The sequence below is a fragment of the Haemaphysalis longicornis genome, unplaced genomic scaffold, assembly GCF_048455015.1.
Source record: "Haemaphysalis longicornis isolate Haplotype H1 unplaced genomic scaffold, Haemaphysalis longicornis Haplotype H1 scaffold_10, whole genome shotgun sequence".
Lineage (NCBI taxonomy): Eukaryota > Metazoa > Arthropoda > Arachnida > Ixodida > Ixodidae > Haemaphysalis > Haemaphysalis longicornis.
Genome location: NW_027526204.1, coordinates 80,630,754 through 80,702,842, shown reverse-complemented (window position 1 = coordinate 80,702,842; position 72,089 = coordinate 80,630,754). Strand labels below are relative to the sequence as shown.

The 72,089-nt window shown below is 48.2% G+C and overlaps 1 protein-coding gene and 1 non-coding gene across 2 annotated transcripts; both read right to left on the bottom strand.

Annotated features, from left to right (window-relative positions):
• Positions 1-5,036: 5,036 nt before the first annotated feature.
• Trnap-ugg (transfer RNA proline (anticodon UGG)) lies at positions 5,037-5,108 on the bottom strand. The gene has a single exon. It is a non-coding gene; the product is annotated as a tRNA-Pro (tRNA).
• Positions 5,109-18,333: 13,225 nt separating this feature from the next.
• LOC144159917 (sodium- and chloride-dependent glycine transporter 2-like) lies at positions 18,334-57,848 on the bottom strand. The gene is made up of 11 exons (XM_077691571.1): positions 57,705-57,848; positions 47,892-48,170; positions 38,709-38,878; positions 38,241-38,373; positions 36,601-36,750; positions 34,355-34,702; positions 30,273-30,401; positions 26,572-26,671; positions 23,548-23,648; positions 19,973-20,128; positions 18,334-18,591 (listed from the first exon to the last, which is right to left on the bottom strand). The coding sequence occupies exons 1-11, from the start codon at positions 57,846-57,848 to the stop codon at positions 18,334-18,336; spliced, it is 1,968 nt and encodes a 655-aa protein (XP_077547697.1).
• Positions 57,849-72,089: the final 14,241 nt, after the last annotated feature.

Below are 72,089 nucleotides of genomic sequence, written 5' to 3'. Positions count from 1 at the left end.
CAGGCAGATGGTTGCACGGGGCACTCCGCTCTCTGGGAGCCGTGTACGAATTTTCCAGAGACTTTATGTTCTGCTCTCTTCCTGAAGCTTTATAAATCTATTTGCCTCCCTCACCCGGAATATTCATCTGTTGTTTGGAACGGCTCCAACGAGCAATAGCTTGAAAGAGTACAGAGAAAGCTTTTTTTAAATATATAAAAACCCGCTCAGACGCAGTTCTGCCTCAACCCCCACTCAATCCTACCAACCCTTCTTCCTTTATTGCCGACGTGATCGCGCTGATCTTGTTCGTACACTCTGCTTCACGGAATCATTGTTTTTGTTTTAATGCTGTACCAGGGCGTGCTCCGAGTTCCCCTGAAGTGTACGCGGTCACACTATCCCTTTTACAGTGGTGCATCCGATAGCCGCCATTCGCCTGCCCGCCGACTGCAAAACTGTATAACTTGTTTTGTGCCAAACTGGACGTTTTTAATGGTTCGCTCTCGCAGTTTCGGGCTGTGCTGGACAGGGTTATCCTTTAGCTATCCTTGTATGTTCTCCCACTGCACATGCTCTTTCGTTACATACACCGATAACTGCAACGCTCTCCATTGTTCCTCGTTCGCTCCCTCACTCCTCTTAGCTTTTTGTTCCTAAACACTTGTGTCCTCACTTGGTCGTTCATGTATCTTCTCTTACAGAGTGCATGATTTGCCTCTTGCTATTTTGTGTATTGTGTCACTCTCTATATTGTCATCTTATCATCAATTTCGTATAGCAAACCCTGTGTAATCGTTTTAGCACTCTTTATGCGTCATGTAACTGCAATTATTGTCGCCCATTCGTTTATAAATGTACCAGCACTTGAACATCACTGTTGCCTTGGACAATGTATATACATTGATTGATTGATTGATTGATTGATTGATTGATTGATTGATTGATTGATTGATTGATTGATTGATTGATTGATTGATTGATTGATTGATTGATTGATTGATTGATTGATTGATTGATTGATTGATTTCAGTACTAAGAGCAGTAGTAACACTACTGTTACAACTCAACTGTTACTACAATAAGCAAAGAGCCCCAGCAGAAATCAAAGCTGCCTTCATCGACAGCCGTTAGAGCTCCTCAGCGAGCTTGTCACGCAGCGCCCAGGTAGGCCTGTTACCGCGGCTGCTCGGCGTCCTTGAAGCAGGAAGTTCACCGATGCAGAAGGAAAGAGCGCCTGTTGTTGGTAAACACACCGCCGAGGTCTTAATGCGTTCACATGGCAACACAGGGGAAAAACTCGAGCTCGACCAAAACAAAGGAATCGACGCTCCGTTGCGTAACTCTCAGGACGAGTGCGGCGCGATATTTTCTTCTCTGCTCTCTTTTTTCTTGTGGCAAATCGATGCTTTGTTTAGCGCAGTATTTTTAGTCTGTATAGCGGCAGATTGGGGTTTACTGCCTTGAATAATGTGCGTTTGGACCACTGACCACTATGTTTTTGTTGTCGTCATCGTCGTTGTCCTTGTCGCTGTTGCTGCTGTTGTTGTTTTGTTATTCGTTTATACTAACAGGAGCGATCCCGAATTTTTTCTTTAAATCAACGGATTTGCTCTTTAACTATATTTCTATTCGAAAGCTCTACTGCATTATTCTAAACTCCTTATTTTTTTTAAATACTCAGTGAAAACATTGAAACATTGGCCCTTAAAAGATTCAGAAAGCGGGAATGAGACACACAGACCTTTCCTTTTCTGAGTTATCCTGAAGTTTTTGCCATTGTGCCCTGATGGTACTTTCAGGCAAAAAAAAAAGGGTGCACTATTTCTTTAGATAATGCACGAATTCTAGCCAAATGTTTCAAACCTCGGTATTCTACCATTTGATGCAAAAGAGAATTCTAAACCCATCAATTAATCCCAGCTAACTTCAACGATTGGGAGATTCTCAGTTTCGGTTCACAGTTAAGCCTTCTACATTCTGTTATTGGTGCACCTAAACAAGCACCGTGCCTCAAAAGCCTTTTATAAAAAGCGGCACGTTAATTCCTAAGGGAGTCATAGACCTCCTAGGTGTTGTTCTGTTTCCTTTTGTTTCAAGTTTGCCTGATTGCGGACTATAGTTACACAGCGGAGGATTTTGGTGCTCGCAATGGGCTGCAACCCAGGGGAGCACCGGTATCCGTACGCGGTGGGCATTTACTTTACCGCGCACCAAGTGAGGACTACGATGAATAGCACATGACGCCCGGGACGTGAGATGGCCGGGACGGGGATTCACTGACAGAAATGTGGTTGCAGCCGTCCACGCATACGTTTCCGAGAGCAGGCGCCTTAGCTATTAATTGGCTGCTCTTCTTGAGGACTGTACAAAAAATGTCACATTTTTTTTTCTTCCAACTTTTCGCGTCGATCGACCTTTTCTTTCACGAATTGTCATATTTCAATATACACTTTTTTCTTCGTCCAAATTTTTTTGTTTCCCCATTATAGTTTTGTGAGGCGGACATAATAGCCAGCCCCTCAAAGCTCCCGATCCTGGCGAATACCCCGGGTGGGTATGTTCCAAAATAAAAGCATCATGAATAACAACACCAACAATAACAATAACAACAACCACAATAACAACAACATAGAGGATTACTACAGTGGGAAGGGACAGGCGGTAAGCTAGGCCGGACTTGAGTCACGCAAGTAAACTCTCTTCCTCAGGCGGCTCTTGGTTTCTGCCCTGGTAGCCGCGGTTGGATGTTGGAACCCCGTAGCCATAACTCGTACCTGATGAGAAAAACAAAGTATAAGGAGGAGGATAAAGATAACGGAAAGAAAATGCGGTGTCTAGCTGGACTCTAGAAAACGGCTGCGTTGGCAAAAAAAAAAAAAAAACATGAAGCTTCAAGCGCCAAAACGAGCTAAATGAAACTTAAAGCAGTAAAATATTTTGTAATGTACAGTGATTCAGTAGATAGCTCAGTCGATTGATAACTCATTGGAGGAATAAGCTTGCGTTTTCTGGCAAAACATGTACTCAGAGCGCGCAGCTGACAGCCTGTGGGGATGATGATGATGATGACGACGACGACGACGACGACGATGATGATGATGATGATGATGATGATGATTCGGTGGAGATGGAATGGCAATTTTGACGAGGCAACACTGACACTGGTAGACGTATATGCTACTCAACTAGTATCCTGTACAAGCTGGCCTCGAGATAGTTTCCCCACGTCATCCACAAGTCGTGGTGTATGTCCTGAATGTATTCTTCCCCTCGAGGAGTGTGTCGTACTTCTAGGAAGGCTAAGCATCGGGCAGGGCCAAAACGTGTCGTCCACTCAAAACAAAATGGTTGCACGGTTCTTGTAGAATGCGGAAACCACCACCACTGCGGCACACCTGTTCTCAGGTCGGTGTCGCGTGTTCGCGGCTCTCGACTCAGCGCATTTGTGGGGAAAACCGGGTGGTGTGAACAGGCATGCGCAATGGACGCTGGGATCCGTACTCGCCGCGGTGGCTCAGTGGCTAAGGCGTTGCTGATCCCAAAAACGCGGATTGGTGACTGCTTTTCAGGGGAAGGCGAAACGCTCAAACGCTCGTGTATCGAAATTACGGCGCACGTTAAACATCTCCAGCTGGTCCAAATTACTCATATTCATAGTAACGTCGCCAATACGAGACAAAAAGAAGCGGGCACAAGCACAGCGCTGACTAACAACTGATTTTTATTGCTCATGCCAGTGAAACGTTTTTATACGTGCATAAGCAAAAACAACAAAAAGGAAAAAAGAAGGAAACACTAATTCAGCACGTGAACACTTGAGGTTGGCGTGAGCGTAGTGTGATAATGAGTTGACACTGGATGATCTACTTACGGAGCAAGATGTACAAACAATACAACAGGCAATCTATTTTTTATAAACCCCAAGAGCTGTTTCGAAACCAAACATTAAATAACAGATTAGGATTTTCTGCCACAAGTATCGACACTCCTTGTGTAAGGGGACAATAGAAGGGGTGCTTGCGCATTGGTCGCCTAACTTTTTTATTTCCGTGGCGTCTAAGATTTCTCACACGATTTGGTTGGCGTGCTCCCCTATCACAACGCTCTGGTCCAGGAGCAGCTGGCATTTGCTACCGCAATCGCGACAATGCTGGGAGAGATGACCACTGAACGTTTTTGGAACGTTGCAGTGATTCTCCGTCAGTCTGTGATTCCAACATCAGTCAAAAGTAATCCAGAGCTCTCCACTACGGCGCGCGCGTTAGCCACTGAGCTTAGCCACTGAACCATGGCCCAGCTTTAGCTCCGGCGCTTCAAACACCATTGCATGTATAAGGCTATCCCAGTGACCACCGCTATCGTGCTTGGTTTTTCTCTTACTGCACGATAACGGAGGTTCATGTCGTATACCTAAAAACAAATATTTTCTAGACATAAAAATTGTCCGATAAAGGCTTAGTAAGCGGCTGTGCTTTACACCAGCCCCTTCGGGGTCTCCTTCACTGCTATTTATACGTGGGTTCCCGGGAAGAGATTTTTTCAGAGGCAATATTTTTCAGAGGCAATAGATGGCAAAGTATGATGGTGCGAGGGCTTTTTATTAAGTACATCCCTAAGGAGCCGTGCACCTTCGAGTAGCGCTACACGCAGAGCGCAGATAAAGTCGTCTTCACTGCTAGGCAGAGATGAATTGTCGAAACTCAGTTTCGCAAAAAAAAAAAATGTGACATTTTTTTTTTTCAAGAGCAATACTAAGTGTCTGCTATGAACGCATGAAGAGGCTTGCGCTTTGTGTTTAATACTTTCATAAAACTCCACGTACCCCTATGGTGCGCGGTATACGAAAACCTTTAAAGTATGTTTCACTACTGCACACAAATGCATTGCTAGGAACACATTTTTCCAGGGACGATAACACCGGTCTTGTATAAAAATATCAACGCCCTAGGGCCTTTATTAAGAGCGTTTCGTAAGCGGTGAAAGCGTGGCAGGCGGGTTTTTTTCATTGCGTGCACGTAATATTTCGGACGGTATAACAAAAAAAAAAAACTTGAGGGCCCGTCCGGGATTTGAACCCGGGACCTCTCGCACCCAAAGCGAGAATCATACCCCTAGACCAACGGGCCCGCTCCTCCGCCGATTCCAAGGAGGCAGTATCTACTACGCGGCAGCGGCGGCTGCACGCTGAGTTGTTCCGTCTGTTTCTCCGTGGTTACTTCGCCCGCAATCTACCGCGAGATGGCGACAGCCGTTCCGTGCGTCGGATACTCTGAGAGCTCATTGCGCTGACGGCCTTCAGAACGGCTACTCACCGCATCGCGGCGGCGACGGAAAGGCGGTGGATTGCCACGTTCACTCGTCTCTCGGCGCCTGTTTTCCGATTGAATAACGGCTTTCGCAAAGCAGTATATCTGCGGGCGTGGAGCCGTTTCGGTTTGAGCGGAGTAGCGGCCCTCCGCGCTGTGGCCTCTTCACTGTCGTTTTGGGTTCTTCCTTTGAAATTGCCGGTTTCGCTGCGTCGAGAATTATGATTTGAGCAATCTGTTCGCGGTCACTGCGTGGGTGCTGGATGTGCGCTCACTTTGCGCGTTCACGTACGGATGACTTTTTTTTTTTCCTGTTTGTCTCCACAGCAATCCCTGCGGAAATTCTTGACCGACGATACCGCTAGAGACGTGTTCACTGTGCGTCTTCTAATCGCTACACAAAGAGTGCCCGGGCATGGCACGTGGCATGACGAGGCTTCATCCATCCAAGTACCTAGATGGGACAAAGATAACAATAAAGAAAACAAAACTAAAGGCTCATGATCGGATACTGGCGCTGGGTGATTACCCAAGTGCGGGACCACAAGTAATACGAGTGGAGGAAGGGAAATAACGTAACTCAATACGGCGGCTTCCCAGAAATAAATTTTCGGAAGGGAAAATAAAACTGCGCAGCGAAGGAGACAGGGGCACAGCGTATATCTTCGCAGGAACTTCATCGTTTTGTTGTTTTTTGTTGTGTGATGCAATCGGGTAATATCATTAGCCAAAGTGGGATGCAGTTAATGAATGGAATAGGAACTGCAAGGACAGACTATAGAGTATAACTGTTACGGTTGCTTTACTGGGAGATAATCAAAAAAGCCGTTGAGCAAGGCCGGTTGCCGGCCGAAACGCCGGAATAACGCTTGGTAATATAAGTGTTTTCTACGAAAAAGTGCTTTTAACTTACACGTTACTGGCTCTTAACTACCTTTGGTTCCTTCTGAAACGGTTGTAACGATTAGTTACGAACGCTGACGATTTTTTTTATCTGCTTCCAACCCCCCTCCTTCCCAACTAAGGAAACCACCGAAGTGTGACCTACGCATGCCGTCATTACAGTTATTGATGGAGGGGAGTAATTAACTCGTCCAGGATATGCAAATGCCTTGCACGCGCCGTGCCAGATTTTGGAGCTTATTGATAAGTCGCCGCTAGGGGGGAGCTGACATGGGCTACAGCAATTTTCCGTGGACTGAATACAAATTAGCCGCACAGCCTCGTTTAGTAAGCCGCGCCTTGACATTTTCACAGCGGGTGAAAGCGAAGTCACTTTCATCATGGGCTGTTTTTGCCAGAAGTTAGAACTACGTATAATACCAAATCGACAAATGCGTGGAACGCGCATCAATGTTCTCTAATGAATGTCTCGTGTTAATTAACCTGCATCTCTCAAGATAAATACTTTGCGTTAGTCACTGAGTGCTACCGCATAGACTCAAGCGTGTTAGGGACGGGGCGCGTTAGATATGGCGTTCGCATCGGCACGGCCACTCCTTCATCCCGTAGCCGTGCCACAGGCATCATGACTCTGTTATTGTTGCTGTCGTCGCCGTCGTCGTCGTTATTGTTGCTGTTGTTCACGTTCACGTGCGCCAGAGATCGGCTGCTAATCAACGACGCCCCGTCGGACGATCACAGTTTGCAAACGACTGTTTATACGTAATTCAGAAACTTCAAGGCAAGCAGTAAAGTAGATTATGCCGACCGCGCACATTCATGTAATGCTTTTTAAAAACACGCCGCGCTATTTGCTCCTGCCTTCATGCTAAAAAATGATTCAAAGAGCCCCTATGTTATGTTATGTTAGGTTAGACACATTTATTGTATTGTATTGTGTTGTACTACATACGACAATCGAAATAACAAACAGGTGGACATATTGCGAATATACTAAGAGCCCAGTACGTAAAAATACGCAATAATCAAGCAAAGTAAACGAATGCACGTTTCAAAAGGTAGCAAACGATCTGCAGAAGAAATGACAATTACGTAATAATAATAATCAAAAATAGTACGAAACGAATAGGTGAGAGACAATGTTTCTAATTGCACTTGCCATGCTAACCGCCATCTTGCCTACCCTTCTTACAATTTGGATTCTTCTTAACGCTTTTTTGTCGATCGGCTGACAGCGAAGTGTAAAGGCTCGAGTTCGGTCCTCGTTTTCAGCCACTGCCCGCGCAGAGTTCGTACGACGACGATGTGGCGCCACACGCCGGCCCTTATCCACTCACTCGGCGTGTATACCCGCTCTTCAGAACGCATCAAGTATTCCGCTTCGAGGACCTTTTGTTCGTTTGGCCGGCGCACTCGATGTCCGATATCTAGAAACACTCGTAGCATTTTAATGTGTATTTCTATTTCTATTTTCTCAGCTACGCAACCTCGTCATTATATTTTCTCTTTTCTTTTTTCTCTCTCCGGATATCTTTGCGCGGGCAAAGTTCGCAGTCGCGTAAAGACGAATGAAAGCTGCAGGGGTTGAGGCGCCTGCGTGGTCTCCATCGGATAGTGTAGCCGCCCAAGTCGGGTTCGTGAAAGCCAAGGAGAGGCCTTGGAAGGACGTCGGTAAGGTCTTCTGTTCGCGGCCCGTGCCAGCAAACACAATGGAAAAAAGGCTGCTCCCATCTCGTTACCTGAGTGCGCGTCGCCTTCGACGCGCGCCGGGTTTTGTAATGAAGTCTTTGGCACGTCCTTAACAGCGCCCCTTTGTTCCGCACCGCTTAATGTCTTGTCTAATGTGCCGCTAAAAGGGCTAGCGAGTCGGCGAATGATGCGATAACACGGGCCCGCTCGGGAGCCGGCTTGGCTTGGCTTGGCTCGGCTTCCGCTGCGTAGGAGCGGCCATTTCGGTTTGACTACACATGGTTGTACACTTTGATCCGTTCGTAGCACTAAGTCATAATGCGAAAAACACAAAGGCACATGGGAGCGCGATAACGGCGTACGGGGGATTAATTTGGCAGATCGAATGAGTTAGTTTGAAAAGAAAATATATTGGAGTCTACATATTGGACTTCGTAAGGTAATCGAACACGGATCTCCGGAGTAAGTCTTTGTGCGTTGCCCCAACGCCACATCAGCACGATTCCAGTGGAGGAACAAAAGGTATCCTCGGCGCTGACGTCACGTCGTGTGTAAGGTGAAAGTAACGGCACATGAGCGGAACAGGTGCACCGCAGCCACCGCTAGCTCTGCTCCTGGGCAAGTCGTGGCGAGAACTGGCGCCAGCCTGCCTGTCAGGCAAAAGACGAAGAAACTCAAGCGAGGAAAGATGCAAAGCAGCCTAGAAGTCTTCAATCTGTATCGCTGGGGGGCGCCGTAATGCTTTCGCGAGCACGTAAGCAGCTTAACTTCCCCGAGGGTGCCACAGAGTTAGATGTGCCGCTTGTGAGGTGCTCGCGCTAAAACAGATTTCGGCGCACGTTAAAGATCTCCAGGCGGTCAAAATTAATCCGGAGCCCTCCACTACGGTGCGCCTTATCGCCTGCGTTGCGTCGGCGCGTTAAACCTTACAATCAATCAATCGTGTTAAAACACGCGGAATACCCGCCACACAACAGTCACTGCCCTGGGTAGCTAGTAAGCAATCGTAAGTCTATCTTTTTTTTTCCGCTCTTGCGTCGGCAGACATGTCCAGTGCGATCAGACGACGACGACGAAAACTTTTTTCCACTCATCAGTCATACAACACGTTCGCATCAGTATATCCTGTAAAGGATGTCAGAGAGATCAGACCAGCAAGTCTAACAACCACTAGCAATAAACATCAACACAGCGGCAGGCGCCCGACTTCGTAGGACTCGTATGGTTACTCGCCCTATACTGAAGGTGCCGGCACGGTTCCGCCGAACGACGCCGACGCTCGCCGGACACGTGCGTACGCCTCTGTGTGGCTGGGCCTCGAGTCCTGGCGTCGACGCGTCAGGCAGAGGGGCATGTTCGAGTTCATACACCTATAACGAATTCACCATACTACCTCGTTATTTCACAGCGGAGCCGTTTCTGGCTACGGTTTCCGTGCATTTTTGTTTTGCGTCCTCAAAAAACGCCTTGCGGTGAAGCCAACTTTACCCATATCTTTCTGAAGCGCAACATGTTCCGTAGAGCGAACGTTCGTGTGCGCGCGCGTGCGCGTGCGTGTGTGTGTGCGTGTGCGTGTGCGTGCGCGCACGCGCGCGCGTGTGTGAGCACTTGTTTGCGTGCTTGCTTCTCGCTTGCTTCTCCAGACCATGTACCGAGATTGAACGAGTGACATCGAAGAACGGCCAGTCGCAGCACGACTCCCGTGAAGAGTTCATACTTTCACAGGGTGGAGTGGCTCTTCTTTCGTTTCCTCTGTCACTAAACGTGGCGCGGGCTTTTATTTTATACCCGTTCTGTTACATTTTGTTAATGCTACAGAAGGCGTGTTTGCTTCATTCCGGTCTCTTCCGTTGACAGGGAAATCGCGTTTATTTATTTATTTATTTATTTATTTATTTATTTATTTATTTACTCTCAGACACAACCATTACAGAGAGGAGCGGGTGTACAAAGCTTGGGGAAACCAAACATTTCCATATCGTGTTGTAACTTGTAATGAAGCCCCACAAAGTCCCGCTCGGAATTTCCCATAGCCACATCAGAGTAACTTCGCCAGCTCCACTGAGAAGCGCGCCTTTCAACAGGCCGACCGCCACAACTGCTCGCTACCCGCGGGGTCGATCTTCCCCGGACGAGGTCGCCGACGTTGAAGGCCAACAGCACGCCACTCGCAGTCTCGCCCCCGCCCATGCGCAGTAATTGCGCCGGGGGATTCATTCTTACGACGAAAAACGCGCTCTTTGCCTCCGACGACGTCGACGACGACGTCGCGCCTACATAGAAGATGGAAGGAGGAGGTCCTCTCGATCGTCGGGCAACGGACTCAACCGCATATACACAAACACGCAAAACACCCTCTACGAATGAATGCCTTCTCAGCCGAGGAAAGCATCCCGTTCACTTCTACACCGAGCAGTGTTTTGGCTAGGGGTACTTGTACAACGTTCACTTACTCTTCATCGGAGTTCTTCTTCGTGGCACAAGTTGGATATCGACGCAGCGGTGACGGAAGCCTATTTAACTGGGCGGTGTTTTGCGGTCACGAGGGAGATTCCTCCGCGCCGACGCATGCGAAGCGGCACGCGGGAATCACGGATCGTCGCCCCGATTGCACTGCGTCCCGTGGGAGTGGCAGGCGAGCGCTGTTTACACGGACCATAACGGGCGCCTTACTTGCAAGGCGCAAGATGGCGCTGCGGTGGCAGTAGATAGTTGGTGTTTATGGCACCTGCGACCAAAGAGCGCCGCAAAACTGTGGAATGGTAATTCGGTGTGTCGTGTTGCATAAATGTGCGTGGAACCGGTGAGGTAGTTACTCATGGTGTTGTATATACCCTTGTGAGGGCCCTTAGTTTAAATATCTAAAGATGGGTCATAATGGTCGGGGAAGGTGACCATGGTTGAAGCGCGATAGCAGTGAAGATATCTGCTTTATTTACATATTTATTTACCAGCTTTATTTACGCATTTCCCAGCAACGAACGCCTCGTTGCTCGTCGAACAAAAGCCGAGAGAGCTACGGAACGTATGACCTTTCATTTAAAACGATGTTATTCAGCCTTGCACCCATGAAGGAAGGCCCAAGGTCCCGCTGTTAGATACCATCGTAAGACCCCGTGCATCCCCATGCAGAACTACATATAAGGCCTCTATATTCGTTTTACATTTTACACAAATGATTCTGGAAACAACATTTTTCTAGCGGCAGCGTAACGAATCTGATATTAACGTATGATGGTCCAAGGGTCTTTTAATACATAGCATTATAATACTCCACGTATCGCTCCAGAAATATGTACACTTAGCCCGTTAAAAGTAGGCTTCACTACTATGCACAAATGCATTGCCGAGACAACGTTTTTTAGGGGAATATAAGGTGTCTGATTTCGAAGTGTGGATGTCCCTATGGCCTTATATTTAATGCATCTCTAAAACCCTTATGTTCCCTAGGGAATGCTTTACACTGAGTCCCTTTGAAGTCACATTCACAACATTGTACGAGTGCAGCGCTTGAAAGTCGGTTTCTCGGGGACCGCAGAAGCGGTCTTAAGATTGGAAACGTGAAAGCCGTGGGGCCTCTAATTAACAGCGTTTTCCAATGCTGCAGAAGTGTGATTGACAGACGGGTGGTCTCCTCGTTGAGCCCGCATAGAAATACGTAAGCATTTGAAATAATAAAAAAAAATATCACCCCTTCTAAAAAAAGTTGGCAGAAGCGGGAAAGCTAAGAATGCATCCAGCCTTCGCTGAAAGTGCGTCCAAACGATCGTCAAACCTTCGAAAACCCAAATCGTGAACGAAGAACGAACTCATTGGAGCATTTTTCGTGCACTAAGTAACCGCATCTACGAACGATTTAAATGTATACCGATACGTGGTTTATGAGATAAAGATAAACTATTGTAATCCTTCAAGATGGAGGCGTGTATTGTCTTATCTAGAACCGTTCGCTTTTTCGCAATTTTCAAGTAACCATGTCGACATAATGGAACCCCGCTTTTACGCACGCGCCGTGTGTCCAAAGATATCAGAGCTTTTCGGTCGACCAACCGGTCTACGCGGAAAAGCATTCGTTTTTTGACAGGACGCCATCGGTCCCACATAGAAAGCTTTCGCTTCAAAAGGTAAATATGCCGCGCCGCGTATGCACAACCCACATCTCCCCCAAGCCGCATCGCTGTTGAAAAAAGACTAATCGACGGTAGCGAGCGTCCCACGAGTTGCGAACGCTGGGCTCGGCTCAATAATAATAAGGCTCCACGCTGGGAGTGTCTCGGAAATGGTTCTCGCTCCTTCGAAGCGGCCTCGTGAGAGTTCGCGCCGGCTCACGTTGGCGGCGGTGACCGCCCGCGGTGGTGGCGGCGGCGGCGATGGTTCCTCGAAGACGCCGCCGACGAAAACACGTGGATCCCTTCCACTACTGCTGCTCCCCTTGGAGTTCTCCCTCTCTCTAGGGGGCGACGACGTCCGAGGCTGCTGTTTTTTCCCGCCGGCCAGCAGCGGTCTACTCGGTGTATTCACCCCGTCGCATCCTTTTCGCTCGGGACGCGCGGCGACGGCGGCCCCGCTGCGGCATGTCCGGAGTGCGGTCGGTGCATGCTTGCGTCGGCGGCACTGATCTATACGCGTTGGGTATGCATGCGCAAGAGCGCCATACGGGTTGGGTATGCATGCGCACGTCTCCTAGGTTGCATTTCTTCCCAGCCCACTCCACCAGAGTAAGAAGCCGTCTCTCTCTCTCTCTCTCTCTCTCTCTCTCTCTCTCTCTCTCTCTCTCTCTCTCTCTCTCTCTCTCTCTCTCTCTCTCTCTCTCTCTCTCTCTCTCTCTCTCTCTCTCTCTCTCTCTCTCTCTCTCTCTCTCTCTCTCTCTCTCTCTGTCTGTCTGTCTGTCTGGCTGGCTGACTATCTATCTATCTATCTATCTATCTATCTATCTATCTATCTATCTATCTATCTATCTATCTATCTATCTATCTATCTATCTATCTATCTATCTATCTATCTATCTGACTGTGTCTGTCTGTCTGTGTCTGTGTCTGTGTCTGTCTGTCTGTCTGTGTCTGTCTGTCTGTCTGTCATACATACATAGTGCCACTATATCGATTTATTCCCCTCTCTCAGCTTTTCTTCATTTGTGTGGTCCTGTCTGGTCATATTGAGGCCAACCACTAGGTACTAGAAAGGCATCGAAACTTTTCAAAGAAAGTCGAAAACACAATTGACGTCGGATATCTAGCCCTTAGTGGATATCTAGCCCGGAGAACGCCACGGATATCTAGCCCTTAGTGAGTAGCCGACGGCATTTAGTGTCTGCTCGGAATTCATACGGATGTGCACAATCATGTATGTAATATCGCCATCATTGTGGCCTACTTGCTACACCCCGACCGGGCACTCTTGCGATACTAGGGTTGTGTAAGTAGGGAGCAGAATAGAATGGCGTGTTTTCATTTCCCTCCTGGGGATACGTCATCTAACGGAGTTATAGAGGACAAATGTTTAATTAATATCTTCCTATCTGTGTTAACATAGCAGTTACAGTTCTTTTCCACAATCATACGTTCCACATCCTTATAAGCGGCCTTCGGCGCCAGAAAATTCTTCGGAAGATGCTAGCTAGTATCCCTAAGTACTTCAGGTGAAACCTCACGCCGTGCACGCTCGCCACCGGTTTTAAAGTCTTCCTCCATTATGGTCTTACATGTCACCAGTATCAGTGTTATGATCTGATTCTTAACAAAATTTTGCAAGCAATGCACGGAAGCGCGACCATAGCTCATTTGCTTAAACTGCATGTTTCGCGATCTACGGGTCACCTATTCGAAGCCAGCCACCGACAGCGTTATTCGACCTGCGTGTGATCGTGGTCACGCACGATTAATGTCACCAATATCGGTTCCACAAAGGCGACACCACCCCTGCACAGCTTGCGCTGTGAAACAGTTCTTCCGCATAAACTTCTTCATCGGTAGGATCGTTTATCAGAAATTTTACATTGACAGCGAGGTGATGTAGTGTTTCGCAACCCTGCGGATACTTTGAAACCGATCAACGAAATCAGGTTTGATTTCAAAAGATCGGTACCGAGAAACCCGCAAGTTCCTGTCCAAGATTTGCTCTTGAGAGCTTCCTAACCTCTCAATTTTTCCTGAAAGTATCGTAACACAAAGAAAGTGCGCACGACATGCCTGAGTTGTTTCGATATCTGAAGGTGTCGTAACAGCGCAAAAGAAAAAGCGTGCACGCATTCCGTTTACAAACACCACTTCGTCTAGACATCTTTTCCAACTGGTAGAAGCGAGTACACGACGTTCGAAAAGCACCTGCGCCACCCGGCTTTACGACCTCTGAAGAATGGCGGGGGCTGGTTCAGAAGTCAAGAGCGTTCAGGGAGCGTGGTTCTTCGAATGAGGGGGGAACGTACGGCGCGCCGGCCACGGCATGAGCAATCTTTCAACCACCCTCGCCTCTCTGGAAGAAAGTTTACACGTGGCCATCGCATGCCCGTTACCCGATCGTTGGCTCGCATGACGTGCCCGGGCCAGACGGGCGTCGCGCCTTGGCCTCGGGCGCTGGCCCGGCGATCATCGGTCACGTGGGACCGAGTCGATGATTGTTTACTACCGCCCAGTGTATAGTACACACAGGCCGCGGCCAATTGGTGGCGCAATGACGGCGAAGAAAGTTGCAGCTGGCACGCGAAAGCGCGATACAGCGGCCTCTGCTTCGGCCGACGGTCAAGGTCGAAGAAACCCTGTAGCGAAGTAGCCTCGGCAAGACGATGTGCGGGGCATGTGGTTTCCCCGCGCGCTGAGGCAGTACAGCACTGACGCTCGCTTATGGTCTAAATGCCTTAAAGGGACCCTGAAACACTTTTTTTCAACTCTTTGATATCCTAAATGCTTACAGAACGTAGTCACCCAGCACACCGAGTACTTAGATTAGGGGGTCGCAAAAGTACGTCTGAGCCAAAAATTACTGCTTATTAGATAAAATTACTGCCCATTAGATAACTTGTAAACTCGCTCAAAAGATTTTTCCCTCTTTCGCGCTCTTGACGTTCTTCGATGGCTCGAATTACGTCACTAAGGCCATGTAGCGGCTGTTGGCCGGTTTTTCTTCAGTTACAGCAATGAACGCTTTTCGATAGCAACTTAAAAAAGTCACAAAAAACAAAGCAGAATTGGAAGGCGTATCTGGTGCGACGAGCAAATCACGCCGTGCCGTTCCGTGCTCGCGATAACTGTAGCTTTCGCAATGCTTCCAGACGCGAAGGAAAGAGTGAAAGCACTTATGTAAAGCGTTGCAGGGTCCCTTTAAAGGGACCCCGCAACGCTCCTTTTCAACTTTTTAACATTCTGAAATGCTTCCTTAATGAAGTGAACAGGCGCATCCAATACTACTTGGATCAGGGTCACAAAGTACCGGAGCCAAATATTACTGCTCTACACCCATCAGATCACAGGTACCTCTGTGATCACAGCCCACGGCTGTCCGTGACTTGAGCCCATAGGTAACCATCTAATGATTCGGACACTCATTCGTCCAAGGTACGCCGTTCAGCGAGGTACAGTCTTTGTCAAATTTTTCTAGGCCAAGCCGGAAGAGCGCAGGCCACAAAACATTCAATGTACAAGCTACCGCCGGAGAGCGAGGCTGGAAACGTTTTACGCCGGAAAGCTAGAGAACACTCATTCTTTTTTACTGTCATCAAATTATTTTGTCACAGTTGAAGGGTTATACGCTTATTCTTTGAATTATTTGTGGTCCAGAGGGCTAAGGTATGGCCTAGAAAATTTTGACAACGGGTGTACATGCATGGACCCATCGTTAAAAGTAATGTTCGGAATAGTTTTGAAATCAGCTGTTTTATAAATCACTTACTAGTTGCACGTGGCTTTCTATTGCCGGCAATGAATCATTTGAAAGCTGCGCATTCGATCCGCCAGTGGTATCTGTATAGCCCCCAACAACCAACTCACAAATTGGTATGTCTTATCGGGGTAGTTTTCCTTTAAAACCTTATTGGCAGATAAAATAAACCACCCTGGGTAAAGGAAGGCTACGGGACCTTTAAGCGGAAACGAACGCACGTCAAATTAAGCTATGGCCATTGTTTCTATCAACAGATAGTTCACACTAGTCCCGAGGCCGTTTAGGCGGAAGAAAATGGGTTAACAGCACACAAAAAAATTGGCTCCAATCCACGCTGCGAAGGTGGTTTGAAAGCAAAGCTTTAAACGGCACCCACAACAATTGCCCAAGCGGCGTCACTTGGATTCACACGCGTGGCTCTACAAAGAGTGAAACCAGAGATTCTGCCTGCCGTCTTACACCGTGGCCTGCCGTTACCTGGGATTCGCGGTGGCGTCCCGAACTCAGCAGCAGCGTCGGCCAAGGCCGGGCTGCCTATTCGCAAACCATATCCCGTTGGGGACCAGGCCCGACCCCCCTCCCCCCCCCCCCCCACCCCCCCCCCCCCCCCCCCCCCCCCCAAGCAGCGACGCGGCACCGTGACGTCACTTCTTCAATGTGCGCGACTTCATGCGACGTGGATTTTTAGGGGAAAAGCACCTTTGGACCTCGCTTTGTCCGTGGCTTGTCCCTTGTCGTCCGTGTAGACAGCGTTGCGCATGCACGAGGAGCATTGGATTGGATTGGGTTGGAATAAATACCGCCGACCCGCCTTCAGGTGCGAGCAGTCACCTGCGTGCGGGGAACGATGGGTAATAGCGCCTTATCGCCGCGCCATCTACACTGTGCTCCGTGAGTGAAAAGCGGCCTCCTCATCCCCAGCCGCGTTGGGAGTTTCTTCTCCCCGCACGCCACGAAAGAACCGTTGGCAGGTAGAGGCAGAAAGCTTTGCTTTAAAATCTTCAGAAGTGGTTGGGTCTGTCACAGAGTCCAAAAACGACCCGTGCCCACCCTTCTTTAAGCCTGCTGATTCGGTGTGCATGGATGATCCGACTACCAGTTAATAAGTGGAACAAAGCCTATCAACCGCGTCATCACTCGCTATGCTACTTTGCTGATGGAATTGGCAAGGTTAAAAAAAAACAGCACCATGCCGAGGGCGAAAAACTCCTCCGCAGAACTTAGTATGCCTACGTGCTTTGAATGCAAAAATATTATGGCTGTGTGCACCTCAGCACTCATAGGTTGTGAAGGCGAAAGCCTGGATGCCGTAGAGCGCCGGAGACGCCGTGCTGCCTCCTCGCGGTGTCAAATGGCTGTGTAATCTTGCCTCTTGAGACTGTTTTGCGATTCGCCTTAATACTTTTCGATGGTCCGTTCTGTCTTTTGCGCATGAAACAGAGAATCAAACACTTCGGAATAGCTCAAGCATTAACCATATCCTCGGTATTCAATGGCGTGGAATGCATGCAGGCAACCAAGTGTGCGCCGCCATATCTGTGGCCAAGCGTCTGATGCTAGGCGACGTTGTGCGCACGGCCCGCAGATCAGGCACCCCTCTTCTCCTCCATGCAACTGTGTGAGTGCGCCCATAGAGTTAATACTACTGAGTGCGCCGTCACTCGTTACGTCGGGCTTCGCGGGATGGCGGCACTTGTCGGTGCTAAGCACGACTGTGAAACACATGACTGTTTCACGCTACGAACTCTTCGCCGAACACAAAGTATTGCGTCGAGTTCACTGTGAGTGGGATTAATAACATCTCTGTTGGCGCCACAGTTTAGAATCGGATTGTAACGGAGCAGGTGACGCACGCCGGTGCCTTTTTTTTTCTTCGGCGTGCGGCCGCAGTGGCCCAGGCTGCGCCGTGCCCGTGGCGCATCGGCCATGTCTGTGGCCGTTTCCAGTGTTGCCAAGCGAAGAAATTGACCGCTAAACTTTTCAACGAATACAGTCTATATGCGTAGCATTTTGAGCCCTAACAGAGTGGTGAAGGAGTTCTGCACGATAGGACAACGCACAGTAAAGCCCCACGTTCTACTTTAGTGTATAGGCCATCAGTTTCAGGCAGGTACCCGGGCTTGAATATCGTGCTATTCGATGCGCACGAAAAGGGAAGATATTAAAGGAGTGCTGTGACGTTCCGAAGAAAAGGGGGATGTGCACGGACATAAGAATGACTCCTGTGTTGAAAGTAACCGTGGAATGATGCTTAGTTAAACGTATACTCGAACGCCGATTCGAAAGTTTATGCGAAAGCGTCTGTGGTGATTTCAAAAAGCGTGGATAAGGCGACGAACTACTCGCGCAAGAAAGCACAAACTACACGCATATCTACACAAGTTCCTAATCGATTGAATGAGTTATCAATAAATTATAATGCTACATACAAAAAGAACCTAAATGTACACGACCAATAGAGGTCCTGGCGACGCACTGATCATCATCGTCCTCCGCCGTTCCCACAAGGACTGTAGCGGTGCAGGTTCTTATTTTGCGCGCCCTGGAGGGCGGACGTTGGGCGCCAATATGGCGGCGGCTACGATCCGCTAGGGGCCCTGTCGACCGCTGCCGATGCCGTCAGCGCCTTTTCCAGCTCCGCAGCCTCTTCTCGACGGAGTCTTTCCGAGTCAGGCTGTCCCACGATCCGCAGCGGGGCCTCCGGAGGGAATCCCAGGCGCCCCTCCACGTTTACTGACGGGTGCCGAGACCTGCCGAGGGCTGCCTGGTAGGCGTTGAAGTTCTCCGGCTCGGCGGGACCCCAGTGCGGGTTCGGGGAGAGCGCCCCGGCGAAGCCCTGGTACGACACGACAAAATCTTAGTTTCTCGATTTCTGGATTGTTTAGCGCTTCCAGTAACCACGCAATTGTTCATATGTGCGCGTCTCGAAATAAATTTGTAGTTGATGGCAACGCTTTGTGTCGTGTTTCCCGTTCTCTTGTCTCCGTTGTGATTTTGCGTTTTCTTGTCGAAATACCCTGGGACGAAGGCATCCCTCAAGCCCGGAAGGCCGCCATTACCATCACACGTCACCCTCGATCGTTCTCATCATCATACCCAGAATAACATTAGCAGAACTTTTTTTCTCGTTGCCGTCAGTCTCATCGCAAGCTGTTGTGTACTGTATGCCAGGAATCTCGTACACGATGCCAATGACTTCACGTTTCTCCAAAGCAACAGAGCAGGCTTTTTTTTAATATGTTTCAAGCGCTGACATCTCACTCGCCTATCCCGTTCTTTGACGCCGAAATGTCTTGCCGTGTCCCTGTTTGCATATTGAACAAGAGTGCGAAGCTGGGCGAGTCGGTAAGGATCCATGATTAAAATAGCGCAAGGGACAGGACATGTCTCCGCAGTTCTCTTCCTTGCTGTGAACGTCATGACGCCGCCGCATTCTTTCTTTCAGTGCTGCACCACCCTACATCATAGCCTTTCCGGACAGTCTAACGATAAAATATCCCCCCTAGTTCGATTTTAGCCTCCCCATACAGCATTCACAATCAACCTAGTTGTATTTTTTCCCGCCGGTTGATCGACATCCGCAGTATGCATCCTCTAACGCCAGTAATTCTTTGTCATGCTTAGTCGGACGTCCGCGCCAAACCAGCGAGGTGGACTCCTGAAGACGTCTCTACAAGCGCTCTTGACTACTCCGAGCAATCTTCTACGCTGGAGGAGTAATGTGCACTCGCGACAATTGAATTTCATGCTGATACGCACTGGAGGGAAATATGACGCCAGTGTCTAGGCGAGCCACGCTTCGGCGAGCGGACCGTTGTGTATCGCGGAGAAGCGATACGCAACGTTACTTGGCATAGCTTGCCAACAGGCTCAAAAGTTGCCTGCGACTGCAAAAAGGAAACTATTGTGAAATATTATTTAAATATACTCATCAATAAAATAGTCGAAATTTATTTGTCAGGGATATTTTAGAAGCTCCATGCAAAAGGAGCAAAAATGTTACCCTTTTTGTTGATTTCGGCTTCAGGGGCAAAAAAGAAGCCATGAGGCAAGCCAAGCCAAGTAGGAGAGCAACGCTATGGCGGCGCCCTTTCGGCACGCGGTTGCAGAGACAGAGTTCCCTCTAGAATATATTAATATGAAACTACGATACCGACGTCCAAAATGTAGGTGGCGATGCTGTGGAGTCGTGAGCGGCGCGAGAGGGCGCCACTTACCAATGTATGGATGAGCTCCAGGGCCCAGACGAGCACTGGCAGGAAAACCAGCACCAGCAAGAGGTGGGTGCAGGCGATGGCGGGCCACGGATATGTGTAGCGGAAAAGTCTCAGCCCCTCCAGTGGAACCACTACCAGCCGTTGCACGCACAGAACCTGCGCCGACAGGCGAAGTTGAGGAGACAAGCAAGGGGAAAGGACAGGCAAAGGAATTGGCCAGTTGGCATAAGCTGTTTAAGCAGAAAATATTTTGGGTGTTGTGAGGTACGGATGAGAAAATATTCTGGGAAAAGATGTGAGGGGACGTGGACAAGAAACGAAGACGGAGATGATGCAGCGCAAGACGTGGATTCTAAATCATGTTGAAGCATAAAAATATGCAGCAGATAAATTAGCACTTGAGAGATAGCCATCTATTTCGGTGTACGACACCTAGCACTTACGTGGTGTCAATGCAGCATGCTAAATTTCCTAGAGTCAAGAAATATAAATATTTGGGAGTGTGCAATGGGGAAAACAACTTAAGAGCTCGCGAGAAACAATTTAGTTACAAGGAAAGCGAAACTCAGCTTTAATGAAGTATAAGGCTCTGTAGGGGTACAACAAATACAAAATATTAGCAGGAATTTGGAAGAATAATGGTTCCGGGCCTCACCTTTGAGAATGCAGGGCTTCGCTTAAAATTATACGGTCTATCATGCATGCCCAGAAGTAAATTAGAGAACCGTAGTGCATTTGGTCCTAGTGGCGCATGGTAAAACAACTGTTGAAGCGGTGGGAGCTGAAGTCTGGGCGTCGTTGGAAGTTCGAGAAGCTCAGCGAGAGAGAGAGAGAGAGAGAGAGAGAGAGAGAGAGAGAGAGAGAGAGAGAGAGAGAGAGAGAGAGAGAGAGAGAGAGAGAGAGAGAGAGAGAGAGAGAGAGAGAGAGAGAGAGAGAGAGAGAGAGAGAGAGAGAGAGAGAGAGAGACAGAGACTTTATTTTGAACCCTGTGTCCAAAGGACTGCTCGGCTTCTTGGTTGGGTTACAGGGACTATAGTCCTGGCTATAGTCCTGGCCCTGGCGTGCTTTTAAAGGGACTCTGCAACACTTGCCATCGACTACTATTACTGTATTGTGGGATCAAGTCTATTGTCCCAGAAATCTCCTCCCACAAGAATTATTAAAATCCGTTCACAATTAACGAAACTACGCGCGATGAGAAATCGCGCATAATCGTTCCCTCTCAACTCGAGCGCGGACAAGGCGACGAAAGCTGCGCGCTCTCTCCAGGAGAGGGGGGCGGCTCGCGGCGTTCTCTTCGGCGGCCTTCGGTATATCACATGCCGGGTAGTTTGCTCCTTTTCTCCGCAACGCGGAGGGGCCTATTTCCGGTCTGGTTCCACAAAAAAGTAGGCATGGGTGCCTGCTCGCAAGTGCGCGCTCGGGCTGGTAGGGCGTTTTTGAAGCAATAAACGTTTGTAGTCGAGTGGTCCCGTTGAAAGGGAAGTATTGAGCTCATCACTCAAACTCCGCGCGCACTCAAAACACAAAATAAACGGCAAAACTGTGCCTACAGGTTCAGGCATAGAAGAGGTTCGTACACAGCGATGACGACGACGGAAATGCGAGAATCTAGCCGCGAAGTTGACCAGTGACAGCCGATCGGGCAGCCATGGCCTATGTGACGTCCCTTAGGCCATGCATAATGAGGACAACTGAAGAGAGAGCGGTTTGTTTTTCCGAGTCTTTCACATCGATTTGCGCGCTCACCGCTTCACGTGCACGTGTAATATTTTTCTCAGGTATTCCTGGCAGTGTAATCTAAACGTCGCGCAGGTTTACTTGTACTGCTCAAAGAGTGTTGCAGGGTTTCTTTAATGTGGTTAACAAGCGTGGTCCAATAGAGCTCTTCAAGCTCCTTAGGGTGTGTGACCCATGCCTCCAAGCAAGTAGGGCGCTTTGTGGCAGGAATTGGTTGCAGGGAAGATCTCACGGTGGGTGCTTTGTATGTTTGGGCATGTCCAGAGGGTGTATTCATTGTTGGGGTATTGGACGCAGTATGAGCATTTTGGTGTGCTTATGTAGTGTTGTATGTGTTGTGTTGGTAGCGCGCCGGCAGCTCAGAGGTTTTCGAGTAGCAACGAACAATTCATCCACGTAAGTCGACAGCTAAAGTTTTTTGGGTTCCTAGACGTGAAAAGCAGGCGCACGCAATGGCTGATTAAAACGAGAATGCTAACGCTGAAATATGCAAAGAACTGTGAGTAAGGAAGGCAGAGAAGGTATAATCGAGACGCAAAACAGACTGAAACAAATAAACGGCGGAAAAAGACGGAATCGAAACGTCGTTAGAGATGTAAAGAAAAGAAAAATTTGTCATGAGAAAGGAAAATGTATACAAGAATTCTAAGGGAAGTTCTCCGATTTTTGAGGTTAGAGCGGGTTTTTTGAGAACGAAGAGCTTTGAAGGTGTGCGTAGCTTGAAGAAAGGAAACCAACGATTTACCAGTAGCGCAGCTCCGCTACCTGTAAATCGTTTGTTTCGCTTCATTAGACTAGATAATGTAAACTTCAAAGCAAAACTGCAAGGTGTTTTGGGCTGGTTGGTAAAGCATATCTTGCAGTTGGTAAAGTAAGAGGTAAACTTCAAGGCTGTAAAGTCACTGAAGATTAGAATGCTGGTAGAGACAGAACCAAGGGGGGGAAAAGCCTGGGACAACCTGTAACGGAAATTTGAGCCTGCCCTAAAAAGGACCCTGCAACAATTAGGATTAACGCTTTAACTCTTTCCTCCGCGTCTGACAGCATTGCAAAAGCCATAGTTTTCAACAATCCGGGACAGCTCTTCGTAATTTGCTCGTCGCAGCAGAGCCGCATTCCGCTTCTGCTTTGCTTTTGTGGCTTCTTTTAAGTGGCTATCGAATGCGTGTATTGCTGCAAGTGAACCAGCAGCTGCTACACCACTCTAATGACGTCATTCGAGCGCTCGAAGCACGTCACTACCGAGTTAGAGAGAAAAATATTTTGAGCAACTATCAAAGTTATATGACGGGCATAGGGTAATAATTTATCGCTGACGTACCTTGTGACTTCCTATTCTGAGTACTGGATGTGTTTGTTGACTACGTTCTGAAAGCATTTAGGGTTTAGAAAAAAAAATTAAGAAAAAGTGTTGCAGGGTCCCCTTAATAGCAGCGTTGGAATCAAACCTGTAGTACAAGACAGCTATATAAGATTCTTTGGTGTGATACACGGCATCGCACCGTTACAAAGGAGATATCATTAACAATCAATCGATCATTAAGATATGCTATTAGGTGATTGGCATTTTGGCCAGTTCCTCATGTAGGCAAATGTGTGCTAACATCTGCGCACACGTCAGCATGCGCAGTCTGACATTTTAAGTTGCGGATGAACCGCGCTGTATTCGAAGTGCCTCCTTCGATTTTCCTCCCAAAAATCATTGAGTTGCCTTTAGCACTCACTTATTCGTTTAAAGAGCGACGTTGGCTGTCGCGCGCATGCATTCAATGCGGCTGTTTTAATGGCGACGTCGCACCTGCGCGGTGCCGTCGTCGGCTCCGTGTAGTACTCACCAAAAGCACGGGCCAGACGATGTACTTCCAGCAGATGACCCAGAATTTACTCAGAGGCCGCTTCAGCATAAAGGTCAGGTCGAACGTCAACTGCTTGACACCTGCGACTCGTTCGGGCGTAGTCAAAACTGAGTCTAGTTGCGCGGTGCTTGACAGACGCTTTAGCTGCTCTGCTAAGGTACAGAGAGTTGGCGTAAGGTGAATGGGCTTTGAACCCAACGTGGCGGAAACCCGTAAAGGAGCTTAAGGAGAAATCATCTTCTAAGGGCGCAACAATTTGTATTTAATTTCTAGCCATTTCAAGAAACAAGTTCGTTTGGAAAAGTAAGATTTTCGTGACCACGTCTTGAACGTGAACTTTTAAGTGTGAACCAGTGTTAATACGCTACACAAGGGGATAATACAGACGTGGACGACACTGGTTTTTTTCTTTTTCTTTTTAACACGTAGAAAGGAACCCAAAGTACAAGAATAATAGTTCACTGAGGTATAAACCTGAGCCTTTTGGTTCATGGTCTTCTCTCTTTGTGTAGCATCTTAAAGTAGCCATGAAGACAAAATACGAGTTGGGTTTATTAGAAATACTGCTTAGTCCCGGTAACAATGATACCAATATCATCGATATCTTCGAACAAATAACGGAGATATGAAATAAAACCTGTGAAGCAGTCGCGACCCCCTAGCCAATTTCCCGCAACTTTTCTATGACGTCACGGAACCTTTTTTGTGCGAATGGCGGCCGCCTAACTGACCTGTTGCGACGACACATGACAGGACGTCTGTAATGGGGCCTCCAGTTCCATTTGACCGCATCACTTGAATGCTAACGTGTAGTTAACGCACTGAAAATTATGTGTTATTGTTGGCCCGTATGACGTCACTCTTGCTCATAACACGCCACTGTGGCGCAAAATTTGAAAGTTTTTAAATACTTCTTGGTCCTTTTTTTGTTAAAAAAACATCCTTTGTGGCTGTAATGTAGCTGAGTGAGATACTGAATCCTAGTTGTTTCAAATTAAACGAAGTTGTATTTTCTCTTCATGGCTCCTTTAACACTGGTTCCCACTTCAAAGACTATGAACCAACTGGCCCAGCTTCATTCTTCAGTTGAACGTGAAGTCATCAGCTGAATTGTTAACGTGAATCGCTATGAGGCTATTCGTCTTTCAATTTTGGTGGAGCCGGTGCTCGGTTTGAACGAAGACAGCTAAAGAAGTGGACGGCAGTCCGAAGAGCAAAAAAAAACTGTGGTTGATTTCTCTGTTATAGGAATCGGTAAAACACGAAAGCGAAATGTGCAGCGAAATCTGCAGCTGAGCATAATTTGCCGGTCGGTGGCTGTCTTGTGGGTGTGCTTGGCGAGCGACGTCCTGCTGGCAGCTCGCTTCGGCAAAGGTGTACTGGCGTCATTTCCGTGAAGGATATGACGTCAGTTAAATCTTGGTGTAACCCGGCATAAAACACTTTCGTGTTAAAACATAAAACCCGAAAACCAACAACCCTAAGTATAACGTACTCTTTAGTGCTAAAGGTTGCTTCCACGCAAGGAGACCCTGTGTGCAGGGGTGCACCCTTTACAGGCCGCTTGCTTCGTTATACTGGCGTAATTTCCGTGACGGATATGACGTCAGCGAAATCTTCGTGTATCCCGGAATAAAACATGTTAAAAAATGTCGGGTACTCCCAAATGAGAATTATGGAATATTGCGTAAGCCTACACCGCTTTGCTGCACACGGAGTCCGTTTAAAGTTGGTTTCACTACTGCGCCCACATGTATTGCTGGGAAGACATTTTCTCAGACGCCGTAAAAGTAGCCGTATTTCAAATCATGACAGCCCTGTGGAATTTAATAAATATTTCCTAAAGACACCATATATCCCTATGAAGCACTGTAGACACCAGGCCCCATTACACTCGGCTTCATTACTATGCACAAATGGACTGCGGAGAGGACATTTCTAATGAGCAGTATAAACAGCCTGATAAAAAAGTATAAAAGCCGTTATTGCTTTTATGAACACCATTTGTTTACGGAGCGAAAGTGTGACACGTCGAGACGAACGGACGGGTTCGCTCGTGGAGTCTACGTAGAAATACGCACTTTGAAAATGCCGCGCTTCCCACCATGGACCAATGTGGAGTAACCGATGCGCGGTTTCCAACCGACAAGCGAGCAGGGTATCCATTGTGGCACGGAAGCGGGCTGTTTACGGTGTGCAAATAGATGGATGGAGATGGCGACTGCGCATCGCGTGTTGCTGTGGACGCTTCGGTTGCTACACCACATTCGCACGCTGGGGATGAGCGCGTAATTTGAAATAACTGAAGTCTTACATCTGCATAGTTGGGTACATGTTATTGCTTCAAAAAAGAGCGCAGAAAACTTGGATGAACTAGAGTAGAACCACAAGCGGCGCTTGTGGTTGGTTGTCCTGTACTTCGTTCAAGTTTTCTGCGCTGTTTTTCATGATGATGATGATGGTTTAAGTTTAATGCCGCAAGGCCGACATGGGCAAAGAGCGCCAAACACAAGTGCGCTGTTTTTTCGAGCAAAATCTGAAATCATTCGGGCTAAATACGCTTGGCTGCTGTAGATACCGTCGCTGCTAGGTGATGCCTGCGCGTCACTAGTTGCTGTGGGCGCCGCGGTCGCTAAAACGCACTATATGATGGAGCATGATAGCTTAATTTATTTTTATGAGATTTAATTTGCTTGGATTGGATTGGATTGGATTGGATTGAAGTGTAATTGGAGTGTCAGGTGGTACGACGTCACGGAGAAACTGGGATTTACGAACGGCTTAAGACACATGTGTTGATTGGACTGTGTTGGATACGCTTTACGGATAAGCAACATGATGACCTAGTTGCCATTCGCCCTCAATTTTTCTGACGCATGATCAGTTGGAAGCCAACTCGGCGCCCTTTCCGCTACAGCGCAAATCAGATTTACACTCGCCTATTCAAGCACGCATAGCGTGACCGTTCATGTATGTGTATAGCGGACACGGCTGTACCCTTACCGTATCCGCAGTTGATGACGACGAGCTCCAGAGTGCAAATGAGGATCGTATTGGTGGGGCTGATGAACCACTCCAACAGGTAGAAGAGGTACGGCCCCGCCTGCACGTTTCGATTGCAAGCGGCTGAAGCCAGGAAGTCACATGGGAGAGGCTTTGATTTTAAAGCGAATGCTTTCGTAGTGGTACCGATGGCGTCCCGTCCGAAAACTAATTTATTTCCCCATAAACCGGTCGGTCGACCGAAAAGCTCTGATAAGACCTCTGAACACACGGCGCATGCGTGAAACCGGGCCTCCATTGCGTCAAAGCGGTTACTTGAAAATCGCCAAAAAGAAACGCTTCCAGTGTGAAAATGCACGCATCGATCGCGAAGGAGGAGTAACATAGTATACCTTTACCTTATGAGTCATAAATGGAGTTGTTCGTTTTTGGGTAAAACCCGATTTAACCCGATTTTTACACCCCGAAGGTTTCAGGGGAATCGGGTTTTAAATAAACCCGATTTCTTCCCGAATGTACCTTTTCAAAGTAGCGACTTGCGCAATCGTGCGCAGACGGTTGTTGTTCTCCACCAGTACTTGCTTGAAGCAAGCCCAAAAACCACAGCTTTCAAACTCATTGAGTAACACTCATTGAGTAGCTCCACCGCTCTCTACTCCAGCCAGGCTGGAAAACGCTGCACTGGCATTGTTGTGACTAGCTAATGGAAGTTGTGATATCGGGAGAACTTCCTCCCGGCTGAGATACGTCTAGCGATTGGACAGGTCTCGAATGGAGACTGACATGTTGCGCATGCAGATGATAATTTATGTGAACAAGGATGTGTAAGAAATAGATGACCAGCTTTTCGTGAATAAAACTTTCATATCTGATACGTTATCAACGCTCTTTCCTGTCATCATTACTTATTCATTTCAACACTAGATATCCGAGAGTATTTGCTAGAAAACCCCCATGTTCCCCCGATCACTACCTTGAAACAAACAGCAATTTTTCCGCGTTAGGTTACTAAGCTGGTGATACCTTCTGACCAAATAAACTTAATTCATTACTTAGTACATATGTAGATTTAACCCGAAGAAACGAATTTCGAAATGGTTAAAAAAAAGATTATCTTAGCCTGACTTGGTAAGTGACCACGCGTCTTCTTCCTCGTTTTTAAAAAAAAACCCCGATTTCTCCCAGATTATCCGTTTGAAAAATAGCATCCGATTCTTATCCCCCGATTTTAGAAAAAATATAAAACCCGAAAACGAACAACCGTAGTCATAAAACACGTGTCGGTATACATTTAGATCGTTCGTATATGAGTTAACTTAGTGCGCGAAAAATCTTACGTTCGTTCTTCGTTTGCGATTGGGGTCTTGGGAGGTTTGACGATCGCCTGCATTTTACTAGCGAAAAAGAGACGCGGGCGAAGAAGAAATTAAGGACACAGGACACTCGCTAGACAACAACTGTTGTAGTCTAGACTACAGTTGTAGTCTAGCGAGAACAGTTGTTGTCTAGCGAGTGTCCTGTGTACTTAATTTCTTCTTCGTCCGCGTCTCTTTTTCGCTAGTAAAATGCAGTCAGGGTCCAACTAGCCCAACTTTCTGCCTTAACTTTGACGATCGATTGGCCGCACTTCCCGTGAAGGTTGGACGCACATTTATCGAAGGTTTTGACGAACTTTTGATGCAGTTTTGATGTGAGGAAGCTTTTGCACTTCTCTCACCTTCCCTTAGAAAGGGGTGGTGAAGTGTTCTTTTTTTTTTTTTTTGCATACAGGTCAGCACACCATCCTTGTTTACAGGAAGTGGCTGTATTGAAAACTTGCGGAGTAAATAACGTGTGTAAAAACAGCAATACGTTCTAGGGAGAGATGAAAGAGTATTTTCGGAATATTTTTAGTCTCCATGAGTACAGAATTATCCACGGACTTCTAAAGTGCGTTTGCAGGCGTTGCGAGTGGGTTACAACCAGCAGTGGCCGTTGTCGTCGTAGCGCCATTCACCATTTTACCTGCATTGCAGGCTTTTCGCATTGAAAAACCACGTAAACACGCAGCGAAGTGCAGAATAAAACATTCTGCAGAAATCCAGAGAATTGTCTACTAATGCGTAGCATTCTTATGCCGCGTGTCTTAGGTGTGAGTTTTTCACAGCCAAATTGTTTGGTTTCTCTAAATCCTGTCCGACCAATTGTCTCCATTTATGCTATTATACCAACTACAGGTGGAACTTTAGCGAAATCTGCATTATTGTGGAAATGCAGGGCGTTACACGTTTCGCCCTTTTCGGTAATTTTTTTATATTTTTGTTATTTTTTTAGTTTTTGAAAAATTCGTTGTACCAGATATCTCCATTTACGCTTTTATAACGATTACAGGTAGAACTTCCACGATATGTGCATTTTTGTGGAAATACCGGGTGTTACACGGTCCTGACAATGGGGGTACTCGGCAAAGAATGCTACACATTAAAATCAGTAAGGTTTAACATTTGTAAAGCTAGTTATCACGAGCGAAATGTCTGTTTGGCTGGGTTAGGGCACGCCTGCCACAATTGCGTTCAGGCAGCGGCGCGCCATCCATACACGAGACTGAGCGACCAAGCGCGGGCGAAGGAACCGTGAAACCCTCTACTGGTCACATGGTAACGCAGCGGGGGGGAGGGGGGAATCCGAGAAAGCGCAGGTACGACGCCTCTCCGCAGCGGATCACGTGGCGTGAGTTCACACCTGCCACACTTGCGCTGCGGTGACTCAAGGTCATTGCGACGCGATGACTCACCTTGAGAGACATGGCGCAGTAAAGTTTTCGCTCTAAAATAGCAGTATACCTGATACGGGGGGTTCGACGTAGCGATTCTGAAGAATCCAGCGCAATGGTTCCGGATCATTTACTTTTCACGCAGTTAGGCGTATTTTCAAGTGAGTTCACCACCCACTCTTGAGCACATGCTTATAGTGCGTAGTAAACGCTGAAGAGTCCCTACGTGAGTCAGTATGTAGTGCAGAAATACTCATAGCCAGTATGTATGTTCGGCACCCATCAGTAACCCCCCCTTACGGGTCAGAGTTTTCTCATCACCGCCCTCTTATTCTTAGTACGGACCCGTTCATCGTCAATCATGCTGCTCACGTTTTTACTTCGGTTTAGAGCTTGCTCAGCATCACACTCACGTGTGAGTCGGAAGAGAAAACGAAAGTGATCGAGTGCACGTCGACGTTTCTTCTGTGATGCGCGTGCCTATATATAGGCTGCTTAGAATCGCGGGGCCGTTTGTCTGAGGCAATATTAGCTACCCGAATAAGCAGCGTTACGTCGACCTATCGATAACGAAGCCCACGAAGTGATTTGTAACAGCTGCTTGTTGCAAGGAGCGCGCATTTTGCAGGAATGGCTATGGCTGACACGTTAGGGGCCGACATTTGTCCAGCAGTTGGCATATAGCATACAACGAGTTATCTTCACGATGATAATGACGATGATAAAAGTCGCAACGGTAATGTTAATTATAATAACGACAGCGAGTGTTTTAATAGTGATGGTTATGAGACTTAACACTCGCTAACTTTCACGTTGACACCTTCGCCACAGCGCGACCTCGCAAGACAGGTGCGCTGTCATTGGCACCGAGTGTTGTGCTGCCCGCGCGCACTTCATGGGGATATTGGGAATTCAGGTTGCAAGCGACAAACGGTTAGGGTAGGCGTACGTGTGTGCAGATGGGCAGAGCGATGACGAAGCAGGTGACACAGAAGACCATGCTGCACAAGGCTCGCCTTTCGCTGAGGCTGTTGAACTGGTCACTCAGGCTGGACAGCACCACTTCTGTGAGGACCACCTGCGACGGCAGCGGGCAGTGTGCCCGCGATCACCTCCATGCACGCAGTGCTGCTTCCTCACCAAACACAAATACGCCCTTCAATAGAGCAGTAACGCAATGATCAAAACGTGAACGCTTGCCTCAATGCGCGGAGAAACTGAACCTGGGGAGGGGGTGAGGCTAGGGGGGGGGGGGGGGTACTACTGGGAGTTAGTAATGCCAAATAAAACTCAACGTCAACCTGTCACATGTGTGATGCGAAGTAGCCATAAAATGTGAAATTTGACTTGTTTAGAAGGGAGGAACCGAGAACAATCCTTATCGCGTACGCAATACTGGCCTTATCGCAATACTGGACGATAAGGCGTACGCAATACTGGCAAGGGGGGGCCGAAGGGGCCCGGGCTTCCTGGGAAATTCGGGGTTCACAGGGGGGGAGGGGGGGTATGTGACAGAATGGGCACTGACTCAGCTTATTGTCCAATTAAGACAGCTCGAAATTATTGTTCGTTCGCAAGTGACAACCCGGAAAGCTTACGCATTGGACGTCTGCTCTAAACACGGTCAGCCATTTCGCGATGCCATTAAGAAAAAAAAATTATTACGCAATCGTCTATAGTGTACCCCCAATAAATACCAAAGTTCCTTTATTGATTTTGAGTTTCTTTTTTTCGTTGTGTTTCTTTTTACTTTTACCTTCCTTCTTTTGGGTTACGGCGTACGCCATTGGTACCACTAATGCATTGCCGCCTCTTTTGACGGCACTGTCATTAATGTGTCTAGAGAAGCTCTCCGGCCCATCAGAGTTTCTTGAAAGTTATTTTAAGTTCACTTTAAAGTTCTGGAGAATTATGCAAAGTGGTTGCTCGCAGCTATTACTGAAGACTGCGTTCCCCGAATGGCCGGGTTAAACAATGATTAAACAATGATTCTGTCAGGTTCCAAAGGAAGATGGAGGTCATCGAGCGACACCCTGTGGGCCACAACTTAGGATAGTAAATTATGCAAGAATATTAGCACGTACCCCCAACTATCTTTATGGCTCGCATTTGAGGTGCAACATTCCGCCATGCACAGTATCGCGTTCATCAAATCGCTTTGCTAACTTCCCTGTAAGGCCCTCTAGATATATAAGAATGACGACTCTCTGAAAATTCAGGTAGACCGTGGTGAGTGTGGAAGGTCAGGAGTGTATATCCAAGGCCCCCGCCTCGAGAAGGCTTCACACCCTCACCACTTCAAACTTTCCGTGATAAAATATTATTGGAACCAAAACCACCTATGTGTCTTGGATCCGCAGCTATCACCCCGCTGTGAAACTTCCCTGCCAGTTCCGGTTGCCCGCACTAAGCAACAGATGCTGACATCACAAAAACGCACGGATCGAGGAGCCTGCCTCGTTCGGACAACATTTTCTAGTTTCTGCTTTTATCTTTTTCTCTCAGTTGTGCGCATCTCCACTCACATCCTGCACATTGGGGGCCTGCCTAAGCGAAAACGACCTTTCCACGCCACGTCACGAACGCTTACCATGCGTATTCATGCACTGAGTTCATCCCTATGACGTGCAAAGCGCACGTCAGAGAGCGTGCCCATTAAGCACTAGTTGAGCTTTACGGTGATTTATCTGCACGGCCTGCAATGACCCGGATGCGTATAGGCGTTTCCAAATCAGCACAGCGAGACGACTCATGGCTCCATCTTGAGGCTATATCCACGTTGATGTGGCCCCCGATTTATTTGCTCATAATCGCTTGGTCTTGCAGTGTAGTGGTTTTGCTCGTGCACCGCAATCACCCAAACCAGAATTCCAAACCCGTTGACGCATTTTTTTTTTACAATGGCTTGACATAGTTAAAGATAATTTTATCACGTATTTAAGACACCTTTATGCATTATAAATGGGATTTCGGTTAGTTTTATTACATTTAGATCAGTTTCAGCTATACATCTTTTGTTATGTATTTGTGGTTTTGCCTCTTTTTGGTTGGTTATGGTTATTTTGTTTAATATTGTTAAACACCGTGATTGTTTGTGTGTTGGGTAGGTTTCGGTTCACTTTTTTCTTCTTCAAATTGGGTGTCTTTGTCAGCTTTCGGTTGGTTTCGCCTCTCCACATATGTCAGCAAAGGGCTGGCTGAACAAGCCGCGGTAAGCGTTTATGTACGTCAGTTACTAAAATTGCGTTGTTTTATCAATTTTAGGTACGATATTGCTGTCATGTATTTCGTTTCGGGTGGTCTTGTGTGCTTTAGGTAGGTTTCCGCTGTTATATAACACCCATATGACAAGCTCAGACCACGTCCGGCTGTGCTGACTAGGAAACGCATATACGTGGCCGGCATACTTTTACAATGTAATGCTGTGTCCCGAGCTATTTACGTTTAATATGAGAAGGAAAGCTTAAAGGGACAGAAAACCGATTTTTGTGGAGTATATGCTTTTTATCCCCCCCCCCAAAAAAACTCCCACCTCTCCCTCGCGGGAACCCGTGTGTAGATGCGACGCATAGGGGGTTCACGTTGCAGCGTTGGACAGCGGAGGAACGGCGCTGGAACGATGGAACGGAGCAGCGCAGGCACCGCGTTTTATAGCGCGCATAACGTTGAGGGGACGCGCCGGCGCCAGTGCGTCTGCCGCGGCTATGACGCAACACAATCCAACACAATCCACTTTAATCAAATCCAATCCAATCCAAGCCAAGCCAAGCCAAGCCAAGCCAAGCCAATCCAACCCAATGCCCCTCGCGAGAGAGTGTTCGCTATCGGAGAGGGGGTGAGCGGCGGAGAGCGCAGCTGGCGCGGCGAGGAGAATGGGGGAGGGGCGGACGCCGATGACGACAACGTCGGATGAAGGAACAAGGCGGGTGAATGAGATGCGTTGCATCTAATAAAAGGGCATAACATAAAAGACCTTGAACTGACAAGGTTTCTCTGATAGGGCCCTAGATTCTTCAGAAGTGGAATTTTTAGATTTACCTGGCTACAAGCGGAATTTTTGGATTTACCAGGCTATAAGCGGAATTTTTAGATTTACCAGACTGATGTTTGCTCGCAAGTGAAATGCTGGCAACTACAACAGTGATCCACGCAGCAACATACTTTTAACTATACGCGGGAGGAAAAGAGGCGTTTAGAAACTCGTCTCCAGCTAAAACAATAATAAAATGCAGCCTTTCCTATTGCTTTGCGCGGTTTCTGAATCACGCATCGAAACCGACGGAGTTGCTTTCACACGAACGATATTGTCACGTTTAAACACTACATGGCGCCACTTCTAAGACTTCAGAAAGTTTAGTGCCAAATAAAATTATTTCCCCAAATTTATTCACGAATTTCTTGCGGTTACCGCACTGTACAAAACGCTGTCTTTCACACAAGCTAGAGGACATGTACTCCACAAAAATCGGTTGTGCTGCTAAGTCCAAGGACGCGGGTTCGATTCCCGGCCGCCGCGGCCGCTTTTCTGATGGAGACGAAAAGCAAAAACGCCCGCGTGAGCGAGATTTCGGCGCACGTTAAAGATCCCCAGGTGGTAATAATTCATCCGGAGCCTTCCACTACGGCGCGCCTCACAGACCAGGTGCAGCTTGGGCGCGTTAAACCCCACAATCAATCTCCTGAGAGAAATCGCACTTAGCGTCACTAAAAAAGCTACGCTTAACAGTACTGCCACTTCTTGATCCCAGAAGCATCTGGGGGCCATTTTGTTTCTGGCTTGCAGTGTTGCCATCTCTCCCAACGTGACCACCGCCGGTTTTGACGGGCAGTGTGTGACCGGCCGCTCTGGCGTCCGCGAAGCAATGAGAAAGGGAGAGCAGACTCGCCCAGAAACAAAATGGCTGCGCCCATATGTAAACAAATATCACGTGATGCCGACCGACCAATGAAAATCGTGGCGGCATATAACAATGAGAGAAAAGAGTGCTTGTACTCTAAAAGCCTTTATTTAGTGACGCTAGTCGCACTCACGGACGCAGTGATTCCGAGTAGGTAGACGGCCAAGAAGAAGGCGAACGACCAGACCGCGGGCACGGGGAGATGCACCAGGGCTTCAGGCACGGCCACAAAGGCGACCCCGATGAGGGCCGATCGCGGAAGGGCCATGTCAATCGGAACGGCGAGCAGCGAGGCCAGGTGGCCGATGAGCGCGTGAACGGTGGCGCAGGCCACCAGGCAGGTGGCCACGTCGATGAACGCCACCAGGGACACGTCCCGAGGGGTGCGGTTCGAGAAGTCACTGAAGCTCGACAGCACCAGGAAGGCCCCGTGGCCCAGGGTGAGGGACATGAGCGCCTGGGACGCGGCCTTCGCCCACAGCTGCGCGGCATCAGCGCAAAAACTACGGTTGATTCCTCTGTCATGGGAATCGGTAAAACACGAAAGTGAAATGTGCGGTGAAATCTGCAGCTGAGCATGATTTGCGGGTCGGCGGCTGTCTTGTGGGTGTGCTTGGCGAGCGACGTCCTGCTGGCGGCTCGCTTCGGCAAAGGTGTACTGACGTCATTTCCGTGACGGATATGACGTCACTGAAATCTTGGTGTGCGTATCCTCGGCAGAAAACACTTTCGTGTTAAAATATGAAACCCGAAAACGAACAACCCTAAGTATGACGTACTCCTTAGTACTAAAGGTTGCTTGCCTGCAAGAATACCCTGTGTGCAGTGGTGCACCCTTTACAGGCCGCTTTCTTCGTTGTACTGGCGTCATTTCCGTGACGGATATGACGTCAGTGAAATGTTGGTGTTTCCGGGAATAAAACACCTCCGCGTGAAAAAAACCAGGAATATATAACGCCCTCAGGATGCATGAGGACCTTAAAGATTCCACTAGCTTGGACCAATGCCAGCGTAATTCTACTTCACAAGAAGGCGTACGTCAAGAAGAGGTAGAGACCGGAGGCCCATCAGCCTACTCCCTGTTGCATGCACGGAGGAAAGGGAGGCATTCGAGTGTTCGATCACCCATTGCGTGTAGCCGGAAACGCTATATTGAGTCTCCCTGTCTTCAGAGTAATTTTCGCGTAAGCGCCACTTCCTTTGCATTTACTCGCTTCTCCTGTCGTCTGCTCGTTTCAACTTGGATACCGTTTGGGCGGCAACGTGACATAGGGCCGCGGTGGTGTGGCCTTTCGCCGCCGTTGCTACGACGCTGTTGCTGGTACCCTCCCATGTCTGAGAAAAGTCCCGCGTTTTCCGCCACACTTCTCGCGTAGGATGGGTGGGCGTTACGGCTAAGCTTTTCTTTGCTCTAGCAGAGATACCACCCGGTGAGATGCGAGATGTGAAGTGGAAATCGCGGAGCTCTTTTCGTACATGGGAGGGCATCATCAGCTGTAGCGTCGCAGCAACCGCGGGGAAAGGCCATCCAACCGCGGCCATTTAAACGACACTTCCTTCGCATTTACTCGCTTTTCTTGTCGTCTGCTCCTCTAAACTTTGACACCGCATTGGACAGCACGGGATGGGAGCGTGTGAAATGCTATGGGCAACGCTCTCGCCCGCAGTGGGCGTAAAAATTCTGATGAAGTGTGATGGGTGACGACGGCGACCTCGATGACAATGACGATGGTGGCGATGATGATGATATTTACATTCTCTGTGCGTATAAATCAACCCAATCACCTTTATTGACAAGCTTGTTCATGGGGACAGCGTCACAAAGTCTTCTTCAACACTACCTTTATAGGGGGCCATGAAGACAAAATATAAGTGAGTTCATTAGAAAGACTACTTTCTCCCGATAATAATGGCACCAATTTTATCGCAAACTTCAAAAAAATGGCGGAGATACCGAAGAAAACATGCGAAGCAGTGGCGACTCCCTAGCCACTTTCCGGCAACTTTTCTATGACGTCACAGAATATTGCTTATGTGATTGGCGGCCGCCGAGCTGGACAATCGCTAAGACATGACTGGACGATTGTAGTGGGGCCTCAAGTTCTGTTTAATCGCAACACTAAAGTGCTACCGTGCAGTTAACACACGGTGTTTTTACTGCTGACCCATATGACGTCACTCGTGCCGATAGCACGTCTCTGTAGCGCGAAATTTGAAAGTTTTTCGATACTTTTTGCGTTTTTCTTTTTGTCGGTTAAAAAACCTCCTTTCGTGGATGGAATGGAGCTGAATGAGATACTAAAGCCTTGTTCTCTCAAGTTAAACAAATTTGTATTTTGTCGCCATGGTCCGTTCAAAGAATGATCCGACAACAAGTACGAAATTCATGGCCACCTCGTAGTCACTAAGTCGCGCCCAGTCCGGCACGAACATGTAGCGAAGACCTTCCATGGCGCCGTGCAGGCTCAGGCTCTGTGCCAGGATCACCAGCAGGATGGCGTACGGCGTCAGCACCGTCACATACACCAGCTGCGCATGCGCGGAAAAGGCGCAGACAAGAGAGCCAATCAGCCACATAAAATTCGACATCATGCACAGATGGCAAGTAGTTGTGACTGTCGTGTTCCCGTGTTGCGTGTTGCGAACGTGTTGCGAACTCCCCGGTTTCTTTCAATGCACTAATACGGCCTCAATCATCAAAATAAGTAGCACATGCTAGCCTAAGACACCACCCTCAACACGATAAAGAAACCTATCTGTAACTTTTAGCACTTCAAAAACCAGCAATAAATGAAGCACCATGGCGTGAAAAAATGTAAAACATTTCGTTACGCATAAAATACTTAAAATACTGACTTTCTTTACGGGTAATTCAACACCCCTCCGTATCTGTACCGAACAAACATCCCTATTTAGTTACTCTAAAACCAAAAACTTTGCATTCGAGCATATAGAGGTTTACACCACACTGTTCGCGATATATCGTTGCCGACTGTATACGTGATGCAGTGCAAGTAAGCTTTCCAAGGAGCAGGTGATGGAAAAAAGGAATTTTGCTCACAGGCGAGGGCTTAATTTGGGAACACCGGCTTAGGATATTTACGTGTGTCCGTCTTGACTTCGTGCGAGTGTGTGCTTGTGCGGGTCGGAGTGGGGAAATAAGTCTTGAAATTCAAACGAATACCTCCGCGCACCCGCATTGCCGACCGCAGAAATGTTTAAATATTTCAGCTCCTTTTTATATGCTCTTGATAGCTACACATCGTCTCATCATGTTGAAATGCGCGAAAAACGAAGTTGTGGTAGTTAAAGGGACCGTGCAACACGTCTTTCAACTTTTTTTATAGATCGTAAATGGTTTCAGAACATAGTCAACAAACAAGTGCATTATATATCCTTAGAATAGGGGGCCGCAAAGTACCTCAGCCAAAATTTTCTGCTGCTACCCATCAGATTGGAAACCTGCTCAAAATATTTTCCTCTTCCCAAGTCTGGCGTTCTTTGAGCGCTCGAATGATGACGTCATTACAGCAATGTAGGCGCTATTGGCCGCTTCATTTCTGTTGCAGTAATAAACGCATTCGATAGCCACTTAAAAAAGAAGCCAGAACAGCAAAGCGGAAAAGGCAGGTGGAAAGTTCTGCTGGGATGAACAAATCACTGTGCTGGCGATAACTAGCTTTTGCAATGAGTCCAGACGTGAAGGATAGAGTGAAACCGTACATCGCAAGTATTAACTGCAACTTGCGTGCAACAAAATTAAGATTTGGGCAGCGGGAACGGAGAGGGTGCGGAGAGACGGGGCTGAAGTACAGGAAGAGCATTTACTCGGTGGAGGAAGTTTCAGAAAGTTTTAAAATCAGAAAGTTTGGAGGCAGGAACATGGCACCGCACACACACAAGACCCACAAGACTGGTATGCTTGGAGGAACGTGGAAAAGGCGTTCGTCCTGCAGTGTAGACAAACGCGGTGATGATGGTTATCAATGATGATGATGATGATGATGATGCACCCGCACCTTTCTGTACGCGCTGATGCTGTGGCGCGTGAAGGCGAAAACGTGCGTCCAGACGATGAAGAGGCTAACCAGTACGTCGGTCTTGATGCCTTGCACCTCGGTCAGGCCGCCGCTCAGGCCCAGAATCTTCAGGCTGCGCCGGAACAGAGAGAAAGTCGCGCATGCGCAGTCGTCCTCGAGCTGATATACTCCATATCCCTTCTACGGTTCACTGCCGAGCTAGGGCTACAGTTGACCAGAAGTGAGCACGGTCGTAATAAGATCTTTGAACAACCGGGATAGTTCTGCAACCAAGGCGGTGCGCAAATTTAACACAAAATGAAAAATCATCACCCATCCCACCCTATGAATCTGAGGTGACGCAGAATTTCGAATAAAGTTAAGAGTTCATTTTACTGTCTTGATCGATGGCCATCGTGGTGAAACGTATGCACACACACTCATGGCCTTGTCTTTGTGGCGCTTCACAGCTTGGGGCTGACGACCACCGCCGCCCCGCGGAGCCGGATGAAACTAGACACGGGTGGCATTTCGACGTGCGCACCACCACGGGAGAGCGCAAGGAAAGGAAGTTCGGCCCGCACGCGCTTGCAGGGTCGACAAAGAGAGGGCGGTGCGAGCGTAGACATGGCCGATACCTGTCGCACAGCGGCAAATCGTTGAGAAACTTCGAGCTGAAGCAAGTTAAAAACCCAAGTGGAAGCAAACAACATCCCCAACAAACGAGCAAACAGCCCGGTACACATCAACGCCTTGCGCTATGAAACGCTTCACGTTTCAAAGACATGTGTTGCCTTTGCTTTTTTTTTATTACGAACAAAAAATCCACGGAACCCCGGCCATAAACAGCTACGCTGTAAAAAAAAAAAATGGTGCGCTTCGTCGTGAAACCCGGGAAGCGCGCATCTGTGGTAACGGGGCACGCACTAACGATTGCGGAAACTCCCGAAGGTGTCATGGTCAGTTGGCTTCACAAGGAAGCGTTTCAAGCCCCGGCATCAAAAGTCTCCGCCAGACGACGTGGCCGTCGTCGTAGTCGAGGTCTTAGCCAAACGCTTTTGGAGAAGTTGAATTACGACTGTCTTACCGGAATTAGAGGTGTCGTACTTTTGTGCAAAGTGAGGCGAAAGAAAAGCACACAGTAATTTTGTGCTCAGGGACGAACGTGCTGCAGTTTATTTTGGCTAATTCGCACTCCTCGCGGTTTCTCGTTTTTCAAACGTTTGCTCAAAGCCGCGTGTACCTGCCGGAACGGCTGCGGAATTCTCGTCACGTCATTAGTTTTAAAACTTTAACAGATGACTGTCCATGCTAGATAGCAGAGATATCACGTCACAACGAAAGCTTTCAGCTGAGCCGGTCACGACCACGCACTCCTCCCATACAAGGAGCCGACGTTTTCGGATAGTCGGAAGCGAGCGATAATTGCGGAACGTTTTCTGGCCAACTTCCCCGTAACCTGAAAGCTAGAACTTGGCACACTCAAGGAGTGTTCCGAGCGCATAAACGGGCTATTAATTTATCTCAGAACGCCTTATTACTGGAATCGCACGATCCTTACGCCTGCTTTCAGCGTCGGAAATCTCCTCCAGTCAAGCGTAACAATGTTCATGTGGCTTTGCTTGCGCTAAATGCAGCCACAAATTGGAACGCTTCGGCGCTCCCTCAAATCCGTCACATCGGGCGACTGAAGGCCTAAGGATACTTTCTTTTATTTATTTTTTTTTTAATTTTTATTCCTGATCGAGAAACGCTGGAAGCCGAACGCGGCCAACAAGCTTTCGCATGCGAACGATCGTGGCCATGGGCCGCGTTTAGCTCTAGGAATTATTGCGCTGCGGGTAATTGGACGGTGAAGTCGAGCCCAAAGAGGGTACACGATTGGAACTGTCGGGGACTATGACGGCTGCGCCTGTAGCGAGAGGCTCCGCACGCTACTCTGATTGTATTGCGTTTCGGCCTTTTGTGCGGTTTCTGTCGACCGAATTCATGACTGCGGAGGGATAACAAGTGTTCGGCATACGTTTAAGCTAACCCTTATATTTTAGCCGTGAGGGGTGCCGTCTAGAAAGTTACCAGCAAAGAAACATTACAGTCGGGCGAAAAAGCAACAACCATGGTGTCTGCTTTTTTTTATTACACCTTCAGCGCCACACAACCATCGACGCGAGATCCAATAAGTGCTGTCAATTCGCCATCCACTGACCCCCTTCGTGCAGTTCTATAGCAGCCGAAACGCCTATCCACCGCGCGCCTAACGCTGACATAACGGCGCCGGTGCTACCTGAGTGCTTAAACGCATCTTCGAAGAAACGCGCTTTGAGCTATCCGGCAGCTCCACAACACAACGCGATCAACCCCTCGCCAACAACATGCCCGAAGCACCGCAAGCAGCGGCGGCGGATCAAAGCAGCCTCGCAAACTAAACCGCGTTAAATTTAAGACGCCGCTGCATCGGCGCCCAGGCACTCACTCCTCTTTGGCTCGAAGTTTTTAATTCGAGATGGTTTCGACGCGGCAGCCCAGTTGAAGCTGCAGCCCCCGTTTCGGCGAGTGGAAACGCTGTAACAGTATACCTGCACCCTTAACAGGCAAGCGCGTATAACTGCGCAAGGACGCCCCCGTTATACAACCGGCCGGCATTCTATTACTCGTAACGACGCCTCACTGGGGGTAGAAACCGTTCAACATTACCCCTGCGGCGGGAAGACGGGTGTGTCTCAGGTGTTGCGGTTCGTTAGTGAAACCAAACCTATAGACCGAGCAAGGCGGAGGATGCACCGCTTGATGCGCTCAGCCGCCCCGGCTCGCGCGGAAAGATCGAACTATACCCGTTGCATGCACCGCGGTTGGATTGAACTGAAGGGAACGAGATACCTAGACTCGCCTTTCGACGCCGCCTTGGCACTGGCGAGCATAACAGAGTGCGGTGAAGCGCGTTGATCGGAGATGGCAAGCCCGCGGCGGAGCGTAAAAGCGGCCGGTAATTTCGGAAACTCGAGCAGTAGCTCGCGCTGTTCCGTGCCAGTTCGGATTCCGTTCGTGTATTTACACACCCGCCGAGACACGCACACGTAAACGAAAACACGTAACCAGCGAAGCGAAGCTTTTTTTGCGACTGCTATTTATGAGCAGAACATTACAACGTTCAGCATCGTATGTGCCCTCCGGGTATTTCCTTTCCTCTTTTTCTTTTTAGATGCGAAGCATCTCATGCTCGGGGCTGTGTCCCTCCCTCCCTCCCTCCCTTGTCGTCCGCCGCCTTCACTCTACTGCGCATGCGCGTCTCTTCAGCCCCGTCAGCGTTTGGGCTGGCGTCAGCGCAGTCCACTATATAAAGAAATAGTTGGGCGGCGCCCGGTTTTGATCCCACGACTCTCTGGCCGCAACGGGAGGTGCGTAGCGCTCTTACCACTGCGCTACATACCGAGACGGGAGCATGTGCTACGAACGCGCCTCATGTCCTTCACTCATTCGAACTACGTCAAGAAGCTACTGATACAACGAAGGCACGCGACGCTGAACGTCAACGGAAACGACGAGCTGAAAACTAATGGGAACTTCAGTCGACCCCATGGCTGCTTCGCATACTACTCAGGGTTCCCCTACGGGAAGATGGTGCAATTTTTTTGTCGCTGCTGGATGTGATTTGCGCCTAAGCCCGGCTTGTACGCCGTATTCAGAAACGTTCTTCGGACTGGTGGAAAGAAATGGAACAGCAGCTTTATACGGAACAAATGGAACCCAAGTGGTACCATGTTAACAGTGTACTCGTGTTCTTTGTGGTGCCATCCCTCGTGTTTGTGTGTTTGTGTCTGCGGTAAGCAATCCTTTCCGACTGAGCTAGCTGTCTGTGGTCTTGGGAAGTGGAGAATTTTAACGGAGTTTATGTATTTCATCGTTTGGGGATGATAAGCTCGGTGGTTGTCAGAGATGATGTCTCCGCCTCCCGCCATATTTTTTGTTTCTTTAACTACACTGCGGACACTTGCGATATGATCTTGGAAATGTTTCTGCGGCGCGAGACATTCCATAAAAGTTCTTCTTAAATAGGACGGCTTTGAGGCCTCCGCGCGGAAAGTGGCATCGATATAACAAACTGACAAGCAATAAAGTTCAACAAGTAATTTAAACAGCACGTGCACGCACACCTGTGTTTACAAACAATGATCCTGAACTCCAAAAGAAAACTTTTTAACGTGCCTTTCGAATAATGACATAGACGATAATACCGTTGTAGTACCTCGTAGTCTATTCCACTTTGCAATAGCCGAATAATGGGAAATGTTTTTTTTTAATCGGTCGAGAGTGAGGGGCGTAGATCATTATTATTAGCCGCAAACATTTTCAGGTTACGATTTGTAAGACAACTCACACCAAAAGTAATATACAAAAAATTGAAAAAATGCAGCGCCTGGCAGTTCGTTTTATTTGCAGTAGGTATGGACGTCGCGATTCCCCATCGACGATGTTGCAGTTGGCAAATCTTGAACCTCTTGAGGACAGACGAAGAGCTGCTCGACTTAACTTACTCCGTCTAATATATTTTTATAAACTGGAAATGAAGCCGGATAATTACATGCCTTCCTGTCACAAACACAGCTGCAGCATCACGCCAATCTTCGCAAGAACTAATATTTACAAACACTCTTTTTTTTCCCCAAATCAATAACTGAGTTGAATTTGTTGCCACGAAACTTAACTCTACTTTCTGTTCCAACGTAAAATGCGCTTTGTTTCCTGACTTTCACACTTTTCTTCTTTCATTTAACAACATGCTGTGTGCCTAAGAGTGTGGTGCTTTGATTTTGGGTTGTGTTGCAGTGCGTGTACTCTGCCTTGTGAAAACTCGCAAAACTTGACGGCGATTGACATGTTCTTCTTACCTTTGATATATTTTAGTAACAATTTTGTTGTAACTTCGTCGTACCTTTGTTTTACCTTTGAACGAGCTATACCTGAACGTACGTGGACCTCAAATGGTTCACAGTACATTATAAATAAATAAATAAATAAATAAATAAATAAATAAATAAATAAACAAATAAATAAATAAATAAATAAATAAATAAATAAGAAAAATTTATTAGTTATCCTTTTGGACAAAAGTACAGTTGCGCTTGGGTGAGAGAGTTTGGTAGCTGAGAATAAACGATTCTGCCTAATGACTGCGCCACCTCCTTGGAATGGGTAGTTTTTTTCTGGGCATGCCAACATATTTTGATCCTATGTCCGTCCCTCACCACTTCTCTTGACACCAACAATCATGTCCCATCCCTCTGATGGGGTCAGACACCAGCAGGTTCGCACTGAGAAGAACGGAAAACGCATTAACGACACTAGTGCTCGCATCACTTACAAGAAAAATTGGTAGGAAGCCAGTTCAGTGCCGTTGGTGCAGGGGGAACCGTACGAGGCCGTACTACCATCGGTTGACGCTTGGCCGTCCTCGTAACAACGCCGCTGCGATGGTTGGATGAATGAGAAATATTTTCGAAAGTTAAATACAGTTTGTTCCATTCATCAGTGCACAATTAAACGTTGAAGGGCCCTGCAACACTTTCTCCCACTTTTTTCGAAAACAAATGCTTTTAGAACGTAGCCAGACGACGCGTCCAGTACTTCGTTTAGGGGGTCGCAATGTACCTCAGCCAAAAATTACTGCTCTATGCGCATCTTTCAAACTTGCTCAACGAATTTTTCTCTCTCTCCCGGCCTTGGCGTTCTTCGACCGCTGGAATTGCGTCATTACAGCGGAGTAGCGGCTATTGGCAGGCTTCCTTTCGCTTGCAGCAATGAACGCATTCGACAGCCACTATACAAAGAAAGCCACATAAGCAAAGCAGAAACGTAAGGCGCGTCTGCTGACACGAGCAAATCGCGCAGCGCCGCTCCGTGCTGGCGATAACTGAAGGAAAGAATGAAAGCGTTTATCGAAAGTGTTGCAGTGTCCCTTTACAGCGATCCTTCCTATAGAGCAGGTACAGCAAACTCCGGTTGTAACGAAATCTTTATCAGAAATTTCGATTTACGCAAAGTTCACACCACGGTGAATCAGGAGCAAATATTCTGCGTTTTTAGAGAAGTATTGCATAAGACGAAGTCAGTTTTCTGACCCGAGTATTTTGTTGAAATGAGGAAATGCTGGCTGTATGTCATTTGGGACACAAATACAGATTCCTTAAAGGAGCCATGAAGAGAAAACAAAAGTTTGTTTTATTCGAAAGATTAGGTGTTTCATAGCACCCCGAGCGCTTTCCTGGAAGCAAATGATGCTTTATTCACTGAGAAATAAGGAAATTTAATCCAAAATTTTAAATCTCCCGCTAAAATTGCACATTCCGTGACGTGAACAATGGCGTCATACGAGCCGGTCCATGAAACAGGTACTTAGTATGTCGACTCCATATACCACCCACACGCGGGAGTCGACCGAGACGGCGGCCATTTTAAAAATACTAGTAAAACCTAGTGCACCCGCAGCCCTAGTCATGGAATCGCCTGATCCGGAGAACAAAACTCTCGCCGAGGAGCTCGGGCTTGCATTTAACAACCTCACACCACTTGAACGCTCAATGCTTCTAAGTGCACGAGCGGCAAGAGTTGTGGGATACGCGGTGGACGGGAAAGCGACCATTCCGCGATGGGCACAACAGACGAACGCCCAGCCGTCGGCACCGCTGCCTCGTCAGCCCCGTCGCGACGGACGAATATAGACTGGTACGTATGTGCCGTATTTTGATTACGGTTAATAATAGTTCAATTTCAGTAGCAGTATCATTTATGCCAGTTGGCCGGTGTCGTGTATGGAAAGCCGTTCGCGCGGCTCTCTGCTTCGACCAGAAAGATACGACCGTCAATGCGCGGTGTTTACGGCATTTTTTTCCCCCAAGGTCAGAGCGCTTTGACGAAGTCGGCGACGAGCGCCAGCATGTCCCAGGAGTGAGCTAACGTAAGGGTCCCTGCCGTAATCACTTCCTCGGAAATGAAGCGAGCACACTCGTACTTCCTTTAGCTCTCTTTCTCCTCGGTTTGCAAAGTTCAGAAAACGTAGCCAGTTGCTTCGCCGAGGTTCGTCGTTGGGCAGCACATGAAAGATCTCCTCACCGGGGATGTCGCACTCCCTCGACGATTTGCCCGTACTACATGGGAATTTCAAAACGTAGCAACGAAATTTCATTGTAAAGTACTCGAACAAACTGAAGTTTTGAGTGGTTGTAAACTGGAAACGAGCTCCTAACAATAGCAGCAAGCCAACACCATTCCGAAACTGCGACGACTGTCACTATCTCGTCGCTGCTTGCTGTTCCTTACTCACCTCGTTTCTATTTTTACCTTTGCTGGTTGGCGATATGACGGCCAACCTCCTGTGAAGGGATTACGATACCAAGCAAGGTCGCGGCTGTGCGTGCTGGGACGGTTCGTTGGCCTCTAAGAGCCTCGAACCCGAAAATTCGTCTGCGCGACGGCGAGATGTCGAGCTCGGCCGGCGGTATAGTTTCGTACGCATTAGCGCACACGCTTGCGTGTTCGTTCGGAACTTCAACCATTTACTCCACCGTTCTTTGTCACAAAAAGAATGTGCAGTATGTTTCACGGGCATTTAGCTCGCTATGCAAACTGTAAGCCCTGCCTAACATGCGTTTGCTTTTGCCGGCCTCCGCCAATCGCAGAGCATTCTCGAGTGACATCATAGGTTCTGTTGCGGAAAATGAGCTGGTGGGTCGCATGGTCATTTCCTTTTTTCCTAATTATGTAGCTTATTTGAGCGAAGTTTGCGTTATAAGTGGTGTCGTTATGGCTCTAATTAGGCAATCTTTCGAATGAACCAAACTTGTGTTTTCTCTTCATGGCTCCTTTAAAGACAGAAGCCTGAGGTGAAGCCTTCTAGCAGGCTTCACCTCAAGCGAGCCGCGAGCCGTGCGAATCATGGCAGGAGTTGTGCGGGTATGTGCGTATGCGCGGTCCTGAAGCGCGGAAAATCGGCGTCGCCTTCGCCTGGCAATGATTTCAGTTATGACTGCAAACGAGCGTTCATCGACATGAACAGCCATCTCGCGTTGCGTTAAATGCTGATTAAGCGGCGGTGCAGTGGTCACGTCACAGCTAAATGAGGTTAAGTGGCGGTATGTATACCTGCATTTTAACCCCCCCCCCCCCAACCCTGTAGTCCAGCCTCCAAATGAGGTATTTTCTGGTTTAATTATGTCACGGGATTACCTTTTCTTTGCATTGCTTTTCTATTTGAGATCGAAACATACAATTCAAATGTATTTTCTTTTTGACCTGTTACACATTGGTGGTACGTTAAAGATCTCTATTCTATGCGGCCGTTTGATGAAGTAAGTCGAGGAGATCATTGACAGCGATTTTCGCATGTAAAAGCATCGCGGTATCGTCCACTCAGTCGAGTAGAGGTAACACATGGAGTGGAGGACGGACTCCGAATACCGCAAAGTATGTCCCTGACCTCGGTACGCTTTCTGCTGAAACGCAGCTCCAGTGTCACCATCCGTTGAGTCTGTCACAATCAGGGTTGCCAGCTCCCCAGAAAGAAAAGTCGCCGGGAAATCGCCAAAAGTAGCCAAAAAAGTCCCCTTCCTAAAGTTAATGTTTGAAAAGGAGCCAGAAAAGTCGCCATTTTTAGCAAGGCGATGCTGGATAGTAGTTGTCGATTACTTTAGCGAAAAAAAAATGCAGGAATTCAAAGAAATAGAAAACCGTATTACAAATTTTAGTCGTTTGCTGTGGTTCGGGATAGCGACAACGGTTGACTACTGACTACAAAAAGCTAAAATGTGCAAGTTTAAGTGAAGCATCCAAAGAATTTGAATGACTTAAAACAGGCGTTCACTGCACCCCACGTTTTACCCCTGTCGTAGCTTCTTTGAAATCAGGTGCCTGTTATGCATCGTCATGCACATTTCCTGCCTCTCTGCAGAATATCTGAAGCTCCTCTAAAGTACTGAAGCATTACCCTTTAAACCGATGGCGTTACGTGAAGGCTTTGACACTATTCATACGACATCAGGTGCACGATGTGAAAAGGCAAGGCAAATTTCGATTTGCGCCGATAAGTAGCGCTGTGCGGTGGTATGTTTGAGTGACCGATTTGTTGGGACCTATTCTAGACTGATAACTGACCGGCCAGGCGTCACCCCTCTGCGCATGCGCTCTGGCACTCTTTGTTTTAAAGAGAATCTATATATCCTTCACTGATGGCGTTCAATGTCGCCCCAAAACGCTCTGCAGGAAAGCCAAGTTCACACAATGTGTTTCCACAAAGGGCACAGCAAGCGCTTCACGAAAAAGAAAACCCTTCCTGTGGCGGGAATCGAACCTGGGTCACTCGCGTTATGAAGCCGGCGTCTATCCGACTGCGCCATTCCGACGCACCAGATTTCGGTCTTTGACTCAGATTGCACAGGAGAAAGCTTTGGGCTAGTTCTGACAACTTCTTGCGTGTGTTTCCTCTTTTCTTTCCTTTCCCCGTCCGGTGTCATGTTCGCTAGAAGTATCAGTTTGTTACTTCGCGTTTTAACCATCTTTTTTTTTTGTTTTTAGACAGGCGCTTTGATTTTCTCTTCGGTCCCTCTCTGTCCACGGATCGACGGCGCAAATGTTTCCCCGGCCGTCGAAGTGAAAGCATACCGCGGCCTCGGAGGTGGTGAAGCAGGTGTCGAGGCGGGCGCCCCACTGGGCGTCGCAGTGCGCCCAGGGCACGTCCACTGAGTGCCAGAGGTAGAGCAGCGTGTAGGCGAGCACCACGTTTCCCAGCAGCGCCGTGAGCGCCGCCTGCAGGCACATGCTGGCGCCCAGGCCCCGGCTGGCCGGGCAGCACTGGAACACGCTGAGCAGCCCGGCGCCCGCGAACTGCCCCAGGCACATCTCCAGGCACAGCAGCGGCTTGGCCAGCAGCACCGTCGACAGCTGCGCGCAAACTAGCATCGTCATCGTCATGTTCCGCTCATCATAGGCTTTTATACTACAGTGGAACCCCAGTGGAACTTTCAAGGGACCGCGAGAAAGCGTCGTATGACCGGGGTGTCGTACGACCGGGGTGCGGGTAAATGCCGGACTAGTAGACGGCCTCACGCGACAAGTGGGCTAAGAACTTATTTAAACTACATATAGGAACAAGAGGGAAATCGGTCGCTGCAATCGCGTGCCGTCGTAAGCGCCGCCATAGTAGCTAGCAACATTCCTCATACACTTGGCTCGGCTATAGCCACATCGCTTCTTCTTGCCCTTGAAGCCAAAATAAATGAAATGAGCGACTTCTTTTGCTTGTTCGTTCATCTTGCATGACACGTCCAAATAACTCCCGAAAATAAACCTCTTGGAGCTCAATTTTTCTCATAATTTAACCATTTTAAGTAACCACCTCCAGTAATATTGTTCTTTTGCAGCCACGGGCAACTTTTGAGTTTTTTGGTGAGCCATGATGCCAGTTCAAGTGGAAGGTTCCTACCCGGTACGAGACGGCACGCTCGCGGATGCGGCGTGGCTTGCCCCGACACTGGCGTCAGATTTCCCTCTTGCATGCATGAGTGTGAAACTACGGTTGCGTGCATGACGACTATGGCCCCTTTTACAAACGTCTATCGAAAACTTATTTGCCCACTGAATTTTAGGATGATAGTCTTGTACAGCTCGTTGAGGAAAAAAGCCGGAGTCCGGCATCCGTAACGGCAACGGCTCCTTCAGAAGCGTTCCGTACCACTAAGCGGTCTATATAGCGAGACCTTAAAGGGACCCTGCAACACTTGTCATCGACTACTAGTAATGTATTTTGGGATAAAATCTATTGTCCCAGAAATCTCCTCCCGCAAGAATTATGAAAATTCGTTCACAATTAACGAAACTACATGCGATGAGAAATCGCGCATAATCGTTCCCTCTCAACTCGACCGCGGGCAACGCGACGAAAGCTGCGCGCTCTCTCCCGGAGAGGGGTGCGGCTCGCGGCGTTCTTTTCGGCGGCCTTCGATATATCAGATGCCGGGTAGTTTTCTCCTTTTCTCCGCAACGCGGAGGGGCCTATTTCCGGTCTGGTGCCACAAAAAAGCAGGCATGGGTGCCTGCTCGCAAGTGCGCGCTCGGGCTCGTAGGGTGTTTTTGAAGCAATAAACGTTTGTAGTCGAGTGGTCCCGTTGAAAGGGAAGTATTGAGCTCATCACTCAAACTCCGCGCGCACTCAAAACACAAAAGAAACGGCAAAACTGTGCGTACAGGTTCAGGCATAGAAGAGGTTCGTACACAGCGATGACGACGACGGAAATGGGAGAATCTACCCGCGAAGTTGACCAGTGACAGCCGATCGGGCAGCCATGGCCTATGTGACGTCCCTCAGGCCATGCATAATGAGGACAATTGAAGAGAGAGCGGTTTGTTTGTCCACGTCTTTCACATCGATTTGCGCGCTCACCGCTTCACGTGCACGTGTAATATTTGGCTCAGGTATTCCTGGCAGTGTAATCTAAACGTTGCACACGTTTACTTGCACTGCTCAAAGAGTGTTGCAGGGTCCCTTTAAACACGGCAGTAGCGAGAGGTGGCTTTTTCGGAAGCGTTCATTGCACGAGGAGTTCACACGGCCGCAGGAACGAGCAGCGCCGCAACGCGTAAGAGACAGATGGAAGCCTTACGAAAGCGTTGAGTCGTGTTGCAAAGCAAACGTTCCCAAGCGGCAAGATTACAAAGCTCTTAGACTACGCCAGGCGGAAGCAATGCGTTTCTGCGCCCAGCTGGACATTCGTGCTCTCGCATTCACCACTCTGGAGGGGTGCTTAGGTGTCCTCGGACTTGTTATTGCTTATTTAATAGATACACCGACTTTTTCTACGTGCCCAGTGCTTCTCGTACCATCCCTTGGCAGGTATTCGGCTATTTATACGCCATCTCACAAGCTAGTAGCAGCAGGCTAAAAGCCGCAAAGCCTGCTGCGGCATATGCTCTGTTCCTTGATTCCATCAGTGAGGCATTGTCGCGCATATTAATGTAATTTAAGATCCACCAGGAGGCCTAAATGTGGGCTGCTTTAAGCTGTGTGGCTTTGCAATTTTTTTACTTCCGTCTAGGGAAGAAGTTCACGCTACTTCACACCTGAGTGTGAAGTACAATAAAATAAAGTATAATAACATACAATAAAATCACAACAAAATAAAGTACAATAGAACAATAAATTTACAAAATTACAATAAAAGTACTATACAATCGTAGTTACCTCATAAGGTAACTACGATTGTATAGTACTTTTATTATAATTTTGTAAATTTATTATTTTAGTGTACTTTATTCTGTTGTGATTTTATTGTATCTTGTTGTACTTTATTTTCGCAACCTCGTTGCGGACTCTGGTTGGTCTAGTTGGTGCTTCAGTATACTGAAGCACCACAACTAGACTTTTCTGCCAACAAGCGAAAACACTAGTTGAGTATGAATCAAAAGCTATAATGAAAACACCGAGCACAACCTCACTGATCGATGTTTTCAAATCGCCGTATAAACAGCATCTCATCGTGGTTCTGGTTTTTGTACATAGCTTGAAAGCCATCCACCACAATTACTGGCTCGTTCAAGCCCTCCTCAGAATTCTGCCCACTTTTCTCGAGCAATTCCTAAAGAATTAAGGTACTTGCCTAATTGATAGAGTGCTTCTGTACAGCAATGGGGTACTTTGGAATCTGTGATAGGCATCCTCGGGATGTCTCGTTACGTGGCACGTTCGTATATTGTAAGGCCACTTCAACCCGGGAGCTCAATCACTTATTTCATCGGCAGGCAGGATAGCGCTACGCCTTCACCTTCTAGATTAAGAAGCCTTCACATTGTTATCAATCGTTCCTAGTTTAGCAAGGACAATTATTAACAGGCCCTAGCGTCAAAACCGACTCACAATATTGGTAATAAGTGGCGCGAAAATTGTTACCAGCCTGACACCGCGAAAAGGCCTTCTCACGTGCGAGTTGTTGATTGCGTGCAAGCCGGACCAGACGCGGGAAACGAGCAATCGACGGTACAAAGACGAGTAATCGAAATTTAAAGAACACCATCCCGCCTCCCTCTCTCCTGTTTGAAATGGCTCCCTTAGAGCAGGAACTGGATCGTCTGCGATGGCCGATCCGGACAGAAACGGCTTCAATAGAGTCTCTTTGAGCGGCACGTAAAGTGGGGGAAGACCGCTTCATCGATTGCATGGTCGAGCAATTGAGCCCCGGTTGTGGATGAATAGGAGGCGTTGTTGATTGGAGCCGTTTAAGGTAGGCGCGTGGGAGTTTATCATTCCCGGGTGGGGTCGCGGCGGTGAGAGATGGCTGAGTAGATGAGGGCCTGGTCGTTAATGAAGACCGGATGTGAGTCATCGCTCTCCCGCACCGTTGCTCCGGCGATTAACGAAGGAGCAGTGTACACGAAGGACCCCAGATGAGACGGAGAGCGAGCTCGCGCTACAGTCTATGGGCTCTTTAAAAATGATTCACACTCAGCCGTGCTCACGTGATTGGAGAGCGAAACTGTTAAAATACCGACAAAAGTGGTGTCACGAAATAAATGACATGTGCGGTTTGAATGGCGATATGGCAATAATTTATTTACGAGCTTGCTGACCGGAGCTGCAGTCCCGGAGACTGCAGAAACAAGGCGCGGTTGTTTGTGGCTTTGTGATTTAATATTCTTCTGAATTTGTTATCCTGATGAAACATGTAAGGACCACAGTTTGGTCCTGGCGGGCAAATATGAGGCCATCCGTTCGACGCCGGATTGGGATGCGGATGAAATGTGGCTTAGGAGCGGCAGCCTCGCGTTATGCGTGTGAAACCTACGACTAATAGTTGTACATGATTAATGCCGCTGCCAGACATACCAGTCAAACATCATGTGTTTCAAGATAGTACCAATAAAACATGCGTGTGAGTGTAAGCCATTTCCAGCAACCATACTCCTCCCGTAGAAGCAACGTTACTATAGTAACGTTGTGTAGAAGGCCATACATCGACAGCAGACAGGATTTCCTTATTGTTTACAAATCCAAGGTAAACTAATTATGACAAGAATATGAAACTCGGCGTAATCATAGCGTCGTCTTAGAGGCCAATGGTACTGTCAATTTTTTCAAGATATCTTCATTAGATTTGGAGCTACAGACATTTCATCGATTGATTGATTTATTTATTGATCTATCGATTAATTTATTGATTGAGTTTCCGGTATATTAATCGACTGGTTGATTGAGTGTTCGAGTAATTGAGTGATTGGTTGATTAATCTATTGAATTATTGATTTATTGATTCAGTGCTCGGTTAATTTATTGGTAGACTGATTGATCGATTGAGTGTTCGATCGATTAATTGATTTATTGATTGATTGATCTATCGATTAATTTATTGGTAGATTGATAGATCGAGTGATTTAATTGGTGGATTGATTGATTGGTCCAGTGATTTAATTGATTGATTGATTGATTGGTTAATTGATTGATTGATTGATTGATTGATTGATTGATTGATTGATTGATTGATTGATTGATTGATTGATTGATTGATTGATTGATTGATTGATTGATCATAATCTTGGGGTTATGACGTCTGTCATCTCACCAAAGAAGCTAATGTATACTATTGTACTACTCTTGATTTTAGAACTGCAATTAGAGACAGCTTCTCATTTTTTCCCGTAACAGGTTGTGACTGTCATGCCCTTGAGGACGCGGGTTCGATTCCCTGCCCCGGCGGCTGCTTTTGTGATGGAGGCGAAAAGCAAGAACGCCCGTGTGTAGGAGACTTCGGCGCACGTCAAAGATCCCCAGGTGTTCAAAATTAATCCGGAGCCCTCCACTAAGGCGCGCCTCATCGCCTGCGCTGCGTCGACGCGTTAAAACCCTACAATCAATCAATCGATCAATCACTGTCATGCCCTTTTTCCCCCTCCTGCTTTTCGTCCACCAGCACTCCAATTTTCTTTTAATTACATCCACAGCCTGGTAGTTCCCTTTCTCCGCGTATCACCTTTAAACCCTAGGGCTTGGGGAAACCCAATACTTCCCTAATGTAGATTGGAATGCGCACATTCTGATACACCCCAGCACAACATGCCCCTGAACGAATACGCCTCAACGCCTGTCATATTTTGTGCTCGTAGCAATTCCATCAAAATAGGAATCAGCCCTAAATTTCTTAACGCGCATGCTCACTACAGTGCTTAGCTTTAAACATACAAACACGCTAGATTCGGCCGAGGATTCAACGCGTAACCTCGAGCACAGCAACGAGGCCCCTAAGCGACACATAAGCCACGACGGAGAAAACCACCTAACAAAACTTTCGTTCCCTTTTACGAAACGCTTAGCGGTACACGCGAAAAGAGAAAGAAGCACTGTCATTCTAAACCCCGCGTCATTAATTCTGTCATTATTTTCCCCCGCACGTAGGCGCTGTGGAGACAATGAAGCGTGCGGCGTTGTGACACAGACTTGCGGCCGCGTGCGACTTGGTGTCCATCGTACACGCAATTAATTGCGTTTCCCGCCCAATTAGCGCGCCAGATAGCATCTCTCCCGCAAAGTTGCTCGCGCGACACGCGTGCTCTGACACGTCGTTAACAGCTCGTAGAGCCCTCTTCTTGCCGCCGCCTCGCATTTGGCTTGGGCCGGCCGGATGTTGCAGCGCCAGCGTGGCCAGGAATTCTTGCGAGCGTCCGTTTGGTAAAACGGGGAAGAAAATTCGTTAGCAAATGCTCCCTCCAAGTGTTGCGCAACACCTCCGGCCATGGCTCCGTATGAGGCAGTCATGCGGGATGCCAGTGGGAGTTCGTGGTTGAGGGATACCAGTGGGTGATGATGGCCCTTGCGACGCGCGTGTGGGGAACGTTCGTGGTTTACGAGTCATCACTTAGGTTTTCGTTTATGTTTGACACCGCTTCGTTGCCCAGCAAACTTGTATAGACCTTTTCAACTTACTATACGCGTGCCACACGAAGACGAAAAATGACATTAAGTGTTTAAGTTAAGATACCGAATGACATTGTTTTGGCGGGCCGTGGTACACGCGAAAATGCAACGGCATTAAATGTTGCCTGCTGCTGATAATGACCAAAAAGAGAAATTCACTCACATTTTGTAAGTTCTTAACGTAAAAAAGACGTCTTAACAAAAGCTAAAAATGATTTTTGTGGAAGAAAACGTTATGAGAAATAGTGTTTTCTAAAAAAATGGTGTGAGCCGTTCCTAAAAGTAGCTACAGAAGCTGCATGCCGTCCCCTGCCAGCGGTAGCCAAATCGGAAAAACTCAAAACGCGTAACAGGGTGTTTTGCCCTTTGCCGCTGTTTTACTGAACATCTTCAGAACTTCGCCACCAAGAGTGCTCAAAAAATCGTATTATTTCGAAGTTAAGCTACGTTTCCGCGTCAACACTCTGGTGCTGAGAATTTTGTTGGTTTCATTTGGTGCTCATCGCGTTCGAGAGTAGGCAGAGTTAAGGTGTTCGTGAAGGTGAACGAGTTGTGCGGAACTCCTTAAACCAAAAATGACATTAGGGCGAATGGCGTTAGATTTTTGCGTGTATCAGCGAATTAATGGCATTAAAACTTAGGCAATACGCACTAAATGTCATTTTTCGTGCACGTGTGGCACGCGTATTACTCGTCCTGGGAGCATAGCTGCGCATGCGCAACAAAGTCCTGAACAATCCAAGATGTTACTGATTTTTTAAGTGATGAGAAATGTCTATAGAAGCCCGTGCGTGAGTGGGAAATTCACGAGTGCGATCGTGGCGTGATGGTGCGTTGCTGCTTCAAAAACTGCGCACGGGTTCCGTTTTCAGTGGAGGACGAGTCGTTTTTTGTGTTTTGCCCGCTAAGAATTTCCCGGCCGCACGCCGATATCGCAGGGTAGGAAGTGATGGGGGAACGTCAGCAACTTTTTCAGTTTTAACAGCGCAGCTGTTTAAGCTTGAGCTTGGTCCGGTGGCGTTAGCCGAAAAAAAAAAGCCAAGCGAGAAAACTGCACCGCCTGTAAAGGGTGCACCACCGCAGATAGTGTGTTATAACAGTGAAGCCGGCTTTCGCACCTGCCCGAATGTGAGCCCAAGTGGCATTGCGTATGCGCACCCCTTACTACACCGTTTTAAAAGTGATAGCCTTCTTTGGGCTATCACTTGCCGCATGCCGCAGCTTGCAAAAAACATGCCGCATCACTTGCCGCATGCCGCATCTTGCAAAAAACATGCCGCACCTTGCACTACTGGTACAATGTTGGAGAAACATTCTTCCCCCCTGGGATCCGCTGTCAGTGTCGGGAACCGACCAGAATGGCATTTACGTAACGTCCGGTTAAACTTGGCATCACCCCTCAACACTTAGCCAGAGCCTAGCAAGGACATTGCGAAACCTAACAAAACTTAGCAATGCCAAGCTAAGCCTAGCAAAACCGGAAGACGTTAGGTTGATTTCCAGCTACGCTGTTTCTCCAGGCTAGCCCCACTGGTGCAAGCTGCGGCGTTGTTTTGCTTTTCGAAAATGAGAGTTACGGTGACCTTAAGAAAAAAAGGGAGAGAAAAAAGGAGAAAAAAAGGGAGAGAAAAAAGGAGAAAAAAAAGGGGAAAGAAAGGGTTTGTTGTTTTTGAATCGTTAAGGAATATGCAATGAATAATCAGAAGCCGCGGGTTTCTCATGCTCTACAAGAGGACAAGACATGTTAAATTTCGCGCTGCTTTTACAAACCCTACAAGAGGTAGACATCCTGTCTACACAGCCACAATCCCGGAGGCGTGAATACCGCCACTCCGCTTCCACATTGTATCTTAGTGTTGATCGAAATGACACCTTCTGCAAACGTGTCTAGCTCGGGCATACCAAAACTCATTTGCCGGCATTGCGTGCCTTTAAAGGTACTCTGCAGCACTTTCAATTAACGCTTTCACTGTATCCTTCACGTCTGGAAGCAATGCGAAAGCTATATAGTCATCGCCAGCACGGAGCGGCACCGTGTTATTTGCTCGTCGAGCAGATACACCTTCCATTTCCGCCTGGATTTTGCTGCTTTCTTTTAAAGTTGCTATCGAAAAGCGTTCATTCCTGCAACTGAAGAAAAGCCGGCTGATAGCCGCTACACCACTGTAATGACTTAATTTCAGTCGTAGAAGCCCCCCAAGACCGGGAAAGAGAAAAACTTTTGAGCAAGTTTTCAAGTTATCTGACGGGCATGTAGCAGTAATTTTTGGCTGAGGTACTTTGCGACCCCCGCTGACGTACCTGCGACCCCCGCTGAAGCTTCGGTACTTAGCGAGTAAGCATTGGAAGTGTTTCTAACTACGTTCTGCAAGCATATAATATTTAGAAATAAGTTGAGAACACTGTAGCAGGGTTTCTTTAAATGCAGACGCAGCACCCTTGCATTTTTTTTTTCTGGAAGTGACGTACTCATCGACCTACTTGCTTCAGATGTTCGTTCGCGTGAACAAGGACGTTGCGGGCTCCAAAACAAGCGAGAAGCTGACAACACGCTACGCCTATTTCGGTTACAATGACACATGCGCGGGTTTTTGCACCAAAACTTTAACCGCATTAAAATAAGGTAAGAGAAACGTATTGGGTCGTAAAGACACGTCGATTTTTGCCCCTGGGCATGTCACCTCCTATGGACCGATGCAAACACCTCGCTTAAACTTGCATCAGTTGTCTACAAAAAGTTCGCATTGCTTGTTTTTATAGGCCCCGTGGCAACGTTCTCTGGTGCGATGCTCATGAACGAATTATTAACATCGGAGCTGTTGTTTCTGGCCGTTATGCGTGCGGCGTCATAAGAAATCCTCGGGTCGAAGTTGCTCCTACTGTTTAAAGCGCACTTAAGCACGCGCCTCCGGAGGAGCACCCGCCAAAACCCCTCCAACACCATGGTTGAAGAGTTTCAAGAATCACTCTATACTTAAGCTGCTCTCACCAGGAAGTGAGAGGTTGTTGTAGTTGCTAATGATGATGATGATATTTTTGGTGCATGCGTAATGCAGCAGAGCATGCATCAAATGCTGTGACAGAGTTTACTCGAATGTCCGGTTTACCAAACCCCCGCCAACACCGTGGCTGAAGAGTTTCACAGCTTTAAGCTGTTCTCAGCAGGAAGGGAAAGGTTGTAGTCGATAATGATGGTGATGATGCTTTGTCGTGCATGCATAGTGGAGAAGGGCATGTATCAAATGCTGTGGCAGAATATACTCCAATGTCCCGCTAACCAAACCTCTGCAACATCATGGTTGAGTTTCACAGGTCACTGTATACGTAAGCTGCTCTCCCCACGAAGGGAAGGGTTGTTGTAGATGCTAATGATGATTATGATGTTTTGTGGCACATTCATCGTGGAGCAGAGCATATATCAAATCCTGCACAGAATTTGCTCCTAAATCCCGCTAACCCAGGCCTCCACTATGGTGGTCACGTTCCAGAGGCTGCCGTGGAGTAAGAGCTGCTCTCACCAGGAATGGGAGCAGGAAGGATCCACCTCCGCCCTCGTAGATTACTTTGGGCAGCCTCCACAGGTTTCCGACGCCCATGGTGACGCCGAGGCAGCAGAGGAGCAGCTCCGCCTTGCGCTCCCAGCGGGCACGGTCTTCAGACATGGCGATAGCCTCCGGGCTGGCCGCCCTTCGGGGTGCACCGTGTTACGGCTTGCGCACCGATGCACACTGCTCCACCTGCGTTCGTTTGAGACTTCTTTCTTGCCTATGCCATCGTCAAAAGGTTTTCGTTTCATCGTCCGGGTGTAAGGGTACAAGCCAGCTCCTTCAGCAATCAGGCGTGCCAGCGGGAACTGGCGCGGACACCAGACTAATGGAATGAGAGTTTCACACAAAGCTCTGGGGGAAAAATCTCTCCTGCACTTCACACATTTCTATGTGGTGCTGAAACTGAGGAAAAATACTAACGAAAAATGCGGGAATTCAGCCAAGTATACTGTCCAGTGTACATTAGCTGGACAAGGTGGCCAATTTCTCAGGATTGGCAGTGTCGTTCCCGATGCTTGCAGGACGTGTTTTTAATTAGAAAGCTACCAATAACGAACATGTTCTTTCGATCAGTATAATTGCGACACGCCGTAAGGCAGGCAACTATGAAATCCTTAGACTCACCCAAGATAACGCACCGAGAAACGGAGTTGAGACGGCTCACTGTGGGCTGACCTACGGTGGACTCCGATCGCTGAACGTGTGGAGGGCTTTCCAATCGCAACGGAGCTCTAGTCCAGCGTCGCAACGTTGCCGGCAGTCCCTCACGTCGGTGCCGTGCTTAGAAAAGTTCTCCCCCGCAGTGACGGGTTTAGACACAAGTTGAACCAAGAACGCAGCGTACGCGTCCCTGCCCTCTGCACTTATAAATTCGCCGACGTGTCGCGCTTTCTAGCGTCCGGTTACGCTGTTCCTGAGGTACCAGTAGGGGATTCACGAGCCTTGGACTGCTGCTGTAACTGGGGATCCCCGTTCCAGCAATTCCTCGCGCTGTGCTGGCTCGTGGTTCGTGGCTGCTATCTGATGGTGATGATGATGATGGCTTCGAGAACGACCCTTAAATCCTTCTCTTTCGTTCTTTGATCAAGTCACCCGACGACGACGACGACAGTGGTGATTATGATGGCGATGACAAGGAAAATAAGAAGAATCTGATGATGTTGGTGATGGGGGTGACGATGATAATGATGGTGAAGTCACCCACGGCCTATTAGATACAAGTCCTGCTCTTCCGGCGCAATGTGTAATGTTAACTAAACGTGGTCATATGATGCACCGCGTATCCAAATCGACCTAAATGATGCCGAACCACCCTTAACAACGGAAATAACGCGCAGAATAGAATTTAGAAATTGTTTTTACAATGAAAAAATCGCAAAAAAATGGGTTGGGGCTCCAACCCACGCCGCCACCGTTAGAACCCAGAATTCTACCTCGAGGCTACAAAGGCCGAACGTCGGGATCCCTTTACCAGTCGCTCGAAAGAGTAGTGCGAGTGCTCACAAAGAACCAGTGGACGTAGCCAGCTTATACAGGAAGTTTCTGACTTGTACACAGAGGGGAACGGAACCCCACATCCCATATACCTTGTGTGTGTGTGTGTGTGTGTGTGTGTGTGTGTGTGTGTGTGTGTGTGTGTGTGTGTGTGTGTGTGTGTGTGTGTGTGTCTGCGTGTGCGTGTGCGTGTGCGTGTGTGTGTGAGAGAGAGAGAGAGGGAGAGAGAGAGAGAGAGAGAGAGAGAGAGAGAGAGAGAGAGAGAGAGAGAGAGAGAGAGAGAGAGAGAGAGAGAGAGAAGGCATTTAATGGTAAAGGCGAGGTTTGCCATAGAAAAAAACATCAAAGTCTACGTATTCAAAAATATGAGGTGACGCGCACAAATTTTCGAACACATTCACAGAATTTAGCAACAAAGTTAGTCCCAACACTTCGTCCAAGCAGGCGCTCCGCAAGAACGCAAACACAGCTTTGGTCGCCCGCAAGGCTTGACGTAAGTCCGACCGAGGGTCCAACTAAAACTGGCTACATTTGAAGGCCTAAGTCGTCCGGCATACACAGAGACGTACGTTCGGGCAGTCTGCTTGGCACTGGGAACTTTGAGCATGTGCAGGTGACATGTTCGATATCTTCTCCTACGTCACATGTCGAACAAAGTGCATGAAGAGTCCTGCTTAGTTTTGAAGAGGAAATGCCCTGTGTATGCCACGTTCCGACGCAGTCGATGTCATGATTAGCTATATATTCTGATTTCCAGTGTAAATTTGTCTCTAAGCAGTGTGATTAATTCTTTCTGGTGTACGAAACAGATAAACTAACTCTCAACCTTAGTTCAAAAAATGAACTCGACAGCTTTTCGAGCGCGTGGGTGCGAACGGCACAGGTGTCGCGGGCCTCAGCTAAGTTCTTTAGCGAATCAATTATTAGGTGCAGAGCACTTTAGGGGCTCGCCTTGTCGTCTTAGCCCGCTGTAACGCTCCATGTCAAGCGACAGCCGGAATCAGGCTGCGCAGAGAGATAACGGACCCAAGTAGAGACCGGCGTACCGTCATGGGGCTTCGAAAATCAAACGGTTTAAGTAGTCACAAGCGTTCTAAACTTGTAAACCGCTGGCACTTGTAATACATCGCCCCGTTGTTTAGCTCAAGGAATACTACAGGTACATTTGAGGCAAAATATACGTAATTAACCAACAGCGCCCGCGTTCATTGAGTTATAAACGCTCGTTGGGTTGGTTATTACGATAGTAAGCGAAAAAATTGGCCGCGTATCTGCTCCTTTCGTTGCAAATGTCGTCAAAAGACGATAGTCTTTGTAGGCATTTGCCAAGGAAATGCCCCCCTTTGCTTTCCCGCTTACCTCTTATGCTGTTCCTGTACCGTCGCACTCATTTCAAGGTAAACACACTAAAGGTTTGTGCAAGGCGATTTGAATTTACCGCGTTCCACTGCTACAGGTCGGGTTCCCCAATGCCAGCGCTGCAGTACGGCGGAAACGCGCGTGAATGGAGGCGGCCGGAAGGTTTATAGAACCGCGTCGCGGTGCTCCACGTGCGTTCCAAGCAGAACGTGGAACCTAGCTAGTGGAACCTTTCGTTGCTGTTGCCGCGTGATTTTTCATATGCCACCAGGAGGCGGCGGTTTCCTTCAGTAGATGTATAATATCATTTGCTATCGAAAAACCAAGCATCCATGAATTTTTTAATAAAGGGAAACTGTAAATATCCCTTGTGTACTAATTTCCTGTCTTATATTTGCGTAACGTCTTGTTCTTGTTCAACAAAGTTGACAAGAATGAACATATAAACCGGGCTTAGACGTTTACATGTGGCTGTGAGTATATAAGACTATTGCGCAATATCAATTTTACTTTGGCCGGCCGGGTGGCTGAATCGAGTCACAAACAGACAGACGGACAGACAGACAGACCTACATACAGACCAAAATTTCTGGGTTTAAGTAGCCCAAGACTATCGTCTTTAAAAAAGTGGCATTGAAACACCGGTACGTGTGAGAGGAAAATCAAGCCTAGTTAGAACGGAACTCCCGCTGGCGCTGTTTCATGGAGGGGGCGCGCGAGCACTGCGAAGGCGGGAAATTTTAATTGCATTGGGTGGTAGCAGTGAGCGATTAGCGCCACTACAGCTCATTATGCCGAATCACTTCTCTGCACTTCCGACAGCTTTCGCGTTGAGTGGAACGGCGTTAATTTTTTTTCCTATTCATATTACAACAACAACAGTAACAACAGGAAATAATTTGGCATCATCTGTTTCGCACACCCACGTGTCCGCCGTGGAGTGTCACGCCTGTTGCATGCAAAATGTCATTCCACTGTGTTCAAACACCTTTATTATTGCCTTTTCACTGAGCCCCTTCCCGCCTCCCCTATACCATCGCCACCCGCACCACACCTACCTATTACCTGTTTGTTTACTGCCAACACTACTGCATCCACTCTGTTGCGCAATGTATATTTCCCCCAACATTGATACACGGCTCCATATGGTTGACAGCCGCGGATATACGAGCGCCTCGTTTGCATTCAAGCCTGCCCTTGGTGTCCAGATGACCGATCGAGATAACGGTACGTCTCAGTCCATACAGGCCCGCGCAGGCAGCGAAGCGGTAAGCGGTGAAGGTCGCGGCATGCATAAGTAACACGGTGACGTGCAACTGCTTTTGATAAGCCGATCGATTGCGCCGTTTTCGTCCTGGACGGTGAGCTCGCGTGGTTGTGACCGCGGACAAGGGAATGCACTGCCCCCGGCCTTGCCGCGGCTCCGCTTCGCGTGCACCTTGACACGGAAGGGTTGTAAATTGGAGTAATAAAGCTCAGTGATTATGAGCTTACGCAGTAAGGCCAACAGTTCCCCGTGCTTAGGTGTAAGTATATTCAAATCGGCTGTTTGTCTTCGCGCGGCAGCATTCCCGGAAGCGCTTTATTTATTCGCCAGTTTGACCCCGTTTTTCTTTCCAATCAAATGGGAGTAAGTATTTGTGAAGGCGACTCCAAGCCAGAGACGGCAAAGAACGGTCGCATCAGTCCGTGGGACACCAAATGGAAGAGGACGGTGAAGATGCGGGTCCAGGGCATGAATACAAGAGCTCGTGAACTCTTGGGTAGCCCACTTGGATAGCGTGGTCTCCCGGGCAAGTTTGCCAAGAATCCCAGGGGCGTCCGTCCAGCTTCCATTTTATCAGTTGGCTGAGTAGCGGCCCCACAATTGGCGCAGTCGACAGGAAGATGTAACTGCGCATGCGCAATACAGCCCAGAACATGTTCTGTCTTTATTAAAGATTAACGGATGAAGAGGCTTATGCATCCTAATAATTATTTCCCAGACTGAGTGTTAGTTGCTACCCGTGCTTCAAACGGGGCAACGTTTGGTAATTCCCTTTCCTTGATCACCCTTTCTTTCTCGGTATTCTTACACAACGCACGGGTGGCGCTTCTTAGGTCTCGCTCCCGCTCTCTTTCTATCAGCGCATGTCTCCCTTCCGTCTTTCTCGCTCACATGTCTGCCGAGGCGAAATGCGCATGCGCGCGACGTTTTAATTTGATTTTTTTATCATAGACTAGCTCCGTGAACTTCAGTCTATCCGCACGCACGCACGGCAAGATGCACGATCATTGTCATAGTCGTCATGACTCGTTCCGCGTGCTAACGCGGAGTGGTACCCTTCTCCCGTTGCATGCACATGAGATGAAAATGCAGATGAATAAAACGACACACCATTGTTTTAATCGACCAGATTTAGGGGGAAATCCCCAAGGTGGAGTAAGTTTCTGCAAAGGAAAGTTTGACATCCACCTAAATGCAGCCATACGGCTACAAAGGAAAGCTATACAGCTTTCTCGGAAACTTTGCAGTTGAAGAAAAAGTCGTCCTGGTCCAGGATTCGAACCCGGGACCACTGCTTAACCGGAGCAGTCGCTCTACCAACTGAGCTAACCAGGATCCTGGATCCTGGACCAGGGCGAATTTTTCTTCAACTGCGAAGTTTCCGAGAAAGCTGTATAGCTTTCCTTTGTAGCCGTATGGCTGCATTTAGGTGGATGTCAAACTTAACATTGTTTTGTTTTGTTTTGTTTTGTTTTCTCGACGAGCGGAATCAAAATACCCTTCCCCGAGAAGAAACGGTGCGTCGTAAGCCCGTTACGTAAGTGAAGAGCATGTTGACGAGGAGGTCCGTCAGTTGGCACATGCGCGAGTGCACCTATCAACAGCCATCACATGTGGATCCTCTGCAGAGAGGAGGTAAATCCGGAAATTTGTAACGCGTATGGCTGCGCACGTGAAAGCTTCCCGTTGTGTTCTTTAAAGGGTGCTTTAAGACAAAATACATGTTTGGGACATTAAAAAGTTTCATTTGCACCTCCAAAGATTATACCAATTTTATGGCGAACTTCAAACAAGTAGTTTGGACAGTAAGGACAACAGATGAAGCAGCGGCGACCCCCCAGTGGCGCCAAGAAACTGGGCGATTGTAGTGGAGTCTGTACGTAGTTCTGTTCGAACGTGTCACTCAAATACTAAGGCTATGCTCAGACTACCGACGCAAAGCCATACCGTGATCTATGGACGTAAAAAAACGGCGTGTGACGCAGTTCGGTTGGCTGAGACGTGAAAAGTACGCCATTCTTTAAAGGGACCCTGCAACACTTTCGATAGACGCTATCACTCTTTCCTTCGCGTCTGGAAGCACTGCGAAAGCTACAGTTATTGCCAGCACGGAGCGGCACTGCGTGATTTGCTCGTCGCACCAGATGCGCCTTCCGTTTCTGCTTTGTTTTTGTGGCTTTATTTTTAAAGTTGCTATCGAAAGCGTTGATTTCTGCAACTGAAGGAAAACCGGCCAACAGCCGCTATATGGCCTCAGTGCGTAATTCGGGCCGTCGAAGAACGTCAAGACCTGAAAAGAGAGAAAAACATTTTGAGCGAGTTTCCAAGTTATCTTATGGCCATAGAGCAGTAATTCTTGGCTGAGGTACTTTGCGACCCTTAATCTAAATACTGGGTGTGTTGGGTAAATTCGTTCCGCAAGCATTTAAGATTTCACAAATAGTTGAAAAAAGTGTTGCTGGGTCCCTTTAAAGTTATTACGACAGTTGCGGCAACAGTCTGAACCTGGCCTAACTCCTAGTTAACACAATGATATCTGTTTTAGTAGTGCTAACCATATTTCTTCACTGTAGCGCGAACTTTGAAAGTGTGCCAATGTTTGTTGCTTTTTTTTTCGGTTATAGACGCGTCGTTCGTGGCTGGAATGACTCTGAGTGAGTTAACAATGGCTAATTCTTTCAAACCGAACAGATTTATATTTTGTCTGTATTGCCCCTTTAAGGACAACGCTAGGGTTTCATAAAACCGCGGCCATACGTTACGTGGCCCCCACTACCATAGCGACGTTGGCGTGGTCGCCAAGCCCGGTCCGACGTCGCTCCCCGCAGCGACCTTGTCTCTCTCTCTCTCTCTCTCCCTCGATGCGTTACGCTTTTAGTTCCGTTAAAGGCCGAATCGGGTTGCGTGGCTCGTATATACGTCCGCCCGCGTGTGTGTGTGTGGGAGGCTGCGCGTACGTCGAAGGAGGCGGCGAGGCCCTTATTACGCAACCGCCTCATCCTCCTCATCCTCTTCTTCATCATTTGCCTCCGGGGCGGACGCCGGAGAGAGCAGCGAGCGTGCGACAGCCAGCCGGCCTTTATGAGAAGCCGCCTATCTAGATGAGTGCTCCTTCACTAACGCGCGTATGCCGGAACTCCTCTCGGAGACACTTCTCGGTGCGGCGAGTTCCGCGTTCGGTTTTTTGGCGACGGAGCCAAGGAGGAGCTGATAGCGCCAATCAAGATATTTCCCTTGCGGCCTCGTCATAGGCGTGTACATATTATTTCGCAACACGGAAATGCCGGGGATCAAAACAACCAAGGTCCCCCCTCCGTGTGTTGCGACAAGTCGCAACAAACCCGGAAAAAATATATACGCACCCGCTCGGAAACATCGTTAGGACGTGTGCTTTGCGCTTCAATAAAGGGTTACAACAGATCAAAAACGCCGTCTCGGCATATTCACCCCCCACTTACCATTAGCAACCATCAACATGCGGTAACCACTAACAACCTCGCTGGCTCTGACGCCACTGGCACGCGCTGACGGTGACACCTAGCAACACAGCGACGGGCACGTGGTTATGCGTTCAAACGAGTACGCTGCTCGTCGCCAGGCAGTGGCCGTAACGCTCCGTGCCTCCACGCCTAATCCATGTACTCGGACACCAGCCCGCCTCTGATGTATGCATATGCTTCTACGGCGCATTTACAGAAAGTAATTAAACGTATGACGGCTGTGCTTCCTCACATTGCGAATGTTTAGTGCCTTTTAGGTAGCGTAATTCGAAGGCAGCCGCATACCGGTGCATCATTCCGTCCCCACACAACATACGCAGACGTTCTGGCCACCGCACTTTATTTACGCTATAATATGACGTGCGTAAAACATGCGTTCTAATCATTCCAGTTAACAGTGTAATTAAGAGTTCTCCTTCATCGAGTGCATAAACGACAATGGCCGCAATGCGCGAAGTGGAAGCTAAGTGATCTACTGCAGGAAACGTGGCTGCGAACGAGTACGCTGACTGCACATGACCCCCCCCCCCCCATCCCCCCCCCCCGTCCTTCCACTCGCGCTGTATCCGAAAACTATTTCGATGAGTGGACATGCACGCACGCACGCAAACACACACACACGCGCACACACACGCACCTCCCCACCAAATGCACCCCTCCCCCACACACAAGCACACACACGCACACGCACATGCACACGAAAACGAACACGAACACTCGCTCACGCGCATTTTAAGTGCGAATGCACTTCTTAAGCGACCCTGAACCTGCGTCCACCGGCGATGTCCGCGCACGTGGAGATGGGCGCGCGCTGCCTGGCCGCTGACATGGCACATACCCACGTGGGGGATTGGCCAGGAATCTCCTCGTCTTCCTTGGCAACGGGGGGAGATGGGCGCGCGCTGCCTGGCCGCTGACATGGCACATACCCACGTGGGGGATTGGCCAGGAATCGGGCGTGAGAAGGGCTAATGCACCCGCTTAAAGGAGTACTGACACGAAATTTCAAAGCTGAGATCCGCTCTAGCAATCAAGTACAACGACAACACAAATAGGTGTCTGTGAATAAATGCATCTTTCTTTCTTTGTAGTTGTGTGTGTGTGTGTGATCTCTCTTTCGCGAACATTACCGAACCGCGCAAATTCAACTCGTGCATTCGCACTTTCACATTCTTCCCCTCGGGGAAATGTGGGGAATTTTTTTAATCGCATTTCCCCAACAAAGTCTGCCGCTTTGCAAAACCCACGAGAGGGATGAAAACGGAAGAGGAGCGAAGTGTATACCGCAGTCGTGCCGGAACATGTATAGACCAGTTTATTTTCTTGGTCGTGGGAGCTTCCATTTTATTAGTGGGTTGTACTTGCAGCCCTACAATTGGCGCACTCGTCAGGAAGATACAACTGAGCATGCGCAACACAGCCCGGAACATGCTCTGATCTTATTAAAGATTAACGGATGAAAAGGTTTAAACGCTCTTGTCAAACGCGGCTCAGTGGTGACCAGCAGACGTACAGTGTTAGTGTTAGGTCGGGTTCAGATTGTTGCCGCAACTGTCGTAATAACTTTAAAGAATGACGTCAGTTCACGTCTCAGCCAACCGAACTGCGTGACATGCCATTTTTTTTACGCCCATAGAATAGATCACGATATGGCTTTTGCTTACGCTATGTTCAGACTACCGATGCAAAAGCCATATCGTGATCTATGGACGTTAAAAAACGGCGTGTCACGCAGTTCGGTTGGCTGAGACATGAAATGACGTCATTCTTTAAAGATATTACGACAGTTGCGGCAACGGTCTGAACACGGCCTAAGGCTCGCGATAGCACAAAATATGCGTACAAATGGAAATGAATGATGTTATAGATTGGTTATATGAGCGAAAGTGAGTACCATATTCTTCAGCTTCACGAGCTGTTTTGGGGCGTATTGATATCGTAATTCATGTCGTTTCGATCATTTTTTAGCGTGGAGATCCCAATGCAACCATTCGATCACCGTCATCACTTAAAATTCCTTCCAGGTTAAAACAAGGCTTTTATATTGGCATCAGTAATGCCATCAGGCTATGTTTCTTTCTTCCTTTTTTTCTGGGGTGGGGGGGGGGGGGGGGGATACAACACGTAATACCATACCTACTTTCGAAGCGCCGCACCAAGAAGGTGAACCTTTCAAATTTCGGCTGTGGCAGCCCAATGTTCCTCGCTCCCACCATTAGTTTGAAAAAACCGCGCTAAACTTGCTCGTCAAAAATTGCTGTATCAATTAGTTCACGAACAGCTGTACATAGACAGTTCAAAGTATATGTCATACATAGAAGCAAGGCTAACACGACAAAAGCATTCACTGATACTGAATGAATATCAGTGTCGGACTGATGGTCTTAAATATTCTTTTTGCCTCAAGCAATTAGAGAGCGGAATAATTTGCACATGAGTATAACAAACAGTCGGTCATTGGATACCTTTTCATCCCTGCTCGAACGAATGTTATTTATCGTCATTGGAATGGCGAACTGAGTTATTTGTACGCTGTTTGAAGTGTTCACTATTCTTCTTTCAGTACTACATGGTATTGATATGCTATGGTACTGATGCAGTTATAGTTGCTATGGTATTGATGTAGTCATAAAATGTATTGCTGTCAGTTTTGTCTCACTCGTTAATGTAATATTTCACGTGTGACGTGAGTGCCTCGTGTATACATCTTGTCATTTCACAATGTGGTGCCCTCCCTGCAATAATCCCTGATTGGGATTGCAGTACATGTAAATAAAAAAATAATAAATTTTTTCTCGTAAGTCTCCCTCGTTCTGGCCGATTCCCCCGAGTACCTACGCGCTCATCTCGTTCTTGACGCCACACCGAAACCCATGGAAAAGCCGATTAAACGGACGGACTTCTGCGGTTTATTCGTGAGGCCGCCCGGCCACCTAACGTCCCGGCCCATGCTTGCCAGCCACCAGATGTCGATGATTAGAGGACAAGAGGATTAATGGCAGTACACAACACGCGTGCCCGCAAACACGCACCGCACCTCCCGAAATCTGCGTTCCAGGGGTCGTCCCAGAACTAAGTTTCCCCGGCGAAGAAGGATTACCGATGGATCCAGGTGCGGTCCGAATTAATTCTCAGGTTCTTACAACAGTCCTCCCTCTGCCCCTCTCAATCGCCCTCATCGACAATTTTTACAGCGCCGTTCACGAACGGCTTGTGGCTTTACGTATACGGCCGAGTTATTCGCTGCACAGCGGTCCACTTCGTATCCCTGCTTTTTTTTTTTTTTTTTGAGTCTCCTAATTCGTGTGGAACCGCTGCAGTCGAGAAAAAAGATACCACCTGTGGTGAGAATCTGAGCGGAATTTGACAGTCGCCACAGTTATACGGCCGCTCTTATCAAACTTGTACGCGTCGCGCGCGCTTCAGGCAACACCCCAGAGTCGACAGAAGGCCCCTGCCTTCTCTTGCTCTGCTGTATAAACAGCGACGTTTCTTCAATCACTCCGATCACAAATGACTGAGCTAAACAGGCGGTGTTATTTCTTCCGGCGACTACGAAGCGCCCGGTCGGTCAACTTATGGTGCGACTTTGTTTTAGTTACGTCGCACCCGGCATTCTTATCGGAGGGGTGTTGGTGTCCCAACCGCGTAGGTTTAATCGCCGCTACACGAATTTCGCGCCAAGCGCAGAACTGCACCAACAGCTGCTGGCTTCTTAGCTCCGTGCTGCCTTCGCGTTATCTATTATCCGTGTCGCATAGTCCTTTTTTTTTTTTTTTCCTTTAGCGTTTTCCGACCGTCATTATTCGTTTCCAGCCTCCTCGAAACTAACCTGCCATTCATACACGTGCCGCGGTCGGGGCGTCACTGACCTGGGCACGGCGAGAACAGGTCGTTTCGCCGAGAATAACCTAGATAGCGTGTTATGTCGAGATGGTTGATTAACTCTACGGGGCAGAGAGTATACGCGAGGACACGAGCGCTTTCATTTAACCTTTTAAACGTTTCATACTACGTTCGCACGGGTAAAAAATGTCCGCAATCAGAGTGAAACGGGTAGAAAAGGTAGGGAAGAAGTCAGGCTTTAATTGGAGGCTCAGGTGTCTTTGTTCTTTCTTTTCGCGAGCGCGCATTTCAGCGACATGCGTGTGCTATATGTTCGCTTTCTTTTATTTATTTTTTTCGCATACAGTTGTGTTCCAGATATATGTACGCAGCCTGGTATTTAAAAAAAACGGTATGGCTGCGCAAATTCATTGTACTTGTGAATTGAGTTCTACGCAATGAACCCACGAAACAACGCGGAGATTAATCAGACAATCACAAGAAATGAGCTGGGTAAAACGAGCATGGAAGACAACGATAACAGAAAAACAAAATAATGGTCCATGTGTTTTTCGGACGAATGGGTAAGAAGAAGAAACGAAACGGTATAGTTAGGGATGCATCATACAGGCGGCGCTCACACACGCACGCACACACAGAACCTGTCTGTCTGTCTACTACAATCTGCTCGTAACTAACCTAAAGAGCTCTTCTGAAGCGCTATCATAATCCCGCCTCACTTTTCGTTAAAAGACATATCAGTGTTGGCCCCGAGGGAAGCGACAAAGGTCGATATTGATGACGTGCCATTCTTCTCTACTGCCTAATCTAATCTCTCTCTTCAGAATCTGGCGACGACACTGACCTTATGACCATCATGTCATTCGCGTCTGTGGAGATTGTGTCTGTGTTGTGGTGATAACAACGACCCGGCATGACGTGCACACGTACACCTCGGAAGAGGCAAATACACTAACCAGGGCGTTTACTGAATGCGGTCGCAACGTTTCGGAGCCTCCTCAGCTCCTTCATCAGGGGTGACTGTATGACAAGAAGCAGCAGTTATATAAGGTCTCTTCTTTTCTTTTTTTTTACTCGCATCTTTCCAGTGCGCATCGGAGGCCGTGGGCGTAGATAGTGGGAATAGCTCCGAGGGATCTATTCAGGCCTTCCCGGTTCCCTATAGTATGTGGTAGGACTCAAGGAGTATTCTTTCTGAGTAATTGGTTTCGGTGCCAATCACCTGCGCGCTGTCCAAGTCAATCCTGAGGTCATATGAAGGAGCCCAGTAGGCTCCGAAACGTTTGGATGCCTTTCAATAAACGCCCTTGGTTGGTGTAGGTGCGTCTTCATCAAGTTTAACTCAGCCAGGCAGAGTTCTGTCGAACATCTTCACATACACGTACACCTGTATGCGCAAATTTGATCTTGGAGTCAAGCATATGAGCGTTGTCTTTGTCTTGAGTGGGGCAAACCCATTGTACTGTGGGTTGAGAGGGAGAGGGCAAGGGGAAGTCACAATTGTGCTGGTTTGGCTTAGAAGAGGAGTGGAGGGGGGGGGGGGGCAAGTGCCTTATTTCCACCCCCCTGCCGACGCCCATGGACATACGGAACATTCTACGATGAAAAACGACTTGCAGGAGAGCGGAAAAGGAGCCGTCTAGCTGTCATCGTATTTTCAACGGCCTGTCCTGTCGTCGCTTCACGTTCGTAGGCAGTTCGAATTCAGCTAGTTTCGAAGGGATATTAAGCGTCAGTGTCTGTCTTGTTGAGCAGTCCACATACGCAAACGTTAGTTTTTGTGGAGTGGAACGTCTTAAGGGTGCGAACGCAAGTAACCATGCAGACCTACGTCACTACGGGCCAAGGCGTCGTCACAAAAATGAACCTGCGCCGGAATCGGCAGCGGGTGGCACTGGTAAAAAACGTTTCTCACAGCAGCCAAAGTAAAATAAAAGACAAAATTCGGGAGGCTGTTTCCCATTCCAGAAGGCCCCGGACTAGCCCCACTAGTCACCCCGCTCCCCCCACTGCCGTGGGTAAGGGGAACGTAGAGGATGTGGGTGCGGGTTACTATAGAAGGTGATGATGACGATGATTAGTGGCTCTCCCTTTGAATCGGGACGCCGGTTGTAAGCAACCGACTTGCCTGTTTTATTCCCCCTACTTGCCATACTCTTAGCCAACCTAACAAATTTGCCTCCCTCCGAGCTCCCCCACCCCTGTTTTAAGCCCCCATCGCTCACGCTCTCCTTTTAGGGGCGAAGCTCCTTAAATCATGGGTCTGTCCATCCCTTGCGTCTCGTGGTACGTGACCGCCGCATGCTTTCGGAGATGTCGCAAAGTGGGCCGCGTTGCACGCGCAAGAACCGGCTGCAACCGGCAGCGCAAACTCGGCACCGGGAGCGCGAGCTTGTCTGTGTTCGCCAACGGAGGCGCGAGCGCACGTGCACTGCGAGGGGGAGATCACGCAAGAGATCACGCCACGAACGCAGGCAGTCGTTCTCGGAGATCGAACGAGACGCAAGGACCTTTGCTCGTTTCCTCTCGTCTTGTTCGGGCACAAGTCCGCCCTAAATAAAAGTTCTTTCTTTACCGTTGTGTCCCATCCTACGTGACAAATTGTGGTGGAGGTGCGGGGTAGTCCTCGATGGCGCGGGGTCTTTCACCAGGTCTGGGCCTGGGAGCATTGACTCCGAAAATAAAAGTTGATTTGTACAATGTACGGACACAGTCTTACGTCTTTCTTAATGATGTAATGGGCGAACTTTCACAGGAGAGTTACGGTTACCGATGATCTCCCCCTCTCGAGCTTCGCCCCACTTATCATCATTCATTCCGTGGATATGGCGTGATTTTTTTTTCTTCCCCCTTCTGTTCTAAGTTCCCATTCGTATGATTACTCCGCCT

Excerpts from the sequence above, each read along its gene's own strand:
- LOC144159917 (XM_077691571.1), bottom strand. The coding sequence starts at position 57,848 with ATGTCTGAAGACCGTGCCCGCTGGGAGCGCAAGGCGGAGCTGCTCCTC. Across the intron at positions 38,879-47,891 it reads TCACCACCTCCGAGGCCGCG|GTATCGGCCATGTCTACGCT; the intron begins GTATGCTTTCAC and ends GCTGTGCGACAG. Across the intron at positions 18,592-19,972 it reads TGGAGCTCATCCATACATTG|GGCTTCGCCGGGGCGCTCTC; the intron begins GTAAGTGGCGCC and ends GTGTCGTACCAG.